General features: G+C 48.6%; 1 long non-coding RNA gene across 1 annotated transcript; it reads left to right on the top strand.

The window, feature by feature from the left end:
• Window positions 1–936: 936 nt before the first annotated feature.
• On the top strand, window positions 937–25,066 carry LOC123346039. The gene is made up of 3 exons (XR_006572908.1): window positions 937–989; window positions 1,727–1,829; window positions 19,355–25,066. It is a non-coding gene; the product is annotated as an uncharacterized LOC123346039 (long non-coding RNA).
• The last annotated feature ends 35,882 nt before the right edge of the window (window positions 25,067–60,948 follow it).

Genomic DNA, 60,948 nt, shown 5'->3' with positions numbered 1-60,948 from the left:
TGCTGGCAACAAACTCAAATGTCAGTTATATAATGAATGTCATTGGTTGCTGGCCAGTTGAAAGCTGGAACATAGTTTAGTAATGCAGGGCTAGCAAAGGCCACCATGGAAAGGAAGAACATAGGGCATCAGGCATTAAGGGACCATTGCACAGTTGAAATCCCCACTCAGAGGGGAAGGGCCAGGAATTGTTTGGGGGCTTTAGGCCCCACCCCTGAAGCCCCTTGTCTCCCACCCACGTCGCAATGAGCTCTGCCCCCTCCGTGACACACAACACGCCCCCGAGGGCTCCCCCTGGTGGCAGGACCAGATAACCCAGTGAGTGGCACCGTGGGGCAAATGGGCTGCTGCCTGGCTCCCTGCGACTGGCAGGATCAGGCATGGGGGTGGGTGCACAGGATTAAGCCGCTGGTGGCCACTTATGTCTTGCTGCAGAGATGGGGGGCAGGACAAGGAACACGTGACCAATCCCCCAAGTGGGAAGGGAGGAGGTGGGTGCATCACCACACCAACCCACAGAGTGAGCCCCATGTGGAGGCTCAGGGTAATTTTACTTCAGGGTAATGCTCCCTCTCCCAGCTCCACCATGGGGCCATGTAGCTCCATGTCGACCCCTGCGGGGAACAGGGGGAAATGCCGCAGTTTGCTCCCTGGGCCAGGACCTGCTAAAGCCATGCCATGCTCAGGGTTCTGACCCTCCCCGACAGCACCCCCAGCCCAAAACAAGTGCCTAGAGGCACAAGCAGAAGCTGCCTCAGCATTAGAGCTGAATTGCTTACAGAGCCATTACACTGTGAACAGTGACTTTAAAAACAGCTCCTGCATGCTCAGCGATATCCCCTGTGTGTGGTGTGGGCTGGGACGTTTGTGGGAGAGACCAGCAGAATTTTCTGCTCAAAATTTGCTTTCACTGACACTTTTCTCTTCTTTGCCCTGCAGAGTCAGCACAGCTGGGGAAAGAGAGAGCTGGCAGATGTATTATCCCTAGGGTGAGCAGACAGCAAATGTGAAAAATCGGACAGGAAGTGGGGGGTAATAACCCCCTATATAAGAAAAAGCCCCAAATATTGGGACTGTCCCTACAAAATCAGGACATCTGGTCACCCTAATTATCTCTGGTATCACAAACCCTGCAGCCCTGTGACCTCTTCCCCTTCTGTCTCCGGTGACCCCTATGCAGCCCCCGCCCCCTTCCCATCATGCCCTTGGTGACACATGCTATCCCCATCACCGTCCCATCCTGCTGACTTATGGAGAGGGGCGTGGGGGTCACGTGATCCCCTAGATTGGATCATGGACCCCCCCGGGCCTCCCCCAGATTTTAATAGCTAAGATGGGTGCCCCTGGGTGCCCTCCACTCTGCCCCATATCCATTTCTGCCTCCCTCCCTGGCACCAGTTTCCTCCCAGTACCACAATCCTTATGATAAAATCATGAGTGGTTTCCAACAATGCCTGTTTAAACACATGAGCAGTCACACTGAATCCACGTGAGCAAAGTCTGGTGTGTTTTTAAAGGTTTGCAGGATAAGGGTTCACAGTGGAAAGAGTGAAATGAATGAAAGAAAGAAACAATATAAACTGAAAATATAGATACAACAATTGCTTCTAATTTTTGGCTTTCAGGAAGCATAGACACTTCATGTAAGAGTAGCAGATTTTTTAAAATGTCAGACAGAAGTGGGGTTTTTATTTCATTTTATTTACTGTTGTATTTCAATACACAGTGAGAAAGATGACAAAGCCTGATTCTTCTAACTCAGCATGGTTGTGTGGGGAAGGTGGTGCACTAGGATCAAGAAATCCGGTTTTGGTTCTTGACATGTTAAGGTATGTTTACACTAGAGCTATTAACTAATATGATTGTACTATTGGCAAGGGCACAGGGCTTCGTTCACGTTACATTTAATCCTAGGATTATTCTAACATGGCCAAATTCTTGAGTGCTCTGTGCTTCTGTTTCCCATCTGTACAATACAAAGGCAGCACTATTCTTTCTCCCCACACCATGTGTGTCTTGTGTATGTAAATTGTGTGCTCTGCAGGGCAGGAACTGTCTCTCATTGTGTGTCTGGGCAGCGCCCAGCACAATGGGGCCCTGATCTCAGCTGGGGCAGGAAGTGTCTCTCACTGTGTGTTTTCTCTCACATACTTAAAGTTCCTGTAACCATCATGTAATAAAATTGTAAGCTCTTTGGGGCAAAGACTGTCTTTTTGTTCTGTTTGTACAGTGCCTAGCACAATGGGGTTCTGGTCCATGACCAGAGTTTCTAGGAGCTATGATAATACAAATAATAATGCTCCCTTTCTCCTCTGTAGGACAGTCTCCCTGACTGAACTACATCTCCCAAGATGCACGACTGTCTCCGCTCTTGGGGAGTTGCCTCGGTGCATCATGGAACACCCATGGCTGCAGCGCATCACAAGAGATGAAGTCTGTCTGGTGAGCTTTGTCCATATAGGGACATGGGGCACCTGAACTACAGCTCCCATGATGCACTGCAGCAGAATTTCCAAACTAAAATATTTTTAGTTTCAGCCAAAACTTTCCATTTTGGGTGTTCAGCTTTTCAACAAAAAGTCTAAATTTTCCATGGGAAACAGACGCTTTTTGTGTGAAATTTAATTTAATTGAAATTCCAATTTTCAATCAAAAAACAGTTTCAGTGGAAAATTTTCAACTAGTCCTAACTGCTAACACCTTTACATTCCTGTACACTTGCTGCACATACCATAGACCTGACACTTCTGCAGTCTGTACAGTGAAATCAAATTTTATGCACTCTGCACACACAACTATTCAATATAAATACCCATCCACACACATGCATGCCTGCACATGCATAAACATGCATACACTACTTCTACAGACATTATCAAATACCTGAATGATGCTGGCGTTTGGGGGGATTGGAACCCCACTGTGTTAGACACTGTAAAAACACTAGGAAGACATGGAAAACTTGCACTGAGAGATGACAAGTGAGAGACAAAGTGTGTGTGTGGGGGATACAGTTAAAGAGGTACAATATTTAATATACTTTTTTTTCTCTGCCCAACAGTCTGAATGTAGCTGATTGTTGACAATCAGTATGGGGAACGTTATGGTTGCATATAGTCATGCGATGATGGATTTGGGCACCAAATGGGGAATTAAGAAAGTATATCTGGTTTTTGTTCTCGATACATTTTTGTTTACTTCTTTTTTCTGAGAAGTCCATGGGCAATGTGTTAAGCGATAATAAAAGAACCTCACCACTTCTATGTTAAGTTTCCGTCAGCAGTCACGAACATATGTCACTTTGGAGGGGTGAGCAATTCCATGCTTTAGACCCTTCCTGAGACCACATTCCAAATATCCATGTTCCCCCATTGTTTGTGCTCATACTTGGCTTTTCTGGTTCATCGGCATTGATCTTCATTAGCATCTAGTGGTTAAAACGTGGTCTGTGGTTAAGGCATTAGCTGAAAACTCAGATGATCTGGGTTCAATTCCTGGCTCTGTCACAGGCTATCATTGTTCGTTCTTTGGCCCAAGCTACTAGCCAATATTCAGGGCCCCAGAGAGTTGCTTCCATTAGGAGAAGACAAAAACTCTGCCTAAAGTCCTGTTTCCCTGACCATAGTAGCAACAAACAGCAGCAGGCAGTTTCCTTGCTCAGAAATTCCCACATCTCCCCCTGCAGCAAGCTCTGTGCCAAAGGAGCCCTGTCTCTCTGCTCCCTCTCAGATCACACTCACAATTGCTCCTCCTGGCTCCCTGGCTTAAAACACACAACCTAGACCCAGTGTTTGTATCCAGAGACCTCAGCCCACATGGCGTAGCCATGAACTGCCATGCAGCCTAGTCTTTGGGCAGATGCCTCCATTGTCTGTGGCTATATTTGCCACAGAAAGGGGCTTGATTGTGCCTTCTGTGGTATCTGAGCATCTTCCAGTCATGCACTGAGCAACGTGACTCACACCTGTTCTGTGTCTGTCTCTCTCATTGTTTTCACAAGAGAAGAATGTTTTGTTCTGGTACAGGTTTTTTTAGTTTTGTATCTACATGCTGTTGTCAGGTTCTTAGCTCCTCATTGTTTCCATTTCAAACACGGCTGTTTAAAACACATCTTTTTATTTGATTTCTAAAGGTCTAGCTCTGTTGTGGAAACGTTGCTGTTGGGCATAAGAAAAAAGCTTCTTGTTTTCCAAAGCTTCCCCTTGGAGCCCAATTAATATCGACAGTGTCCCTTCAACTTTGAACCATTAAAAGCTTCAGGTGGGTGTTTCCTCAGAACTAGCAGTGACCACATGAAAAACATTATTAACTAAAGGTCAAAGGTGAGATTTTCAAATGCTATCAGCCTTGGCTTCAATGAGACCAACAGAGAGCACTTTAGAAAGTTTGTCTCTAAGATTATTGAAGTGGAATGCAGACAAGTGCATGAACCCAGAAACCACCAGTTAATTGCACACTTTGCCCTGTGAAATTCAGACATTATTCATACCTGACTCCCTGCCTCTCCATTGTCCTCCTACATTCCACCTCACTCAGTCAACCAGAAAGAGGCAGGGGTCATTTCAGCCAACTCAGTGTGAGAGGAGATCAAATAAAGAATGCAATGGCTCAGTATAAATAGCAATTGACATACTCTACATACCATATCGGCAGGACTGTCCCTACCCATATGCAAAGTACACAGCTGCACAAATACTTGTATAAAATGTATTAAATACTTGCATTAAGGTGGAACCTGACCAGGATCAAGGGTTCCTTGTGCCAGGCCTATACAAACACATATAAAGGCACAGTTCCTCCTCTGAAGAGTTTAGAGTCTCAGAAGACAAGTGACACACAACAGGCTGGGAGAGGGGGAGCAGGGAGAGAAAACGAATTATCCCCATTTCTAATAAACAATTTGCATGACAATCTAACTACCATCAGCTGCATACAACCAGCACAGTTAAAGTTGCAGCCGAGCATGTCTTGTTGCCTTCAAATGATGAGAGATGTGGGCTGAGAATGAAGTGGTGGCAATTCTTGTGATTTTATCACCAGTAAGTCTCGTGGCATTTGCCAGCTCCAGGAGTTGAGAGTAGTTGAGAATCTCAGCTTTCATTAAACAAAACAAAAAAACTGTAAGTTTCTCACTCCTCTGGTAGCAGTGAAAAGCTTTAAAAACGTGACCTGAACATAACATACGGCTCAAAACCTAGAAGACAAATTCAAAGAGCTCAACATTTATAATTTTTTAACATTTCATGATTTTCAGGGGCCAGATTCATGAGTTTTAGACACTTCAGCTTGGCAACCCTGGGAACAGGAAGTTGAAGGTTTGTTGTTGTTCAGTGAGTGACCAAATTGTTGCAATCCATAAATGTCTCTGTCTGGGATGGTCCTGGCTATTGCGACAAGAATAGAAGATGTTCACGTGCTTGGTTGGGTTTTTGTTTACAGCAGGGGCTCTCAAACTGGGGATCAGGACCCCTCAGGGGGTCACGAGGTTATTACATGGGGAGTCACGAGCTGTCAGCCTCCACCCAAACCCCGCTTTGCCTCCAGCATTTAGAATAGTGCTATTAATTAAAAACACTTTTTAATATATTTAAGGGGGGATCGCACTCAGAGGTTTGCTATGTGAAAGGGGTCACCAGTACAAAAGTTTGAGAATCACTGGTTTAGGACTTGCATCATTTCAGAAATGAACGGCGTTCTGTGTCTCCTGCCTTTCGCCAGATTATACCTGCAAACATCTCTCTATGTATCTTTTTATTTGTGGCACTATCTGTCTCTTGGGGTTCATCTCCATTGTGGTGTAAGGTGTGGGTTAGTGGTTAAGAGGTGGTAAATGAGACAGGAAACTGAAGCAAGGTGCCCATGATCATACAGATCAACCTAGACCCAGTGTTTGTATCCAGGGAAACCTCGGCCCACATGGAGTAGCTGTGACCTGCCACGCAGCCTAGTCCTTGGGCAGATGCCTCCATTGTCTGTGTCTATCTTTGACACATAGAGGGGCTTGATTGCACCTTCTGTTCTATCTGAGCACCTTCCAGTCATGCACTTAGCAACGTGACTCACACCTGTTCCGTGTCTCACTCTCTCATTGTCTTCCCAAGAGAAGAATGTTTTGTGTAGAATGTTTTGTTTCTGGCAGGTTTTTTTAGTTTTGTATCTACATGCTGTTTTCAGGTTCTTAGCTCCGCATTGTTTCCATTTCAAACACAGCTGTTTAAAGCACAGCATATTTTTATTTGGTTTCTAAAGGTCTAGCTTCATTGTGCAAACATTGCTATTGGGCATAAGAAAAAAGCTTCTTGTTTTCCAAAGCTTCCCCTTGGAGCTGAGTTCAACTGGTGTTCACTCTGAAGCCTACTGATGACAATCTAAATGACACCCTGGGTAAACACTTTGTGACTTAGCCCAGGTGGACTCAGCAAGCCCAGACAGAAGAGAGAACTTGTGGCTAGGTAGACACCATTAAGGTACTTGCCAGTTTAGTTTCAGGAGTCAGGCTTGCAACGGCACTTGTGCCCTTCTTCCTTTACATGCAGGTGCCGCGGCGGCCTGGTACTGGTGTATGTTTCCTCTCTTGAGTCTGCTCCAATGGCCGTAGATTTGCATCTCTGCTCATGAGCTAAAGCACGAACCTGAGAAGCGTAACTGGGAGCAGCTTCACCGTACGAAGAGTTCTTTACTCACCCACAAACACCCAGAGCAGTAACCAAACAACTCAGCAGGAGTCAGCTGCAGCCTAAGGGCCTCCTGAAAGCTGATAACCACACACCATCTGTGTCACTCAGACTCTGTCTCACACACACACACACACACACACAGAGGCCCTTTCACACTCACCTCCCAACACAAACTTGTATTATTATTGTTGTGTCTATTTCTGAGACCCGGGCCCATAAGGAAAGAGTGGGAGATTCGGAAAGATTAACACAGTGTGGCAGAGCTCTGACCTTGTCCCTGTAGGTCCCGCGCTTCCAGGCGCTTTATGCTAGCCTCAGAGGCTCACTGCGACCCTCCACGTAGCCCTGCTCTCTCTAGGGCCAGGGGTACATACTGAGCCCTTTTCATCATAAGCCAGCAAGCAGGTTGGTGAGAGAACTCCCAGAGTCTCTGTTATCCCTACGGGCTTATTCAAGCACAGTTTAGTCTCCTGTCCTGACAGAGGCCTGTCTTCCCTACCCAGGAGGTGTTTCTGTAGTGGCGGGTTGGGGGGAACCCGGGCCCACCCTCTACGCCGGGTTCCGGCCCAGGGACCTAGTGACAGCGGCTGTTGGCAGCCGACCTTTCACCGCCAGAGTTGCTACATTTCCCTGGGACACTTCCCCACAGCTCCCCCGCTCCTCTCTCTTAACGCCTTCTTCACCCTGACCTTAAGGCTCCCTTTCCAGTGGCTTGAGGGTGTCTTCATTACCCAGCCCTTCAGCCGCACTTCCTCTCCTCTGGTTCCCTTTTCATCCCTCCGGCATGACTGGAGTGAGCCCTTTTACAGTCTCAGAGGGGCCTTAATTAGAGTCAGGTGTTCATATTAGCTTAACGGCCTCACCTGACTCTTTGCAGGTTAATTAGAGTCAGGTGTTCTCATTAACCTAACCTGGATCAGCCCCCGGCTCTGGCCAGTCAGAGAACAGAAAACTGCTTATCCAATGGCCAATATATCTGCCTTCTGCTACTCTGCTGTACCCAATGGACCCGGGTCTGTCACAATAGACAGAGAGGCAAAGAAAGGGACAGAGAAGGCTGCATTGGCTTCTGCAGTGCAGACCACACCAGAGTGGACTTCAGTTTTCTAACAGGAATAAGCAGCGGGCAGATCTCGCCACAAATCTTAGGTCACCTACATCCTATGGTGACAGGTGAGTTAGAGATGGAAATAAAAGACACAGTAAAACACAAACACTAGAATCAGAGCCATGGAGTCAGGACACCTGGGTTCTATTGTCTGCTCCCCCACTGACTCTCAGGCAAGTCATTGAAACTCTCTGTTCCTCATTTAACTCGTCCGGGGCTAACGTTAGCTTCCCCTTGCAAAGCAAGCCGAGGTTCTCCGGTGGAACGAGCAGCGCACAATGGTTTGGTTTCTGTCTCTCAGCTCTGCGTGACTACAGATGTGGAGACCACAGGCCTTCGTGCTAATTTGCCTGCGGTGGTTGCTGAGGTTTCCTAAGGCTGCATGAAATCTTGAGAGAGGTTCACTCTCACAGCCCTGAACACAGTTCCTGTACTACAGCAGCTCTCCGAAGCAAAAGCCGTCCCTCTTTGCCCTCCCCCTGCCTTTCTCAAACAGGGAGTGTCCAAAATGCTGGTTCACAATGTCGTACAAGCAGGATTTTCTTTCCCACCTTAAGGGGAGTCGGATTTTGAGTCCAACCTCATGGGTGGCAGGTGGCAGGTGGCAGGTCAAAGGCCAGGGCAGGCTACGCCTCCCGTAATCCTGGCCTTGGCCCCACCCATGTTTTGCCCCGAGGCACCGCCCCCCCTCCCTGCCCCTCTACCCCACAAGCCGGTGGGGGCTCACTCAGCTCCAGCCGGTGGCCTGGAGCTCGGGCCTGCTGGCGGCCTGGGGCAGCGCTCATGCCTCCCTGGGGGCCAATGGCTCAGGACAGCACTGGATCCAGCCCAGTGAGGCTCTGGGGCCAGCCTGGCGCTGCTGGGGGTGGGCGGACATGGCTGGGGCAGGTGGGCCAGGGTTCCTCTGGCCATGGGGGTCAGTCTTGGGGCTCCTCTGGGCGCAGGTGGGGCGGGGCCTAGGGTGGAAAGGGCGGGGCAGGCGGGCTAGCCTCCCCAAAAGGGGGGGGTTCACCCACCGCTCATGTACAACCTCCATCCCACCACCCCACACAGTAAATAACAACCCAGCTCCTGATTCTCTCATCAAGAATTAGAACTTGCTCGATTTGGAGTGAGCACTTTTTGAGGGGGTGAATTTTAGGGAGAGGAAACAGATGAGTTAGAGCAAATGGCTCATTTTCATCAGGGCCAGGAGCTTAGCAGTGGGGATATCTGCTGTCTAAGGGACTTATCTGTCCGCCACCTCTGTAGCCTCTGAGCAGCTCACCGTCTTTAATGTATTGCCTCTCCCAATGCCCCTGGGAAGCAGGAAAGTGCTGTGATCCCCATCGTACACATGGGGGACTGAGCGAGGCTAAGAAACATGCCTGAGTTCACACAGGGAATCTGTGTCAGAGCAAAGACTTGAACCTCGGTCAGCCAAGCCCTAGGCTAATGTCTCAGTGTACATCTACACTGGACACTAAGCTCAGGCTCTGAATCAGGTTTAAGCCCAAGCCCCTGCTTCTGTCCACACACAAATCAGTCTGACTCAGGCCAGTGAGTACTCGGGACCTGGGCCTAAGACTCAGATGAGGGGGGGGATAAGAGACAAGTCCCAGAGTGGCGCAGTTCCAAACCCACTCATTTTGCAGTGTGGACGCAGCTCAAGTCAGAGACCTGAATGGAAGGCCTGCGTGGTGCAGAATGGATGAGTTAGCATGGCTGTGAGGCCTGGTCCAGGAGCCCAGTATGTCTACACTGCAATGTAAACTCAGGGTTCGAACTCAGGCTCAAGCTTAACCCCCTTTCTGTCTACACACAAATAACACCAACATAGGGCTCATGTCCAAGGTCCTCAGGCCCCACAGGGATAGAAGGTCCGAGTCTGAGTCAAGCCACAACCCAGGGTTCAAGCCCTATTGCTTTGCAGTGTAGATGCAGTCCAAGTGGACTCATGCTCCGGGAGTCTGCCAGTATTGCTGTATTCTGCACCAGCTGCCTTTTGCAACTGGACTTTTGGTGGTCGAGCCAATCTGGAGGTGACAAAGGCATGGATCACTGGAGCAAGGTCCACATCAGAGAGAAACTCCATCTTCTGGGTTCCAGGTAGGTGGAAAGAAGCCACGGTGTCTGCAACGTCTTTGTAAAAACTTTGTGAAAACTGAGAGCCCTTTGGAGGAGCACCTTAAAAACCTAACCAGGTATCTCATGAAGAGAAGAAAAATAATCAGTTTCATTTTCCCTCTGAGTCATTGATACGAGTGGTTCTTAAGTTGTTGTTTGCCGTAACCAATTTTTTGGTTAATATTGTGGGTTAATTATGATGACTCATTTTTCTCTTTCAGGGTATTGCCAAATTAATCCCAGTGACTAATTCCAGTATTGTGTTTTCCTGTCATTGACGGTGTATTTTATTTTGAGACTGTGACTCTATTACTTTCACAATCCGTTGGCTTCTAATTGTTGATTTATTTGGGTGATTGTTCGGGGTGAGTGCCTGACATCAGTCAATATGAATGACTGTGTTGTCGTTAATTTCATGTTCACAACCTGAAGCTGTTGTTTAAATGAAGTTTTTCCTTAGCAAGATAACAAAAATACTAATTAATAATCCCTAGTTCGTAGCTAGCATTTTTCACCAGTACATCTCAAAGTGCTTTACAAAGGAAATCAGTATCATTATCCCCAGTCACAGGAGGGGAAACTGAGGCATGGACCGTGGATGTGACTTGCCCACGGTCACCCAGCAGGCCAGTGCCAAAGCCAGGAAAAGCAGCCAGGTCTCCTGAGTTGCCCCTCATAAATTATGTACTCCCACTTTCCTTTAAGGAACCCGTCAGAGGGACCTCTCCCAGCTGGCTTCAGGCCTATCCACTGCCTCAGTGTCTCTTGAGATGATTCTCTCCGTTCCCAGCGCTGTTAGGCCTTAACCCACCTGCTAAGAGCTTGTCGACACTTGGAACTGTACCCATACAGTATTCCAGAATAGTTATTTTGGTATCAACCCCCATATAGACCCTCTCGCTCCAGAATAAAAGCCTCCGCACGGGGGATGCTATCGAATCAGCTGTTCCAGAATCATCATTCGGGAGCGGTTATTTCAGTACATTCCCAAGTGGAAACAAGCCTTACGGGACAATAAGCTGATCCTTTCCGGAGTTAAACTTCAAACGATTAAACACACAATCAAAATATTCCATCTTAGCTCCTTAGTGACCCGGCCCTTCCTTTTTCCTCTTCTTCGTTTGTCAGGAGTCTCTGTCCTTGGCTTGCAGCCCACCCGCTCAGCCCCCTGACCCACTCCTTCTTCTCCCCAGCACAGGGAAGCCTCCAAACCCCTCCCCCAAGGGAAACGCCTACCCACCCTCTACTGTAGGTCCTGGCCATGGTACTTTCTCCCACACAAGCAGTTGTCTCCTATGGCCCGTAGCTCCGCCCTCACTGAAAGGGGCGGGGCTTGAGCTCTGATGGGCTCCTCCCACTGCCTTGGGTTTCAAACAGGCCAGGAAGGAGAAGCGGAAACTGACGGGGAGGTTCTCTGTGAGGGTGAGGTCTTTCCCGCTCCCTGGTCCGTGCGCACATCTAGTTAGAGCTCCTCTTAGCAGCAGCAGCCGCCGATGTGGCTTTACAAAGCAGCAGGCGTTGTCTGGGGTTCTCAGCTCGGTGTCTCCGTCCAGTTCGTTCCCTCATCCTGTCCCAAGTAATTAATTTATTTATGGCTTCTGTGGTGTCCCCTTCATCTCCATTTTGTTCTGATGAGGCTCTTAGGCTGCTCTGGAGGGTCACAGGTCAGCAGCGAGGGGGCTGATGGGAATGGTAGTTCCCAGCTTGGCAGATACCAATATAGAATAGACATCAGATTTGTTTCTATTGTTGCATAACTAGAGATTGCCACCTATTTTTTTTTAAATGGTCTCCTGGTAACATTTGCTAAAACTAGTAGGGTACAAAGTGTCTCCTTTCTTGGAGTCCACCGTGATAGCAAGACGTGCTTCCAAGATTCTTGGGGGTCGGGAGTACAGAATCTCACAAGAGAAGTTTCCTCTTCCACATTTATTGATATTTGCAGCCAAGCAGCTGCCCCTTTTCAGCTTCCCAGTTCAAACACAGAACATTAAAATCAAGGGAGCTCTCCGGATCTGGACATACTACCAGCATCTGTCTCTCACATCTGTCTGTGCAGCATCTGGCACAAAGGGGCCCTGATCTCAGCTGGGGCAGGGACTGTCTCTCCCTGTGTGTCTGTGCAGTGCCCGGCACAATGGGAACCTGATTTCAGCTGGGTGATACTAAAATGTAAATAATAATTAAATTTTGCCCAGCCATCCACAGGCTAAGATAAAGGGAACCAGATACCAGGTTAGGGGATATGAAGTGCTCACAGGCAGATATCAGGAAAGATTTTGCCCCTCCGCTCCAAGACAAATTCCAAGAGACATGATCTCCTCCCTACCAATGTGATGTTAACTCTGAAGCCTAATGATGACACTTTAATCACCTCTCATGGTAAACAATTTGTTGCCAGTCCCAGCACAGGAAATGTGAAGATTTGCACAGTCTGTGAGTACAGTTTAATTTTTGACTGGAGTAGGAAGCATCTGGATGGTGGGCAGAACCTCCTCCCCCTTCAAAATTGCACTAACTTTTTTTTAATTCTTGACATTGACTGTGGCTTAGCCCAGGTGGCCTCAGCAAGCCCAGACAAAAGAGAGAACTCGTGGCTAGCTTGACACCATTAAGGACCTTGCAGGTTTAGTTTCAGGAGCCAGCCTTGCATTGGTTCTCATCCCTTTTCTCTTTATATGCAGGTACTGCGGTGGCCCGGTACTGGTATATGATTCCTCCCCTGAATGTGCTCTTATGGTCGTAGATTTGCATCTCTGTTTGCAGGGCCGTCCTTGGGATTTTTGGGGTCCTATGCAGTATTATTAAACTGGTGACCTTATGCCCAATGGCAGCTCAGCACTTCCCAGCAGCCCTGGGGGAAGGAGTCCTGTTACTGGAGAACTGACCCCTGGAGCATCTCTCAGGGCCATTAGCAGTAGAGAGAACTATGATGCACTGTTTAGTGTCCCTTCAACCTTGAACCATTAAAAGCTGTGGGTGGGTATTTTCTCAGAACTAGCAGGCTTACTTACTGACCACATGAAAAGCATTATTAACTAAAGGTCACAGGTGAGATTTTCAAATGCTCTCAGCCTTGGCTTCAATGAGACCATGAGACCAACAGAGAGCACTTCAGAAAATTTGTCTCTAAGCTTATTGAAGTAGAACGCAGACAAATACATGAACCCATAGAAACCACCAGTTAATTGCATACTTTGCCCCTTGAAACTCAGACATTATTCATGCCTGACTCTCTAACTCTCCATTGTCCTCCTACATTCCACCTCACGCAGTCAACAGGAAACGGGCGGGGTCATTTCAGCCAACTCAGTGTGAGAGGAGATCAAATAAAGAATGCAATGGCTCCGTATAAATAGCAATTGACATACTCTACATACCATATTGGCAGGGCCATCCCTACCCATACGCAAAGTACGCAGCTGCGTAGGGCACCAGGAAATTTGGGGCACCACATTTCTTGGTGCCCTGCACAGCTGTGTGCTGCTCCAGCCCCTGCTCCGCCTCTTCCCCATGGCCCCCGCCCCTGCTCCACCCCAGTCCCACCCCACCCCTTCCCCAAAGCCCCTGCTCCACCCCAGTCCCACCCCCACTCCCCTGAGGACTGCTGCAGGGGTCGGGCCTGTACTCACCGGCAGCAGGAAATGCAGCGACCCAGCCCCAGCCGCACCGCCGGCAAGTGCTGGGGGGTGGTTTTCCCCTGTCCCCCAAGGCTGGGAGCCAGGGGAGCACAGCGGAGTGGGCTGGTGCTGGGGGGCAGTTCCCCCCTGCTCCCCTCCCCCCGCGGAGGCCTGGGGCCCCACACAGTCACCCCGTGGGAGGGCTGCATAGGGAACCAAAATGGCTAGGGATGGCCCTGCGTTTCGGTATTAAATACTTGCATTAAGGTGGAACCTAACCAGGATCAAGGGTTCATTGTGCCAGGCCTATACAAATACATATAAAGGCACAGTCCCTCTGAAGAGTTTTGAGTCTCAGAAGACAAGTGACACACAACAGGCTGGGAGAGGGGGAGCAGGGAGAGAAAACTAATTATCCCCATTTCTAATAAACAATTTGCACAACAATCTAAGTACAGTCAGCTGCAGACAACCAGGACAGTTAAAGTTACAGCCGAGCATGTCTGGTTGCCTTCGAATGATGAGAGATGTATGGGCAGAGAATGAAGTGGTGGCAACTCTTGTGATTTTATCACAAGTAAGTCTCATGGTATTTGGTATGTCTCTTAAAGCGCCAGCTCCAGGAGTTGAGAGTAGTTGAGAATCTCAGCTGTCATTAAAAAAAAACCCCAGGAAGTTTCTCACTCCTGTGGTTGCAATGAAAAGCTTTAAAAACGTGACCTGAACATAACATACGGCTCAAAAACTAGAAGACAAATACAAAGAGCTCAACATTTATAATTTTTTAACATTTCATGATTTTCAGGGGCCAGATTCATGAGTTTTAGACACTTCAGCTTGGCAACCCTGGGAACAGGAAGTTGAAGGTTTGTTGTTGTTCAGTGAGTGACCAAATTGTTGCAATCCATAAATGTCTCTGTCTGGGATGGTCCTGGCTATTGCGACAAGAATAGAAGATGTTCACGTGCTTGGTCGGGTTTTTGTTTACATCATTTCAGAAATGAACGTGTTCTGTGTTTCCTGCCTTTCACCAGATTATACCTGCAAACATCTCTCCATGCATCTTTTTATTTGTGGCAATATCTGTCTCTTGGGGTTCATCTCCATTGTCGTGTAAGGTGTGGGTTAGTGGTTAAGAGGTGGCTAACCACACAGGAAACTGAGGCAAGTTGCCCAAGGTCATACAGGACCCAAGAATACCTCAAAGGTTTCCGGAATTCCAAGCCAATAGCTTAACCACAAGTCAATCCTTCATCTCAAAGAGATATTTAGCTAGATCCAGAGCTGGATGTTTGAAACTGCTCTTCCTTTTCCACAAACGGAGCATCTGAAAAGAGTTTACAGTTTCACCGTTTGAGAGATTTACTCCCTGGTTTAGCTAGAAAGCTCAGTGCAGCCTTTGCTGGGAAGGGACTACGGTGCCTCCGTAATAATGTCAACCAGGGCAGCAGGTGTCCAATAACTGATACGTCCGTTAGAAGTGATCAGAATTTATTTATCCAGGGAAAATTTCAGTGAAAATTAAAAATTAAATAGTTTCATCAGGGCTGTTGATTAATCGCAGTTAACTCACATGATTAACTCAAAAAAATTAACTGTGATTAAAAAAAGTAATCACAATTAATTGCAGTTTTAATGGCACTGTTAATTGAAATTTATTAAATTTTCGGATTTTTTCTACATTTTTAAATATATTTATTTCAATTACAACACAGAATACAAAGTGTACAGTGCTCAATTTATATTCTTTTATTACAAATATTTGCACTGTAAAAATGATAAACAAAAGAAATAGTATTTTTCAATTCACCTCAGACAAGTAATGTAGTGCAATCTCTTTATTGTGAAAGAGTAACTTAAAAATGTAGATTTTTTTTTGGTTACATAACTGCACTCAAAAACAAAAAACGTAAAACTTTAGAGCCAACAAGTCCACTCAGTCCTACTTCTTGTTCAGCCAATTGCTGAGACAAACAAGTTTGTTTCCATTGACGAGAGAGAATGCTGCCCACTTCTTATTTACAATGTCACCTGAAAGTGACATTGCATGGCACTTTTGTAGCCAGCATTGCAAGGTATTTACGTGCCAGATATGATAAACATTTGCCTACCCCTTCATTCTTCGGTCACCATTCCAGAGGACATGTTTCCATGCTGATGATGCTCGTTAAAAATAATGCATTAATTAAAGTTGTGACTGAACTCCTTGGGGGAGAATTGTACGTCTCCTGCTTTCTTTTATCCACATTCTGTCATATATTTCGTGTTGTGGTAGTCTCGGATGATGACCCAGTATATGTTTGTTTTAAGAACACTTTCACTGGAGATTTGACAAAATGCAAAGAATGTACCAATATGAGATTTTTAAAGATAGCTATAGCAATCAACTCAAGGTTTAAGAATCTGAAGTGCCATCCAAAATCTGAGAGAGACAAGGTGTGGAACATGCTTTCAGAAGTCTTAAAAGCACAACACTCTGATGCAGAAACTATAGAATCCAAACCACTAGAAAAAGAAAAGCAGCAAAGAGTTGTGTGGCACCTTATAGACTAACAAACGTTTTGGAGCATGAGCTTTCATGGGTGAATCATGCATCCGAATAAGTGGTTATCGCCCACGAAAGCTCATGCTCCAAAACGTCTGTTAGTCTATAAGGTGCCACAGGACTCTTTGCTGCTTTTACAGATTCAGACTAACACGGCTACCCCCCTGATACTAGAAAAAGAAAATCAACCTTCTGCTGGTGGCATCTGACTCAGATGATGAAAATTAGCGTGCATCAGTCACACTGCTTTGGATTGTTATTGAGCAGAACCCATTATCAGCATGGACACATGTCCTCTGGAACAGTGGTTGAAGCATGAAGGGACATATGAATTTTTAGCGCATCTTTGTTCTTTGTTCCTAGATGAATACATTGACATCTCTCCAAAATAAAGCACATACTTGCGCCTAGTTTACCCAATAATCCAGATTGCTCTGAATCACTGACCTTCCCTCTACATTATTTACCACGGCCCCAATTTTTGTGTCATCTGCAAACTTTATCAGCGATGATTTTATTTTATTCCAGCTCTTTGATAAAAATGTTAAATAGCATAGGGTCAAGAAGCCATCCCTGTGGGACCCATTGGAAACACACCCACTTAATGACAATTCCCCATTTACAATTGCATTTTGAGATCTATCAGCTGGTTTTTATACATTTTATGCCTGCCATGTTAATTTTATATTGTTCTTGTCTTTTAATCAAACTATTGTGCAGTACTGAATCAAACACTTTACAGAAGTCTACATATATTACTTCAACACTATTATCTTTTTCAACCAAACTTGTTAGCTCATGAAAAAAAGATAGCAAGCTCCTCAGCCAGCTCTTTTAAAACTCTTGGATGCAAGTTATCTGGTCCCACTGATTTAATAATGCCTGTCTTTAGTAGCTTCTGTTTAACATCCTCGAGAGAGACTAGTGGAAGGGAAAGAGTGTTATCAGCATCATGTGATGAGACTATATCATCTGGTTTTTTCCCCCAAATACAGAACAGAAATATTTATAGACCACTTCTGCCTTTTCTGTATTATTATTGATAATTTTACCATTTCCATTTGGTAGTGGATCAATACAATTGTCAGGATTCTTTCTGTTACTAATATAGTTTAAAAACTCGATGTTATCTTTAACTTCACTGGCCATCGACTTCTCCTTGTATCTCTTTGCTTATGTTATCAATTTTCTACAATTCCTAATTTCTCATTTATATTCGTTACTGTCAACTTCCCCTTTTTCCTATTTGTAATATGTTATTTTTATAGCTGATTTCACTTCCCCTTTACTTAGTCTTTCCTCACCACCACACAGCCATCTGCTATTGCCTTCTTGGTTTTACTGTTACTCATTTTTACTTCTGCAGAAACCAAATTCTCTTGAAAGCTTCCTATTCATTCTTAGTAACCCATATTGTGAGGAGTTTCTTTGTACTGACATTATCCGGTCTGATCTTGCTCTTCATGAGATATTTGATATTTATGAAAATCTATTTGTTAATTCACAATAGTCTCACTGTAGTAGATCGTCTGCTGTTCCTACAAGCTATTGTTGTGCAGAATGAACGATTCAGGGATCAACAGATGGCTCGTTCAGTGCACAACTTACATACAAGCTTCTTTGTTGGACTGAATGTCTAGCTGAGAAACCTACCATCTGCTGTGTGGGAGCAAAGGCCCTCATCCTGCAAACACCCAAACATAAGTAACTTTACTGACCTGGGTAGTGCCGAATGGGACCATTCATGTAATTATTGATATTGCAGTGATGCTCAGCAGCCCCCTGCTGAGATCAGGGCCCCATTGTGCCAGGGGCTGCACAGACACACAGCCAGAGACAGTCCTTGCCCCAGCTGAGATCCGGGCCCCGTTGTGCCGGGTGCTGCACAAACACATAGGGAGAGACAGTCCCTGCCCCAGCTGAGATCAGGCCCCCGCTGTGCCGGGTGCTGTACAAACACACAGGGAGAGACAGTCCCTGCCCCAGCTGAGATCAGGGCCCCGTTGTACCCTGCTAGGTGACTTGCCCAATGTCACACGGAATCTGTGTCGGCGCTGAGAACTGACTCCATGTGATCTCCTGAACCACTGAGCCATCTGGCCTCTCTTTACAAAGCCCTAGAACAACACTTAGCTGCACGTCAGCCCAGACCAGCCACATTGTCCAAGGTGACACATCGGAGCTGATGAGCCTGTGTCACAAGGCACCGAGGAAGAGACCTGGAGACAGAGCCGATGGCTCTAGTAGGAAACAAGACAATTGGGATCAAAGCCCCGGGAGCACTGGACAAGGTCCTCACCTGGGGCAAGGGACCCTGGCCAGATGGGAGGGGCAAGTGGCTGGTGAGTCAATGGAAATTAGGAGAATGTGGCCTTAGGGGGCACAATGGGGACGTGCTGCTGAATTTTGTTAGTACTTAGCACCTGGCAAACACTGCGGGGTGGTTTCATCGGTAGGGAAATGCAGGGCGGTGGAATACCCCACGTATCCTCACCTGGCCACACGGCCTCTCTCCGGTCAGTGTCCCTGCCCCTCTGGGAATGTCCCCTGCTCAGGGTTCGGAGCCAGGCCACACTCAGAGCCCTATAGAGAGAGCAAGGAACCCCTCCTCACAAAGCCTCCTAGGGAGTTTCGCTATTTCCCATGGGTTACATGAGGAAGAGGAACAGACAGAAGTTCTCTATTTGAACTTCCACACTGAGTCTGGGTAAGACTACACTGCAGTGAATCCCCCAGCATAGCCAGGTGGCCACAGCTACCCCCCCGCCCCATATCCTTGTGGGGTAGGCACAGCCTGCTGTGAGGGACGGGGTTTTCCCCTCAGGGTAGGACCACCTCCCGGCGTGATGGTAGCTACATTGACAGAAGCACTCGTCCATTGACTCAGAGGCAGCTACAGTGCTCATGGGGGTGTTTTTTCACACCCCAACCACTGTTGCTATGCCATCCCTACATTCCAGGGATAGACCAGGCCTGGGTGTCCAATACCTGACAGTGGAAGTCATGTCCCACTAGAGAGGCATTTCTCAGGGCCAGCTGCCCCGGGGTGCGGGGCCGGCACACAGCTAAGGCCCATCCCCAGTACAGCTGGTCAGTCGTTCTCTGTCAGAGGGGTTTGCTGACGTAAAATTCTGGTTTTGATTAAGCAACACAGTGCCTTCTTTTGTGGGGAAATTTTCAAATTTTAATCAATACCCCCAAATGTTTAGCTAAAAACTTTCCCAGTTCAGCTGAAGATTTCCAGGTTTTGGAAGAAACGTCAACATTTTCCACACAAAAACTCCTCTCTATTTTCTAGCCCACTCCAATCACCAGCGCGTGTCCAGCTCTCCTAGGCTGGGTCTGCAAAAGCCTATAATCCAGCTGCCTTCGTCCTTCATTCTGGTCTCAGCAGAAGAGAGCCCAGATGCAGGCGGATGCGGTTGTGGTGATGGAGCACACACAATCTGTCAGGAAAATGATCTGTGAACTGAGGTGGATTCACAGGATCAGTGTCACATCACACGTGGGCAGGAGGAGCATTTCCACGCCTAGCTGAGGGGAGGCACAAGCGTGAAGAATTCAGAGCAATCAGAAACGGATTTCACACCCCAGCGAATGTATTCACATGTGACCGGTTCTGACAAGAAATTGACTTTTGTTCACTCTAATAACCTTAGGTCTGTGGGTCTGATTAACACTTATGTCAAAACCTGGGTGTATCTGAGTGTGATCACACCTACGTCAAAGTTGCTGGGCTATTCCAGAACAAGTTTTCACACCCTAGCCCCCAACTCGCCCACACCCGTGGGTGCTGCTTCGTTGCCATAGTTACCCAGTCCTCCACTGCTCAGCGTGCGACATGTCTCAGTTCTCACCAGAAGATGAACTCCTGACAAGGCGGGAGAATGTCCAGGAGACAGGGCTATGGCCAGGCAGTAAGGGGCGGAGTCAGAGGTCGCTATTGTTTTGTTTTCCTCTGGCCTCCAGCAAGGGGGCAATGGGGGTGGTTGAATTGCAGAGCTAAGCTGCCTAGTAAGAAAAGGGAAACCAAGGCAGTGTCTGTGACTTCACACAGGAGAGTTTCTGGTTCACTGTTACAAGAACCAATTCTCCTGCTGGTTCAGGCTGATTTAACAGAGCCAGTCTGGGCCAGTCCTTTGTACAAAGAGGCAGCATTTTGACAAAGGGAAAGGAAATCCTGGAGACATACTGAAATAAATGGGAACATGAGAGGAAATAAACAAGGTTGGGGTGAGGGAAGATTACCTCTTCCTACCATTGTTCTTCTCTTCCTGACTTTGGCCCTTGGCACAGTTATTTGGTGAAGTTGCGGGGTCTCACAAACCTAACTCACGATAAAGTGCTGCTATTCCTGGGCACAAAACCAGTTTGATCCATGCCCCAGAAAAACTGGAATCTCAGGCTGTCTGAATTACGTCCCACCCTGGGCTCAGCACCAACTCAACCCTTTCCTCCAGACTGCTCATCTCCTGGTTTATAAACCAATTGGGTCTGATTGATGGCAGCTGCCAGCCTGGGAGTGAAAAAGAGTCAGTGGCCTGGCGGGAGATCCAGGCTCCAGTCCCTCTGCACTAATGCATTATTCATACAAAGTGAAACAGCTTCGACAGGCGAGAGTGAGAGAGCCCTGCCCCAGGATCCCCTCCAGCCCCATGGCTGGGCACTCATGTGGGAGGTTCAAGTCCTGTTCCCCCATCAGGCAGAGAGGGGGCGTGAACCCCCGGGTGCCCCACATCCTCGGTGAGTGCCCGAGCCACTGGGCTAAAGGTTATAACCTGAGCCCTGCAGCGCTTACGGACCTTTGTGGTTCTAGCCCTAAGAGCCGGGGGCTGGTGAGGAGGTGAGGGGCTGTTTGGACTCGTAATCAGGTCAGATTAATTAGTACTGTGTACGTAACGGTGTTGGGGACTCAGTACATTGTGCTGCGGCTGGGGGGGGACACGGACTGGGGGACTCCCTATGGGGCCCCTGAATGGCTCCTTGTATCCATCAAGGGTTTGTCCTTGCCCGGATCTAGTCAATGGCGCTATGTCTGAGCACAGAGTGTACTTCTGGGGCTAATCTCTCCCTCCCCAAAAGCTGTGGAGAGGAGCCCAAGGATTTGGTTTGAGCCGGTGAGATTCTCCACTCCCAGGGACATGGTGTGGAATTCGGGGAGCACACAAAGAACTGGGGTGCCTCTCCCCCACATGGTTTCTGTGCGGCCTGGCTTTAAAGAACTCTAACTTCACTTTAAAAAATAAGCTACTCTACTGGCTGCTACCGAGTCTGATAATGACTGATATTAACGTCTTTCTCTTCCTGGTACTGATAAAACACAGAGTTGATCCATCGATAAAGGGAACAGGATGTCCGCACTGGAGAATCAGTGAGCATGCTCATTCGATAATACAGTATCTAAAATCTCAAAATCAAGATTAGAATGAGTCAAAAATTTCTCATCCAAACTGTTAATTGATGGAAAATTGCGTATTTGATTAACTGAAATTTTTCACAGCCAGTGTCTTTTGAGTTTTTGTCAACAGATGCTGAAAGATTTTCAGTCTTTTGCTAAAATGTCAACATTGTTTCGGGAGAAAAGAAAACATTTTTCGAACCAGTGATGGTTATTCGCGATAGTGATGGTTGCCATGGTGAACACTAAGACACATAAGTAGATGGTAGATCTTTCTAAGATGTGTTATCGCTCCATCTCCTGCATGTTCATCTCTTCAAAAACTTGTTTCCTCATGCTTACTTCTTCCTTTCTCTCATCTCATTACTGGTGGGTCTTAAGAGCAGGTTAGACACACACCTGTCAGGGATGCACTAGAAAACACTTAATCCCCTGCACTGAGGTGCAAATTCCCTCCTGACCCCCAATAGATAGAGGTTGTCTTCTGCCCTGGACTGATTGATGGATCACTTGATGATTCCCTGTTCCATTCATCCCCTTTGGGGCACCTGGCATTGGCCACTGTCAGAAGACAGGATACTGGGCTAGATGAACCTTTGGTCTGAGCCGGTATGGCCATTATGTTCATATGCCCTGAAAGCAGGAGAGTTTATAGCTCTTCGAAAACCCTTGGGTGTCTTTCAGAATTTTTGCTATTACACTTCTGGATGCTCCATTATCCATAGAAATGCCTCCTCCTATTTTGAATCCTGCCATGCTCTTGCCCTCAATAGTCTCTTGTGGCAGTGAGTTCCGCTGGCTAATTGTGTGATTAAAGCAGTGCCTTCTACCGGGTTTAAATCTGCCACTTTTCCATGTAATTGGCAGTTCTGCTGTTCTCAACCCATCCTCCTGGTATGTCTTCTGGGTGGCCCTTCGGCCAGAGAACACAGCATGTCAGGCTTGGCTTCTCCTCTCACTCCCCCACCAGTATCACTCCAGAGGGAGGGACCTCCCCACACAGTGAAACAGGCCTCAAGAGGGGTTTTAGGGGATACCCAGATTTCCCAGCTGACAGCATGACCAGTTACAGCGTGAGCTAGAGAGCCTGGTTTTAGAAGCAGGAGCGGTGATGTCTTATAGTCTCTGTGGATTGGGCTCAGCGGGGGACACATAACACACTGACCAATGGGCCACACAACCAGAACAGCTGTTGATTGTTGGGCTGTGTTAGATATAAGAAGTATAGACTGTTTAATATGTTCAATTAGTTGTTTAATAAGGTGTTTATGAAGTAATGTTAAGTAAATCACTGGCTTTAAAATAAGATCCACTATGGAGTATATGAGCTATTGACCCTTGGACTCCATCTCTGAAAGGAGACTTGTTTACCATTAAGAGACAGGCTCAAACCAGTCAAAACCGGTTTTTCCCGCCAAAACCAGCCCTCAGCATTCCATCTCCTCAGAACTTTTCCCACCACAAAAGTTTTATAAGGACGTGTTCAGTGTCTGCGCAGGGCAGTCCACCCCAGCGACAGCCCGTACACGGTCGGGTCTTCACAGTGCTCCTGAGCTGGAGAGTGAAGAACTCCATCGGTCCCGCCGTGAGACTGAGGAAAAGGAGGCCTGTCACCACCATTCCTGCCATCCTGCATTCCTGGTGTCCACCATCCCAGAGGGCCTCCTTGCCAGCGACGAAATCCAACCATCGTCTGGACTCCTCAGTGCTCCCCCTCAAAGGCTCTAAATCAGCCGGAGAGTGGAAGGTCCTGGGTATCGCCCCTGTACGTCTTATCCACTGCACCTGAACAGTGGGAAAAGATTTCTGTGTTGGGGCATCATTTAGTGTTGTTCAGCTTCCAAGGGAGGGTTTATGGGCCTGAGCTTTAAGCTCCCAAAGCCAGTCACTGTTTCATTTTATTAATTAAGTTTGCATTTTCCCCTATTCCTCCCAGTTTTCGGAACCTTTACCCTGGATACACTTACCTTTGTTTGCACCAGATCACCTTGTCTCCTCTTTATTTTATTTACACCACACAAGGAGGGAGGCTAAATCCACTGGTGATAGATACAGGAGGGAGTCGAGTTTGTATCTTCTGAGAAAAGGGGCTTTCCTTTCCTAGTTCTCCCCTACCATTTCTAAAGTTTTCCTTTGAAGCATTGCCTTATTCCCCTGGAGGTAATCGCTGTATGACAGAGCTGCTGGGGGAAAGTTTGTTCAGGGTCTCCTGGTGCGAATGGTGTAATGCTGGAATATCTTCCAGCTGGAGACACCCACACAGCTGGCTGCATCTCCAGGTGGGATGTGGGAGCAGAACAGATGTGATTTATCTCAACTTGCTTAAGGGATCTGGAAACCCAATTCTCATTTATATTTGGGAGGCCAACCCAGATCACATGGGCGGGGTTGAATCTGTCAGCCCAGCACTACAGGAATTGCCCTGCCTTTCCAGTTCGGAGCATTGCTTATCTCTGGCAGAAATCAGACCCCACCCTGGCCCTAGGCAGGAAGGAGCCATCCTTGAGGCATCGCTGTGAGATCTCATGGCCCTGCCCTATTTCAAAGCCTATTGGCCGGAAACTCCTCCCAGCTGGGACTCCAAAGAGAGGAAGAGCTGGACAAATGCTACAGCTGGTCCCTGGCTATTGCAATGGGTATGTTGGTACCACCTTCCCCTGTCCCGCCCGGCACAGAATGATCTCCACGGTTCTCAGAAACCCTCAGCCTGTCTCACTTAAATAGACTGAGCCAGAAGTAACTCTGAGACGCTGACACCACAGTTCGGTCTCCTCTGCCCTGTCGACAGTTGGCTCAGGACCAGCAACACCAGGCCCAGGCCATCCCTGGGCAGTGCCCAGCAGAGGTGGCGGAGCAGAGACATGGAAGTGTGCGATACCTTTGAGCCTGCTTCCGCCTGCTCGGCCTCAGAGGTAACCCAGGCTGAGACTAGGGGTTATCACAGAGAGGTGGGAGGGAGCAGAGACTCCAGCCATCCCCAGACACAGGATGGGCCCCTCGGGGGTCCATTGCAGAGCGGTGCCGTTACAACAGCCCTGAGGCTGCTGGAATTACGCCGGAGGTCGACACAGCCCCCTGCCCCAGGTCTGGTCCCAAGAGCAAAGCTGCCGTGGCCCCATTTTCCCTTCTCAGCTGCACGGAGCAGACTCTGGCGCACCAGAGCAGCCAGCCAGAGAGTTTCTCTTGGCACCATTTGTATGTCACTGCTCGGCAGCTGTTCACGCCCTGCAGTGCTGAAAGCCACCCAGGCTCCTGTTCACAAACAGCAAACAGGTAAGTGGGCAGAGCCCACGCCCATCCCACCCACGTGGAAATCCAGCTGTTCCCTCAATAGCCTAGGACAGCCACACAGCCCAGCGCGCTGAGCCAGGGACCGCAGCTTGCGGGAGGATACAGCCGCCAGGGACTTCAGCAGGGGGTCAGAGAATGACACACACACACACACTCCGCCCACAGGACCTGCACTTTGTTAAGATCCCGCACTCCAAGAGCTGTGACAAAGGGCAGTGTCATAAACAGATAGTTAAGGGTTAAGGTCTCTTTTACCTGTAAGGGGTTAACATGCAGTACCTGATGACCACCTGACCAGAGGACCAATCAGAGACGAGATAATTTCAAATCTCTGTGGAGGGAAGCCTTTGTCTGTGTTCTTTGTTAGAGAGCTCTCTTTGGATCTAAGAGAGGTCAGTCATGTCTCCAAGTTCTCCTGGAGTAGTTTCTACTATTTAATAGTGAGTATTAATTAGAAAGGCGAATTAGTGTTATAATTTGATTTCTATATTTGCAATTGTGTGTTTGCTAAAGGAAATTCTTTATTCCTGTTTGCTGATATTGCTTTTACTGAGAAAGAAAGGAGGGGGGATTCTCTCCAGAGATTGATAAGTTTAGACCCTGTATTGTTCTATCTTGAATTACAGAGACAAGTTACTTTCTTTTTATTCTTTAATAAATTCTTTTCTTTTCTTTGGACTTGGTTAATTCCTTCTCTTGTGGAAATTCAGGGGAAGGGGAGGGGGGAAGAGAGAGTTCCTCCTGGGTTTGATTCAAGCAGTTTGAATCAGGTATCTCTTTCCAGGACTAGGGAAGGGGAGGGGGAGGTAAGTCCCTCTTTGTGTTGAATCAAGGATTTGACTCGGTGTATATCTCTCCAGAGGGGCTAGGAGAGAGGGGGGGGAAGTGGGCTGCTTCCCTGTGTGTAAAGATTCAGGAACATTGAATCTGTGCTCCCCAGGGAAAGTTGGGGGGACAGGCAGTGTGTCAGACACTTTAACCTGACTGGTGGCAGCGAGAACCGGACCTAAACTAGGATTTTAGTTTAGAGGGAAACCAAATGCAGGTCCCCACATTGGAACCCAACAGCTCCAAGTGGGGGTGAGACCTATGACAGGCAGTTTTCTGTCATATCCTGGAGTAACCATCCTGAATTAAATAAAACCTCATTGAACTCAGTTTAATGCTTTCGGGGGGCTTTATATGTAAAATGCAATTGTCGGTGTGTTATTGTAGGACTGTACGAAACCGTTCAGGAGGCATGACCCATGTAATCTCAGGGAAATTTTCAGAATGTCAAAGATCAGTTTGGGACAATACGTGTGAAGTGGTTTCCTGGGAGGTACCTGGGAGGCCTTGTGAAGCCAGGCCCTGGGGAGAAAAGCCCCATTGTCGGCTGGTTACCTGCCCCTGGGAACTCCAGCTCGGAGAGCCCTGAACGGTGTAAAGGCCGGACTGAGCTTTTCCCGAGGGCACCAGTTCTGAGCAGAGGCTGCTGTGAACTTGTGACCAGAGCAGAGCCGCCTTTGTGGTGCTGAAGGATGAATCATCTGCCAGCGCCCATGCTGGGCTGAGCCCTGGTGAGCTTATTTGAAAATGAAGCTGAGCTCACAATGAAACTCTGGGGGAATGGATCCCCAGGGGTGTTACTCCTGTCAGGGGACAGACCCACGGGTGTCCCATGGCCACCTTTCACTCTGATACAACATCACATGATGTACTGCTCCAGTTGCCGGTTATCTCACACACCCATGGCTAGGTCGGGCACTGAACTGGATCTGGGCTCTCCCTGGCAGTGCTGAGGCAGATCTGAAGACACCGTTAACGGTTAGTCATCTCACAACAAGTGATTATTGGTCCCCACCAGCCTGAGTGTTGCAATATGAGAAAATGAGATCAAAACAATATCAGTCCCTACTCCTGCTTTTGAATACACATCTCATTTTCTGTCATTTTTCAACCACTAGCTATGTTTTTCAATTGGATTCTTCCCTGCCACTGTGTGAAAGACCCACACAAAACTGGGAAACTGACTAATTATGAAAGAAGACATATGAAAGATGAAGACTGACTAACTGACTCTACAGGGTTGTACTTTCATAAGTTCATAGATTTTATAGATTCATAGATTTTAAAGGTTGAAGGGACCATTATTGTTCATCTAGCCTGACCTGAATCACACAGATCAAAGAATCTCACCAAAAGATTCAGCCATCAGGCCCATGACGTGCTTGAACCAGACTGTGTTTTCTAGAAAGACCAATCCAGCCTTGGTGCAAAGACTCCAAGTGATGGACAATCCACCTTGTCCTGGGGGAAGCTGCACCAATGGTTAATCACCCGCCCTGTGAAAACACTGAGCCTTATTTCCTGTTGGAATTTGTCCCGCTGCTATGTCCAGCCCTGAATCTCATTCAGCCTTTGTTTGTGAGAGTAAAGAACCGTCTGGTCTCAGAACCTTCTCCTCATGTAGAGACTTATAGACCCACACCTCCCATGTGCCGGGTGAGTGCCCAAACCACTGGGTATAAGTGGGGGCCCTGGCACCCCCGCCTCGTCTAGTGACTTAGTAACTGACACCTAAGTCCTGTGGAGAATCTAGCCCCCAATTTTATTGTTTGGCCTAAACGATTAGATGAATTCACAAAGAATTTTTGCTGACCCAAAACTGTGGTTTGCGTGGACACACAATACAGTCAGATAATTGCCCCCAGGTCTGTTATTTAGTCTGTCACTGTAAGGCAGGTTTTCCTTGTTGTTCTTCTCCATGAATGCATTTCATTGTAATCTGTGTTTACACCCCTTTATGTAATAGCTAGTTATTGGCAATGTAATAATAGCATGCTGTCACAGTAGTGATGCATGGAAAATAAATGCCAAAGTTGCCCATTAATGCACTGATTGTCATCAGCATCCTACCCAGGAATGAACCATATCTGGTGGTACTGATTAAGAGTTGCCAGAAATTAACAATGCTCCCCATTCAGTGGTGAGAAAGCCAGAGCCAGCCGGGCTGCAGTCTTATCCCTGCATGAGCGTGCAGGGCCTGATTTATACCAGTGTGTGGTCATTTACACCAGTGCAAAATGCTTCCAAATCCCAACAATGGATACTTGGTTTGCACTAGTGTCAATGACTGCACAAGGGGCAGGACCCTGGGGAAACAGGCTGATAGCCTTCGACTGGGTGGAGAGGACACATTTCTGTGACAAGACATTCTGGTCATTTCTTGCAATGGAAGGACTAAGAACTCTGTGAGTTCATTTCCTGGAGTAGAGCCTCTGTTGTTTATGCAGCTTGTTAATAAATGAATCCCTCCTGATCCACATTAACAAAGATGTCCCCAGTTTCATTATATGGCCTCATCACCATAGTATCTGAGCACCTCACGATCATGAATCTATTTATACTCATAAACACCCCTGTGAGGATTGGCTGGTACACCCAGATGAAATTTTTGGCCAAAAGTTTTTGGTGTTATTGAGAATTTTCACCAGATTGGTTGAAATTTTTCAGTTGCTTTATAACTTTAAAAAAGAAAGAAAAAAGGAGTTTGGTTGCTGAAAATGGAAACAATTTTGGTTTCTGATGAAACTTCCCCAAAATCTTGTCAAAGGTGAAATTTTCTCACAGAAACATCTGTCTTGAAATGAAGAATGTTGCCCAGCTCTGCTCTGCAGTGACTCCTGAGTTATGAAATATCTGGATGTCGAGCTAAAGCAACCACCTCTTCGGTTGAGGAACTTCCCCTGGCAACGTGAATGGGCAACAAATCATGAAGCAATTCCTCTCTGTGGCAACTGCTGAGGCCTCCAGATCCCTGGGGCTTCAGTTCAACCCTGCCCTGTCTCCGATTACACAGAAAAAATTGCATTTGACTACCCCATGACCCTAATGAATGAAAAGACCATCGGTCAGCCAGATGGGACATTTCTCTTCTTTCAGTTTGAATATGCTGCTGCCTAAATCATTCCCAACTCTTCTTTAAAGCCTTCCACAGGGAAATTATTATTGATACTAAAGAAAGCATCTAAAAGCCTCAAGGTTGGGCCCCATTGTGCTAGATGCTGCACAAATATACCATTATGCTGAATGGGAGATGCTCATAAGAACATAAGAACGGCCGTATCGGGTCAGACCAAAGGTCCATCTAGCCCAGTATCTGTCTACCGACAGTGGCCAATGCCAGGTGCCCCAAAGGGAGTGAACCTAACAGGCAATGATCAAATGATCTCTCTCCTGCCATCCAACTCCACCCTCTGACAAACAGAGGCTAGGGACACCATTCCTTACCCATCCTGGCTAATAGCCATTAATGGACTTAATCTCCATGAATTTATCCAGTTCTCTTTTAAACGCTGTTTAAAATGCTGTTGGATGCCATCAAGAGAGTCTTTGCTCCTAAGACAGTCGCAGACCTCATCAGGGTCCATGGGTGGCTAAGCACCTGCTGTCCGACTCAATAGAAGGAGCCATTAAACCCCTGCTCTGTAGTAAAGGCAGCTGGAGACAATGGAGGGACCATCCAAGGTGCATGGCAGGGCAGAGCTAAGCCACGTGGGCTGAGGGGTTTCCCTGATTGCAAATGCAGGGGCTAGGAGGCTGGTTTGCAATTGGTCTGCGTTAGAGGCAGGAAACCAGGGGAAAGAATTGTGAGCAGGGCCCTGAGAGGGAGCAGAGAGACTGAGCTTTTTGGGCACAGAGCTCAATGGAGGGGCAGACTTAGGGATTTCTGAGCAAGCACAAGGCCTGCGGTTGTTTGTTTCTGTTGTGTTCATGGAAACAAGGCCTCTGTGGACATTCTTCTGAAATACACGAGATTACACCGAGGATAGACCTGACTCACATCACCAATTTCTCATTCTAATGGAAACAACCCTGCAAGGCCCTGAATATGGGCAAAGCGCTCAGGACAAAGGGGCAACAATAGAAGTAGATATACTATTGCTGTGGTATCCCATCTCTTCAAACCTGGAAAAGCTCCGAGCATGGGAGTACGTTAGTGGCACGTATTAAAGACCCAGGTGTGAAATGTCCCCATGTAGGTAAAATAACTCAGTGAAGATTTTTTAGAACTGTCCCATCGTCTCTGTCACAGAGACTCAGACCTTGTCTAACTACCACTTCCTTCGGTATAAGGTACATTGCTCCGGGGTGGGACCAACTGCCTCCCTGTGAATGACATGTTACACCACTGGTGTGGACAGCGCTATGTCGGTGGGAGACCTTCTGGTGCAGACCAGCCCTTAGACTCCTAAATGAGTCAGAGAATGTCCCGTGGTACCGAAGGCCATTCCTCCTGAGTGGCTTCAGATCTGTCACCTTGCCCGATATTCACAGTGTGAAACTGACTGTATCTGCGCTGTTGTCGTTTCTGGCTTATGTCAGAGCGCTACTGGGAGCAAGGATTTCAGGTGCTTTCCGTTCTCAGTGAGCTCAACGTGATACAAAACAGACGTCCATTATTAGCAAGGGAGGAGTGAAAGCCCCTGAATGTTTTACAATACCTCAGTGTCAATGTCCTGAACCTTGTTCTGCCTCCTGTGCATTATAAGGTTTATGTTAGAAATCTACATTCCTTTGTAACGTTTACATCGGAGCAGGTTGAAAAATGTGCCCCAAAATGCGTCCCTTTTAATCCATCGAAGTTTCATTAAAAAATGTTCATCAACATTTCAAATTTCAAAACCTTTCTACCCACTCCAGTCTTAGCACCAGAGTCTAGTCTGCTGGCACCTCCTGTGCTGGGCGACCAGCCACCCCTATGCCAGATGGCCGCTACTGCTCACTGGCACACGTGTGATTGTGGGAACCTCTAGAGAGCAGGTCTAGAAGCTTGTAGAGCAGCTATCCCTGATCTCAGCTACATGTAACAATTCGGGTGTCCCTGTTTGGGGACGCTGGCCCCCCCCAGCTCTCTCATTGCTCAGGACAGAAACTGAGTGACCATTTACTGTGGGTGGTGAACTACCATCTGGAACCTGAGGGCTGTTCCCTCCCCAGCTGAGCTCTCTCAGATCATGTGGGACGTCCATGGGCATGGAGATGCTGCGCTGGATTCTTGGTTAGGGTCCGTCCGTCCCCGTCGCTCCACTCAGGTGGCACAAGGATCCAGATTCTGGCCAGAAATGGTCTGTGGAGAATTGCCCTGGTGGTGTAATGCTGGAGGCGCTGGGTTACTATGCCAACAGCCTGCTCCTTCCGCCGCTGATGCAGGGGGAATGTCGGGGAGTGGATCACCACTCCATTGGCCCTTCCGCCATTCGCTGGATCTCCTGGCATAAGCTAGAGTATTGTTATGTGTATTACAATAGTGCCTAGAGGCCTCTGCTGAGATAGGCACAGCTGTTGCCCCAAGAGCTGATACAGAGAAGACAGACAAAGGAAGGAGCCTTGTTCCCATTTTACAGATGAGGGAAAAAGAGGCACAGAGTCTTGCCCCAAGTCACCCAAAGCCTCAGTGGCAGAGCTGTGAATTGAAATGCGATCTCCTGGTTCTCAGCCTGTTGGCTCAATCACAAGAGCAACCTTCCCCCGTGTGTCCTTCTCCCTGGATCTGTACAGAACCTCCTGCCCCTTCATGTTAGATCAATGAGAATTTTCTCTAGTCTTTCTCAGCCCACCAGCCCCTGCCAGGGTAGCTGGATCATTCGTGCTGACACATGGGGTCTGTCTGCCCTGCCCTCTGCCTTGTCAAAGTAACTTACACTTGTGCAAAGTGAGACTCAGATGTTCCCAAAGCCAAAACTCCCCTCACTCTCTGTGCACAGGTGTCACTCAGGCCATCACAATCAGGTCACTTTGTGGTGCTCTGGAAGTGTAAACACACCTTAAAATGGATGCAAACAGCCCCCTGGAAGCTCCCTATGCAAGGGATCTCCATGGCTGGTGTGGAGCTGTTGTAAAACCTTGCAAACACCCTGTTCCTAGGCCCCCCGCATAGGGGGTGGATGGGGGAGCGGCCAGAGCACACTGTAAATTAGTGGAGCAGAATGTAAATTAGAGCAGCCCTGAGGCTGCTCTAAATTCTGCTCAGGGCCCTGCAGAGCCCCAGAACAAGGGGAGCACAGAGGCAGCCTCTTCATTTGTTGAACCTGCCTTATTGATTGAATGCACCATGCTGATTCCCAACCAAAGGGCCCATGTGCTTCCTTTGATGAGGGGAGACTGTGACAAGCGGTGTTATTTGTGGGGAGTTGGCCACACTGTATCTCTGCAACCAGCTGCTCTTGTTTTCCATCTGTTCAGATAAGACCCTCTCACTAGGTGCTTTGCTTGTTTTGGGAAATTCACCCGTTGATGGTGACAGATGCAACTGCCTGTGTTGCTCAGACTCGTTATCCGGCATGTGCACATTTCCTAGTGTGGGCAAAGCCGCAGGGACAGCGAATGATCTTTTCTACACTCCCTTGGTCCTGATCTCAAACCAGCCCCAGACCAGATGCCCCCTTTGTGTCAATCGGCCGTAGCTCCATTGGCGTCAATGGACAATAGGTCCAATTTACACCTGCTGATGGCCTGGCCCCGTTGTTTGCTAGTTTGTCAATGGGACGTTGCAAACTTAATTAATAAAAATTTTCAAATGGCTGAGACCAAGAACAAACCCCGCAACTGGGCTGGAGAGTCCAGCTTCACAATGGAGAAACGTCTGCACGGTTATTGCAACATTACCCTGCCCTATGGTGTCAGACCTCCCCTGTGTGCAAAATCCCTGGTCCTGTTCATATGTAAACACAGCAGCAAAACAAGCTTTGAGGAGCTGATCACATCCCCCAGCGTCACCTGGGCAGGGCTGTCTCTGGAGCAAAGGCTGATTCCTCAGGAGCACCGAAGAAGAGCCGGTTCTGTCTCCCAGCCAGCAGCAGAGTAACTGTGGCCAAGGCTGGATCTTACATCTCCCAGTCACAGTCTGACGTCATCACTGCAGTGACACCCCCCCTGCTCTGAGTGTGTGTGAAGCAGCAGCCCCGGCCAATGACACAGAAGAGAACCAAGGCCAGACAGTCCCATTATAGTGCTGAGCTGAAATACACCCATTGCCCTGCGCTCAGGAGAGCAGGATTTGGAGTTAAGACACTGGCCTGGTGCTTGAAAACCATGAAGTGACCCCCTAGCGTGGTCATGGAAAGCAGTTGCAGAAGTAGGTTGTTATCTGGAGACTGAGCTGAAGGTGTCTCAAAAAAAGAACCCTGGTCATCTTAGATGCAGAACTGGTGGTTTCAGATGTTTGCTAACCGGCATGGCCTTGCACAAAGTGTGGGTGGCTGAAGATTATTTCTACATATAAGTGAATGGATTGTGAGTTCTGGGAACAGGATCTACAAGAAACAGTGAACAATTGCAAAACTAAAACACAACAAGGGAGATGCTGTTTTGTGCCCATGGGAGTCTGTTCCCATTCGCAGCACAACGCAGTTTGCACATGCACAAGAGCTATTAAGTAGAGCTGGTTGAAAATTTCCCCATGGAGCGGTTTTTATGGGAAAATGCTGGTTGGACAAAACAGGGCCACCCAGAGGATTCAGGGGGCCTGCCTGGGACAAAATCAAAATGTTCCGATGCAATTTCATTTAGAAAAAATCAAAATGATTGGCTTTGAGAAGGGTGAAACTCTTCATGTTACATTATGCATCGTAAATAGAAAATTTAAAAGTTGAAATCAAAATGATCAACTGAAAGCCAAATTTTAGACACTCCTTTGGCGGGAGAGTTTGAATTCGTCCGTTTTGTTCCCATTAGGAAGGAATGTCAACTTCAAAACCCGACACTTCCTGTGAACAGAAATTCCGGCCCCTGCCCAGCTCCTGCAGACGGACAAACAGCAGCTGAGGGACGAGGCCTTTGGCAGCTTGGCCTCGGGTGACTCGGCTCCCATTGGAGGGAGAGCGGCACTGGCACCACTGGCGGCACAGGCGGGGTGAAAACGTAGCAGGATCTCTGCCTGCCCCCCGGCAACTAGCCCCAGCTTGTGCCATGTCTGCAGCGCCGAAGTCTCTTGGTTCCCAACCAGCCCTGCTCCCAGCACCCAGCGTAGGGGGTTTAGGGGCAGAGCCAAAGCATACACAGAGTGCACAAAGCCCACCCGTTCCCGCTTCAAGAGCAGGGCGAGTGTGCGTGAGAACCAGGCCGCAGGTGTTTCCGGTACAATCACAAGCAGGGCAGGAGCTATTTGGCAGTTATTTGTGTTGCTGGGGGAAGGGAAGAGAATGTTTAGGTTGGGGATTTGGTTACACATTATCCCTGCAAAACAGCTGCAGCTGTTCCCTGTCTATGCAATTAAAAGCCTCTCAGCAGAGACCATGTTTGTTCCGGGAAATGTATCCGCTGCTGCTAATGGATGCACCTGATCATGCGTCCATTGCTCACACCTGTCATCCAGAAAGTCTACATTTCCCAGAGCAGGAAAAGCTTTTGAGACACTATGAGATCATCTACACAGCAAAAAAAACCCTCAGTAGCTCACCAGGATCAAGCTGCTGCGGGGTACAAATAGCAGTGTAGATGTCTGGGCCAGGGCTGGAACCCAGGGTCCAAGACCCACCCCCATCACTGGGTTTCAGAGCCCAGACATGAGCCAGAACCCACATGGCTCCATTGTTATTATTAGCCCTGCAGAGTGAGCCTGAGTCTCTTGACCCCGGAGGGGACGGGGATGTTGCTGTGTGGACGTATCCTAAGTCAGAGCCTCACAAACAAAGGGACGTGTACGGAGAACAGGCCGCATTGCCAGCAGTGCCAAGGAGCACGTCCCATCTCCCTGCGAGAGCAGAGTGATTCCAGATCTTATATAATCACTCGCCTTCTGCCCTTGTCACTGCTGGGACCACCCCCGGCTCCGGCTGGGCACCAAGCTGCAGGCCCAGCCCATGGCAGGGCCAGAGGGATTGAAAATGCAAAGAAATTGGCCTTTCCTGTTAGAGGGCAGGTTTCCACGTGTCACAAGGCGGGATTTCCTGTCAACAGCAAGTTAGTGAAGCCAGGTACTTGTCTCCACCTGGACAGATGCTTCAGACACAGAGCAGCTCCTAACCCTTGGTCTTTGGTAAAGCCGGGCTTGGCCTCTGCTAACTCTGCTCCTGCTGCAGGGAGAGCAGCGCTGGCCGGCCTGCAGGTCACTGCCAGCCCCAGAGGCTGGGGGATGGGGTAGCAGGAGCTCTGCCTGTCCCCCTACAGCCGGCGCTAGCTCAGCCCCATGGCTGCACGGGGCCCAGGGCAGCTGGTAGCTGGGGGTGGGCGTTTGCACAGCTCTGTTCTAGCCTGGCTGCACCTCGATGCACCGAGGTGGTTTAAGCGGTTCTGTTGCATCTGACATTTGTGCATGAAAATTGTAGGAGTGCAAATGTGTCTTATTATAGACATGGGGTGTTGGTTTCTCTTACAGCAACCAGTCACTTGAGATTAGAGTCTCTGCCCCACATCAGTTTTTTTTCCTGTTACTCTTTTTATCTCTTCTGAACGCCTAAACACGTTTCCTGTCTTCTCTCCTCTTTATGATGTTCCATTCGTTACGAGCTGCGTGACTAAATCAGTCCATAAACTCATTTATTTTCATAGTAACTTGTCATTTTAACCATATCTGGGCCCCCTCCCCCTCCCCTTCGTCTGTTCTAGCCTGGCTGCATCTCGAGACACTGAGCATGTTTATGTGTTTCTGTCGCGTCCATTACTGAACCATGAAAATAGGGAGACCCTGAATGTGGGTATGTCTACACTACGGGATTATTCCGATTTTACAGAAACCATTTTTTTAAAACAGATTGTATAAAGTCAAGTGCACGCGGCCATACTAAGCACATTAATTCGGTGATGTGCGTCCATGTACCGAGGCTAGCGTCGATTTCCGGAGCGTTGCACTGTGGGTAGCTATCCCATAGCTATCCCATAGTTCTCGCAGTCTCCCCCACCCACTGGAATTCTGCAAGCTCTTCCTCCTCATTGTCTTCCCCGTTTATACCTGCTAAATTCGGTATAAACTCGTAGTGTAGACCAGGCCTGTGTCTCACTATAAATAAGGGATTGTGGTTTCTCTGTACCATTTCTTGAGATTAGAATGTGTCACTTAACCACATCTCTGCACCGCTTCAGTGTTTTTCCGGTGTAGCTCTTCCTACCTCTAGTCAGCTCTTAACTGCAAATTTGTTCTTTAACCACATCTCTGCCTCCTTCCCCCTATCCTTTGTCTAAAAAGGACAGAACAGCTTTTAGCTCAGGCGTGACTAGCAGAGAGCAGTGTCAGGAGATTTTAGCTCAGTGAAGAAAGATTCAAAGTTAGAATTAAGTGGCTTTAGACTGGAGACATCTAGGCGGCCTTAATTATCGCTGTTGCTAAAGCTTCTGCCAGAGCCCAGCATGGAGACTGTGTTTTGAATATTAAAAACCAGGATACTTTTGTGGTGACATTTTTAGGGTACTGAAATACCCCTACAAAGATAAACAAACAAACAAAAACACGTTGTTTCAGCCAACGTCTGACCCAGCAGCGCCACGTGGGCATGTTTCTTAGAAGGGAGGATTGTGTTCTATTGATTCAGTGTCCGAATGAATTGAGCAGAGACACGGCAAATGTATCATTCAGTTTCCATCTGAGGAAGACAGCAGCTTGGATCATGTCTGTGTTCATTCCACCCACCCCTTCACTCCAGACATTGCTTATTGCACTGAACCCTCCTTCCATTGGGCTGTCGGCTCCTGCTGGGTACAGAGCACATTCGACACTCGGCTGCGATAATGTCCCACATTCGCGTTTTGTAGCCTGGGTTTGTCAAAGGTGCCAGTGGGAGTAAAATGCCCAATTCCCACTGAAAGCCAGTCGGGGTTGTGCTCTGAACACACCTGAGAGCCCAGCTCTAGTTATTCAACATCTGAACCCTTAGAACAGGGGTAGGCAACCTATGGCACATATGCCAAAGGTGGCACGCGAGCTGATTTTCAGTGGCGCTCACACTGCCCGGGTCCTGGCCACTTAAACATTTTAAAACCCTTATGTACTTTACATACAACAATAGCTTAGTTCTATATTATAGACTTATAGAAAAAGACCTTCTAAAAATGTTAAAATATATTATTGGCACGCAAAACCTTAAATTAGATTGAATAAATGAAGACTCGGCACAGCACTTCTGAAAGGTTGCCGACCCCTGGCTTAGAAGGATGACATGAAACATCAGGACGTTTCAGCTTCAAGGAAACTACAGCGAATTCACACCAGCCAGGATCTGGTCCCGTTGATTAACAGATCTATGCCTGATTCACACCAGCTGGCCATCTGTCTCCAATGATTCCAATGGAGTCATGGCCAATTTACACCCGATCGGATTCAGCCCATAATTCTTTCAGAGCAGGGACACGCAAACTTTTTTCTATATTTGCCCTTGTGGTGGTGTCTAGCCAAATTGTCTGGACAAAGAGCTCAAGACCTTTTGGGAGATGGGGTCTGTCTTTTAAAAAACAAGCCAAGTCCATACAAAAACTGCTGTTGAGCGAACATTAAGATGGCAGCGTGAGGCCCTAGAAGTCAGGAAATGCTAACGTTAAGCTCACCCAGGCAACCTTAACTCTGCCCCTTTGGGCACCGGTGTTACAATGCAGACTTTAGCTCCATGAGCACATGCTGGTCTTTCTGCCGGGCTCGTTCAGGGCGAGGGAGTCACTAGCCCTAATACACATACAAGGGAATCGTGGGTGAGGAGTCCTGCACTAGGTTAGGGGTGCACAGACTGTGGCTCCAGGCATGGGGGGAGCAGGGGTTTCATGCTTCACATTTCTTCCCCCTCAATCTGTATTAGTGGGCATGGAGGGGCAAGAAGTGGGTGGAGACTCAACTCCCCCAGGGCCTAATCCGCACCCACTGACCACTGGCTTCAGGGGGCTTTGAATCAGCCCCCCAGTGCACCGTGCAGCAGCGCTGGCTGGGTGCGTGGAGGGGCGGTTGGCTACACCTAGGGGTGCAGTGAGTGATTAGCCGTCCTCCCCCGAGGCAGTGGGGGGCTCTGGGGGGATCTCTGAGGCACGGCGGTGCCTGTAGGCTCCTTGCTGGAGCTGCGCTCTGTGTGCCGCTCCTGACTCAGCGCTGGGACTGGTGCCTCAATCCGGCCCTGACGGTGCAGGCTGGTGAGTGCCCCGCGAATGGGCCCTGGGGATCCCTACCTCACTCTGGGCCTCAGTCTCCTCGCACGTACGGCCCTGATCCTGCAAAGGCTTCCCCGTATGCTTCACTTTGTGCGTTGTCTGTCGTCCCATCACAGGGCTCAAAGCTCAGCACTGGCGCCCGGCCTGGCAGGATCGGGGCCTCAGAGTCAAACTCCACTGTCCAGTTTCACAGCAGTGGGGCTGGGAGCGAGGGGAATAAAACATGGGGTTTATTTTTAAGAAGAAATTTCAAATATACATGCTATGGAGTCGTGTGGTGGCGTGTGCACAGCAAAAATACGATATTTATTATATTTATTTTTGCAATTTGTAGCAATGCGACCGGCCCCTCTGCTAGCCACAGGGACGTGTGGTTCTGGCCCTGAGTGGCATGAAATCTAAATATAAGCAGGCCCTGACCAGCGATGGTTATAACAGGAGGGATGGAAAGAAGACGGACACTCACTGAGTGTTGTAGGATTTTGCCATCTTCTGCTTCAAAAAGGTGGCTAGACCCTGGGCAGAGAGGAGGGTGAGGGCCGGAGGAGGGAGTCTGAAGGGGAGACGAGGTGGGTGTGTTGCAGACCCTGGACTCACTGCAGGAGAAGCAGGGCTGTGCAGTGAGATGTTAGGCAGAGCTGTACCAGGAGCAAACTTGCTTGCAGGCAGAATGTGGTGTCTAGAGAATGTGGTTTCCAAACATGAGGCCCAACTGCAGAGCTAGTATGCGTGGTTGGGCGGTTTATGTATTTCAGAGCAGCAGTTACTGGTGGTGAGGTGAGAACTCTCGTCTGCATCTGTGACATTTCAGTGCTGTGTTTTTCACAACCAGTCTAGTGTTACTTTTGTGTTTATTCTTGAAAATGGTTCCCATCAGACATAACCCTGAGACCTCGGTACCAGGAAAGCTCATCACACCACAGAGAGGAACCCCGCAGCATCATCTGCTTCCTGCCTGGATAATGTTGTGTGAGCCTTGTCTTTGGGCTGCGTTGCACACTGCGTCCCATGTGTGGGCCTTGGCAGGCTGAGAGGGACGATGAGGTGAGAGCCAGGGCCAGGGCTCATAGAGACACCAGCTACCGTCCAATGCACCTAGCGAATCCCAGCAGCAGACCACAGCACTGCTGTGTCTCATCCTCCATAAGAGATGCATGATCAGGAGCGCCGGAAGAGGCGGGGACCAGGGGGCCATGGCCCTATCACTTTTAAAAGTGGGAGGGCTATGCCCACCTACTTTTTTTCTGCCTTAAGGGCAAGCAACAGGGGAGGAAGGAGGGAAAAGGATCAAGCAGCAGGCGGGGCCTTTGGAGAAGGGGCAAAACGGGGGCAGGGCCTTGTGGGGAGGGGTGGAGTATGGGCTGGACCTTGGGGGGAGTGGTGCGGCAGGGGAGGGTCCATGGTCTGGGTGTTAGTGTCCCACCCCCCTCAGTTCTAAGGAGTTTCCAGCACTCCTGTTCATGATCCCACCTATCCAACACGAAGAGAACATGCAATGGCAGAGTGTGAGAAGGGTTTAGAATGGGACTCAATCCATCCCTCAGAGACAGGGCATGTTACTAGGGGTTTGGCAGGGCTCACAGTATGGCTAATTAAACATTTTTCATCAAAGCTATTTTGACAGTAAATTGAGGTTTTGATTAAACACAAATTTTCAGGGAAAGAGTTGGCTCTCCACAGAAAGTTTTGACTTTTCATCAAAAAACTTGATGAGTTTATTTATTTATTTTTGGAGGGGGGAGGGCAGTTGTCTTTTGATGAAAAGTCAAAATTGTCCATAGAGAGTTTTGACCAAAACAATTGTTTTTGTTTTCCTCAAAATGTTCAGTGGAAGACAAAGAAATGCATTGGCCAGCCAGCTCTAGTTCAGGGGCAGGATTAAAGCTGTTAGAGGAGGCTCAGGGCTTGTCTACACTACCGCGCGGGGTTAATCTATGATGTGCAACTTCAGCTATGTGAATAGCGCAGCAGCTCAAGTCAACGTACTTAGATCTACTTGCCGCAGTGTCTTCTCTGTGGTAAGTCGACAGCTGACGCTTCCCCATCGACTCCGGCTGTGCTCCTCGTTCTGGTGGAGTACTGGAGATGACGGGAGAGTGCTCAGCGGTCGTCTTATTGTGTCATAAATCAACCCCCCCAGATCGATTGCTGCCCGCAGATTCGGCAGGTAGTGCAGACAAGTCCTCAGTTTGGAACTTCATGACTTAATAGAATAGACAGCATTCTAATCAGGTTTCCAGTAGCAGTAATGGCTACAGTGAAGGCTGGAAAGACAGATCAGATCAGATTCAGGGTGTTTGATAGATGCATACATGTTAAGGCCAGAAAGGATCATTAAATCCTCTATTCTAGTCCGATCTCCTGTACAGCACTGCCCAGAGAATATTATCTAGTTTCCCCTGTACTGAGCCCAATCACTTCTGCCGGCTAAAACATCTTCCAGAACGGCCTCCAGTCTGTATTCAAAGACACCAAGAAATGGAGCAATGTGCCAATGGTTAATCACACCCACTGTTAAACATTTCTAATCAGAAATAATAATTACATTTCTTATTTCTAATTTGTCTGTCTTTAACTTCCAGCCGTCGGTTCGATGGGAGGGCAAAGAATATTGCACTATAACTGCAGCTGGAGAGGTGTCTGTTTTATTGTTGTGACCCCGGGAGCCCCTCAGTGCCAGTTGGCAGAGGGCACACCGTCCCTTAACTCACATCTGGCCTAACACACTCACTGCCCCCAAAACACTGTTGTCGTAGTCTGTATCTAAAAGGTGTCATGGAAAGTACCATATGCAAACTGATAACCTGCTGATCCTGGAAATCGTTGTCTGATATATGTACAAGGTGTGTACAAAGAGCTAGACATGTGTACTGGAAATACATTTGGATACGTCTAAACAACCCGCTGGATCGGCGGGTAGTGATCGATCTATTGGGGATCGATTTATCATGTCTATTGTAGACGCAGATAAATTGATCCCCGATCGCTCTGCCGTCGACTCCGGAACTCCACCACAGTGAGAAGCGGAAGTGAGCGTCGATCCCGCACAGCGAGGAATGAAAGTACGTGATTCTAAGTCGATCTAAGATACATCAACTTCAGCTATGCTATTCTCATACGCAGGGGTTTTCTCATGACCGGTCGCCCCCTTTGTCCTGCTCCACCTCCTTTTATCGCTTTTGCACAAGGTGGGAGCGTTTTGTCTGTGCTTGGCCCCCACCTCTCTCTCTCAATGGAAAGGTACAAGGTTTAAGATAGATTCCAGTATCATGTGACATGGTCACATGTCTATGTGAGACTACCATTCCCCATTACTCATGAGCTGGCCCACACGTATACAGGAAGGCTTTCAGGGAAGCAAGCCATTTACAGCCAATTGTCCTGGTGGTTGGGAGCCATCAAGTTCCTAAAACATCATTAATGGCCCACTTAATCTGACTATATCAGAATACAAGTTTATACCTTATTTTCCTAATTCCAGCCATAGAAATATTACATGCAAACAAATAGGAAAATAAAATTCAGTACATTATAATTTTTGCAATGATACCAATCTCCTAGAACTGGAAGGGACCTTGAAAGGTCATCAAGTCCAGCCCCCTGCCTTCACTAGCAGGACCAATTTTTGCCCCAGATCCCTAAGTGGCCCCCTCAAGGGTTGAACTCACAATGCTGGGTTTAGCAGGCCAATGCTCAAACCACTGAGCTATTCCTCCCCCCATATTTTACAAGAGACCATATTCCATGAAGCATATTCCAGTTATGTTATATTCACATTCATGAACATATTTTCATAAAGCACCTGGAGTGCAATGTCACAACATTCTTAAAATGTATTTTGCAGCAGTGCATAAAGTCCAGCCTGTCCTACACAAAAGAATGTGATCATAGAGGACAATGAAAAGTACATTTACATGTAAGGTAAACGAAGGCCTTGAGCTAGCAAGTTGGGGAGATGACTGCTTAACGATCATGACAGGGGACTGAGTCTGCACCCCCAGGAAGCCTTCCTGGCTCTTGAAACAATTAACTCTGGAGTAATATAAGGGAGCAAAGAGACATGTGAGTCATCCATCAGCTAAGGGAAAAAGAGGAGTTTGTGGGAAGTGGATCCTGTTGGCTTGGGAGACAAGAGTAGCTGGAAACCAACTATACATGGGAAACCTGCTTAGCCACAGATTGTAACTTGCTGAAATTATGTTTTAGTCACTCAAAATTGTGCTTCACTTTGTTTTATTTGTAACCATCCCTGGCTCTTTCAGTCTTACCTGTTATCACATAAATCTCTCTTCTTGGTTAATAAACTTACTCTTGTTTGATCACAAATCCATCCCAGTGCTGTGCATTCACCTGGATAGTGAGTCCTCAGCTAAACTAACAGGCTGGTGCGGGCACTGTCTCTTGGGAAGCAGCGACCATAACTTCTGTGCGTGTCCAGTGGCAAGGACTGGATGCTGCAGGGAGACATCTCTGGGGAGCTAGGGTTCACTGGTTGTTCCCTGCCAGGCAAGGTTTGGACGGGCAGAGGCGTGGAGTGTTTGCTGGCAGGGCAGACAGGCTGGTGTGGCAGGGAGCTGACATGCTGCTTAGCAGCGCCAAAGCTCTCGTGTGCTGAGGCTGAGAGGGTAAGACGGGCTCACAGTTCTGAGCAGCCCAGGAGAAATGTCCCAATTCTATATATAAAGGCCCATGTTTCCTTTCAACTCTGGAGAGGTAGATTCCAGGCTCCAGACTCCCTATGGGACCTTGGACACATCAAGCTGTCTCTGTGTCTCAGTTCCTCAATCTACACACCTGGCACCCGCCCTCGGCCTTGTCGATGTACGGCCTGACCCAAAGCCCATTGAAATCAACCTGGAGTTCTCTTCGCTTCACTGGCTTTTATAAGGACCTTGAATTGCAAACATTTAGGGGCAGAGACTGTCTCTTATTGTGGTCCTGTGCAGCTCCCAGTGTAATGGAGCCCTGATCTCAGCTGGGGCAGGGCCTGTCTCTCCCTGTGTGTCTGTGCAGCACCCGGCACAACGGGGCCCTGATCTCAGCTGGGGCAGGGCCTGTCTCTCGCTGTGTGTCTGTGCAGCACCCGGCACAACGGGGCCCTGATCTCAGCGGGGGCAGGGACTGTCTCTCCCTGTGTGTCTGTGCAGCACCTGGCACAACGGGGCCCTGATCTCAGCTGGCGCAGGGACTGTCTCTCGCTGTGTGTCTGTGCAGCACCCGGCACAAACGGGGCCCTGATGTTATTTGCGGCAACAAGCTGCTACCATAAAATACAACATAATAATAAATAATAACAATAACAATAGACCGAAATGAAGCATGTTCTCTGGGAATAAAGATGAGTTGTACAGTGACTAATACACAATGTGGCATTTAAGCCTTGCAGTGGTTTCAGAGTACTCTCCAAACAGGTGCAGAAAGCGAGAACCAAAACTGATTCATTTTCAAAATGGAACTCAAAATAGCCAGAAACTCATTGGGGAACACAGGTGTTGGTCATATCAGGAAGCCCTACTGGTGTTTTATCTCCATGGAAACCTACAGTCTAATCAGAAAGCCAACGACTGGGAAAAGATCTGACAAAATAATCCCTTGGGGTAGAAATCACTCAGTGTAATTTTTGTAAAATTTTTTACAAAGTCACTGACAACTGCACAGGGATCTCGTCTGTTTCAAGGAATCACCTAGGAATAAATATTGTCTCCCATCCCTAGGTACTGTCCACCTCGCATACACAGGGCTGGAGAGTGCCCTTGTCTAACACAGCCCTGCAGGTATGTTGGGCAGAGAGAAGTGCCCCTCCATCCCCTCCAGCCCATGCTTCAGCGGCTGTGTAACAGCTGGGTGGGGAGGAGCTAGGAGAGATGAGAGCACCGCACATGAGGAAGCAGTGCTAGCTGCGGTCTGAGATGGGGAGGACAGGCAGGGTTGCCAACTCGCTCCCAATATGTGCTGTGTTTCTGAAAGCCCCAGCTCCTGGAGTCATGGGAATCAAGTGATAATCCCAGCTCTGATTTTTTAAATACGTACGTTTCTAGCGCCTTTCATTGTGGACACAAACTTGAAAACCTGATCTGAGTGTGACCTAAAGGGTCAGAAACCAGAATGGAAATAAAAAAAAAAACCAAAACTGCTTTGTTATTTAAAGACACCAGGATTTTACAGGCCTGACTCCTAATTTTTAAATGCTCCGGGACTGGCAACACTGGGTATGTGACACTTTCCTAAGGGGTGCCACAAATCAGTACAGCTTCTTGTCCTATCCTCAGAGGTGAAGGAGAACAATTTTTCTCCCTTCTCCTTGTAACAACCTTTCAGGTACTTGAAAACTGTTATCATGTCCCCTCTCAGCCGCCTTTTCTCCAGACTAAACAAACCCAGTGTTTTCAGTCTTTCCTCATAGGTCATGTTTTCTAGACCTTTAATCATCTTCTCTGGACTTTCTCCAATGTGTCTACATCTTTCCTGAAATGTGGCATCCAGAACTGGACACAATCCTCCAGCTGAGAGGCCATATCAGTGCAGACTAGAGTGGAAGAATTACAACACTACTGCTAATACATCCCAGAATGATGTTTGGGGTTTTTTTCACAACAGCATCACACTGTTAACTCATATTTAGTTTGTGATCCACTCTGACCCCCAGATCCCTTTCCGCAGTACTCCTTCCTAGGCAGTCATTTTCCATTCTCTGTGTGTGCATCTGTTTGTTCCTTCGTAGCTGGAGTACTTTGCATTTGTCCTTTTTGAATTTCATCCTACTTACCTCAGGTCATTTTTCCAGTTTGTGCAGATCACTTTGAATTTTAATCCTATCATCCAAAGCACTTGCAACTCCTCCCAGCTTGGGATTGTCCGCAAACTTTATAAGGGCGCTCTCTATGCCATGAGCTAAATCATTGATGAAGACATTGAACAGAACCAGACCCAGAACTGATCCCTGTGGAACTCCGCTCGTGATGACCTTCCAGCATGAGTGTGAACCACTGAGAAGACCTCCCTGGGAACGATTTTCCAACCAGTTCTGTACCCACCTTATAGTAGCTCCATCTAGCTTGCATTTCCCTAGTTTGTTTATGAGCAGGTCGTGCAAGACAGTATCTTACTAAAGAACCTGGAATTGGAGCCAAATCGCCTGAGTCCCAGTCCGGTGTCCTAACCACTTGGCCTTCCTTCCTCTGTCAGCACCTTGGGCTCCTCCAGAGAGCACCTCTCACTATGGGCTGCCTGCTAAAGGCACAGTCTAGCCTGTCAATGGGGCAGGGTCCCAGAGGAGAACATAGGAGCTGCCATCCTGGGTCAGACCGACAGTCTATCTAGCCTGGTCTCCTGTCTCTGACCAGTACCAGAGCTTCATGGGGAGGGTACAGAATTATGGGGAGGTCTACCCCTGTCTTCCCCTCTCCAGCTTCTGGCAGTCAGAGCTTTAGGAACACCCCAAGCAAGGGGTTACATCCCTGACCATCTTGGCTAATTGATGGACCTGTCCTCCAGGAACTTATCTAGTCCTTGTTTGAACCCAGTTATGCTTTTCACTTTCACAGCATCCCGTGGCAATGAGTTCCAGAGGTTAGTTGTGCAGCGTGTGAAAAAATACTTCTGCTTGTCTGTATTACACCTGATGCCCATGAGTTTCATCGGCTGGCCCTGGGTTTTCATCCATGGGAAAAGGTCAGTAACCCTTCTCTTGTCACTTTTCAGAGGTACCTGCACAGTATTGAAGGCTGTAACTGCAGGGCATGAAGGGTGTGCCCTACTTTATATGCAAAAGGGAGCAGGCAGTTAAGGTCGTATCGACGGCCTTACCATGGCCATTTCTGTGCATCACTCCCCAGCCCCAGGCTTCTCGTGCTGCAGCTTCGGGCCTGACCCTCCGCCCACTTGGTGTCATTGGGAATCCTGCCATTCATGCCAAAGGGGGTTGGATCAGGCGCTGGGTTGTGTTATACGCTACCCTGGCCGGAGCTACAGCCCCGATCCTGCACTGGGGCCAGCATGGGGTCTGGACAGCAGGATTGGGGCCCAGGCTTGTAACCAACTTTCCAGGTGTGTCAGCAGGACCCAGGAACGGGTCCAGGGCTCGGCAGGGCAGGAACACGGTTGGTTAGGTACAGTCCGGAAGGAGGAGGGAGCCTGCTACATAGTTCACAGCTGCCGAAGACAAACCTGAGCAACTGAGATCAGAGTCTGGCCTGACTCCACTGACATCCCTCCCGATCTACACTGAGGTGACGGAGATCAGAATCCAGGCCTGACTCTACGGACTGCAGTGAGGTCACTCCGGATTCACACCTCTAACTCCATTGACATGGATGGGGTCGCTGCAGAATTACCCTGGGGTCACTGAGATCAGAACCTGGCTCTGGCTCCATTGACATTGCTGGGGTTACTCCAGCTATAGGGAGCTGATGGGAGGGGCACAGGCAGGTCAGGCCTCAAAGGAGAAACACCCTAAATGATAAACAAGCTATTTATCCCTCATCTAACATCACCAGACCTGATCTCATCCTTATAACCACATCCGCGTTGCTTCCCCGTGACAGCTGCTATCTTGGCCAGTACCGGGGAATGAACTGGACGGCACCAGAGCCATCAGCAGAGCCATCAGCATAAATGGCTACAGATGGAGCTAATGAAGCAGCCTCTGTCGCTGGGGCTGTAACAGGCTCCAGCCTGGTGCAGGCTAGAAAGTTACACCAGAAAAACTCGCCTCCTTTCACACAGCCTGTCCTGCATCCGCGCCTCCTTTTGTCTCCTACCCTCCAGCGTTCCCAGCTGCGTTATCCCCCCTGCAGAGCATCTTCATTCCCTCCCAGGGGAGCTCGGCTGGCCGGGTGCTGCTGCGCAGTGCAGAGAAGGCTGGAAGGACGTTGCTGTGGTAACTCAGGCCAGGGGCTGCTCTGAGCGGTTCCAGCGGCTCCATGTCTCTGTCTTCAGAAAGCCCCGGTGGTCAACGCCAGCAGGAAATGCAGCTTGCTACTTCCACAGACCTCGCTGTGATTCATTAAGAACAAGACCACCAGCACGGATCAGTGGCAAAGAGGCTCGGCCAGACCAGACCCAGTCCTAGCGCCCTGGCTCTGTGGTTACAGACATGCTAACACATGAGTGTCCAGCGGCAAGGAACGGCGCAGTCGGCCGCGGCAATTTCTGCCGTAACCTCGACCGCGCAAAGGGTTAAAGCGATATTTACACACTGATCCAAACAATTCTCGTACCCCCTTTTGTGTTTCATGCATGTGAGCTCCCTTTGTATCATGCTCCAGGTGTCTGGGGTAAAATCTCCTCCTCTCTGGGGTTAGCTCGGGATGTCCTTGGGCTAATCATGTGGAGTGTGTTTTCACTCATATCCCCAGCATCTGTCACATCTTTGTTCATTCTGAGGGGGGCCTGCATTTTAGCCACGCTAACAATACTTTTGCCAGGATCGTACAATGAGCTTGTAAACATCTGCTTTAATCCGTGGCCTAATTTGGGGTCACTGCCTCTGGTTCATGCCTCAGCTCTTATACCAGGCCTGGTGCTTCGAGCTCGGTCTCTCCTACAAGTGCGAGTGTGGATGTCCGTGTCTCCATATTGGGAGAAGCAGTCCTCCAGCTGCAATCCCACAATGCAACCAGGGTCTGCCATAAGGGTGGACTTGGATCCAAAGACAATCACAGACCTCACTAAAGCCAGTGGGTGCTGGGCACTTTCACATTCATTAGAAGGAGACCACAAGGTTAATACCCACGAGGCGAGACTAGATGATGTGGTCCCTTGATCACTTGATGGTTACTTGGTCTGTTCATTCTCTCTGGGGCACCTGGCACTGGCCACTGTCAGAAGATGAGATACTGGGCTAGAAGGACCGTTGGTCTGACCCAGTACGGCTGTTCTTATGTTCCCTTCTGGTCCTAAACTCTGTGAATCTGTGAACATCCGCTCAGTTCCAGGCACATGGGGAGAGTTATGAGACAGGCTGACCAGTGGGTTACATCTCCTCTGCCGGAGGGGAACTTTCAGCCTGCATTTGATGTGAATCACGTTGGGTGTTTTCAGGATAGGGGAGTTAGAAAAATGAGAGATTGTTCTGGGGAGCAGCATGACTCCAATGTGATCTGGGCTGGAAATTGCTCATTTGCCTTGATCTATTGATGGTAACGAGCTTTGGGCTCTTCACTAGAGCTAGAGGGGAAATTTGGTCATTAAGACCTTTTTTAAAGGCTCTTAGCCACGCAAACAGCTGATGCCATGTGGAAAACAAACACGAGCAGCTGACGCTGTAATGGAAGCACATGTTCTTTTCCCTTATTGCATTATTTATGTAATTGACAAAGACACAATGCAAACAGCAAGTTCTGCTTCTAATATATCCTCTGATGGTTGCTCCTGGCAAATATTTGAGGTAAATATTGGCACTAATGGAGTCTGATGGTTTCTGAGAAATTAACAAAATCTCCAGGGCTAAGTGAACGTTCCAGCTGAACAGATATTCACAAAACAGCCTAGGAATCGACTATTCACTCCCCTTGGGTTTTTAGTTAAACTCCCAGGTTCCATGAGCCCACCTGTCCAAACCAAAGAGGAAGAGGGGTGTTGGGGGTGAGAAGCATTTAGAACGGGAATCTCTCCACACCAGAGGGACAGGGCATGTTAGTAAGGGGTTTTGGCAGGGCTGAGGGGAGAGCTGATTGAAAATTGTCTGTCAAAGCTGTTTTGATGGAAAATGGAGTTTTGGGAGAAAAAAATAAAAAAAGGCTTTCACAGAAAGCGTCTGCAGAACATTTTGACTTTTCATCAATGAACAGCTGACAGTCAGGCCTGGCTTAGATCACTGATGACATGGAGACCCTGTGTGTTGAGTCATGCTGGAGATGAGGAGCCAATGAGATCATTACTCTGAGTCCTGTGGCAGGCGGCCATGCTAATCAACCAGGGCCCAGCCAATCCACAAGCGATTACCTAACCATGTGACCCCAAGGCAGGTATATAGGCTCCTGATGGAAGCAGACTCCAGTTTGCTCAGTGTCGCTACCTCGTCTGGAGAGTGCCAAGCCACTGCCTTGTAGCTCTGACAGATGGCCCCAGCCTGTTCCAGATCCTGGCCCTGCCCCAGCCTCAGCCGCCCCCCGGGCTGTGTCCTGACATCGTGGTAGGGCTCAGAGCAGCCCTGGTCCTCTCTCAGGGCCTGTCCCTCTGGTCCATGTCTCACTCAGAGTGAGGTGGGGGGGCTCCCGCCCTGTGGACGGCTGGTCGCTTTGTACAGTTTTCAGCTCGTGGATTGCTAGGCCACTGTCACCAGATCAAGCCATTCTATGCCAATTCCCCCAGCTGTGAGACTTCTCCAGCCTTGTTTACCTACCTCGGGATTTGCATTAATCACCCCCTGGTGTCAATAGTTCCTGCCGGAAACTCACTACCTCCCACTCTGGGAGCCAGGACACGAACCCCAGCCCAGAGATTCACAGATTCCAAGCCCAGAAGGGACCACGGTGATTGTCTCGTCTGATCCCCTGGATAGCCCAGGCCAGAGACCTGCCCTGAATAATCCCTTGAGCCGGCCCGTTAGAAAAACAGCCAATCTGGATTTTAAACATTGTCAGTGATGGAGAATCCACCATGGCCCTTGGTGAATTATTCCATTGGTTAATTCCTCTCCCTGTTAAAAATGAATAGCTTATTTCCTGTCTGCATTTGTCCAGCATCAGCTTCCAGCCATTGGGTTGCATTAGGCCCGTGGTTCCCAAACTTTAACAACCCGTGAACCCCTTTAACTAAAGTGTCAAGTCTCGCGAACGCCCTCCTAAAAATGAATATTTCCAGGGATTTTCTCCCTTACCTGAGCATAAATTATAAAAGCAGAGATCTTGGAAATATAAAATTTGGTTTTATGACATGCTTATTACACACTATTTATTAATAATTATTTCATTACAGTATTTTTATTACATTATGAAAACGGCGACACTCTTCCCAGGTCTCACTTTCGTAGCTTGTATCACTTTGATTAAGCCTGTTCTAAGACAAGGCTCCTATGTTTCACCAAGGAGTATCAGATGTGAAACAGCAGGAAGGTATTTAAGAAGCCAACTCACAGAGTTCCTCCTATACAAACATTCAGCCTTGAGCAGTCCAGGCAAACAACGCACGCTACAACAAAGCTTAAACTTGTTCTTCATAATAATTTAAAACAATACTGGCTGCCTATTTAATTTTAAAAACAGCAAAAAAATACCCACCTCCCTTTCCATTTTCTTATAAGGAGTCTTGAAGTTTCAATCTCCTCAGTGTGATAGAGACGCTCGCTTTGATCTGCTTAGCTCTTGGAAGTCCAGGGGCTCCAGGCCACCAGTCCTGTGCTGCCGAGGGTCCCTAGGGACAGCTCTGTCTGCCATTAGGGAATTTTTTCCCGAGAAGCCCCTGTAACATTTCGCGAACCCCAGTTTGGGAATCACTGCATTAGACCTTTCTCTGCTAGATTGAAGAGGTAAATATTTGTTTTCCACATAGATATTTATAAACTGTGATGAAGTCGTGCCTTAACCTTCTCTTTGTTAAGCTAAATAGATTGAGCTCTTTGAGTCCAACACGACAAGGCAGGTTTTCTAACCCTTTCATCGTTCTCCTGGCTCTTCTCTGACCCCTCTGCAATTGATCAACATCCTTCTTGAACTGTGGGCACCAGAACTGGACACAGGATTCCAGCAGTGGTCGCACCAACGCCAAATATGGAGGTAAAATAACCTCTGATCAGTGCTTAATTTGTGCCAGGGCTTGCCAGGACTGAGCCCCGGCACCTCTGGGCCTGGCAGTTCATGGTCCCGGCACCTCCGGGCCTGACAGTTCAAAGCCCGGCACCTCTGGGCCTGGCGGTTCAGAGCCCTGGCACCTCCGGGCCTGGCAGTTCATAGCCCCTGGGAGCACATGTTCAGCTGAGTATCCCCATGACCCCCAAATCTTTGTCAGCATCGCTGCTTCCCAGGAGAGAGCCCCCAGCCTGCATGTATGACCTCTGGTCTTTGTTCTTCATTTGTACATTTAGCTGTATTGAAACGTACATTGTTGGCTTGTGCCCTGTTTACTGAACGATCCGAATTGCTCTGAATCAGTGACCCGTCCCCTTCCGTGTTTAGAACCCTCCCCCTGGGTTTTGTGTCACCTGCAAACGGTATCAGTGATTATTTTACATCTTCTTTCAGATACCCAGGACATGGAGGAAGTTGCTATGTGAGACTTTGAACGTTCCCTGTGTCCGTAGCCCCTGGCTCAGGCTGGTCTCCTGCTGACGGCACTGGGCTGGGATTCAGTACAGCTGGCTCAGTCCCTCGCTCCGCCACTGACTCCCTGGGTGACTATGGGCGAGTCGCTTTATCCCTCTGTGCCTCGATTGCCCATCTGTCCAATGGGGTAATACTCCTCCTCCCTCCCGCCTCGGTCTGTCTTGCTGACACATAGGAAGGGACAGAGAGCACACAATGGCAGGGCTGCTCCAACGCCCACTGCAATCATCACCGACCCCCTTTCACTTCAGGGGCTTTGGATCAGCCCCTAAGCCTGTGAGCTGCTCAGGGCAGGGACTGTCTCCTGTTAGGTGTACGTGCAACAACCGGCACATGGGGGCCTGAGCCCAGCTCCCATAATGCGCCGAGTAGCAGTGACAGGACTAAATGAAGTGTGTTAGCTAGGAATGGAGACTGAGCAGAGTGTGACAAGGCGGGGGAGGTGACAGCGGTTATTGCACCTGCTGCTGCTGGTGAGAGAGAGACAAGCCACACAGAGCTCTACTTCAGGTCTTGTGTAGCCTGAAAGCTCGGCTCTCTCATCAAAGGAAATTGGTCCAGTAAAAGATATCCCCTCCCCCGCCTGGTCTCTGTAATTTCCTGGGACCAACATGGCTACAACTAAACTCCCTAAAATTCCATAGTGTGGGATTTAAACTATGTAGTGAGTCAAGCGTGCACTGCAAACCTGCCCACAAAACAGGCACAGAGGATCAGAAGCAGAAGTGATACATACAAAATAGATGTGATACTCACCCCCGAACATTTCCAAAATCACAAATATGAAACCCGTTTGGTAGCCGGACTGGAAAGTGACACATTTAATGGATGAGTAACATTTAGTATTGAGTGTGTGACTAATGGAAAAAAATGTACACAGAAAGTGTTACTGGTGCTAGTGATAAGCTAGTAAAAATAACAAGCTCGAAAGCTGGTCTCTCTCACCATCAGAAGTTGGTCCAATAAAAGATATTACTTCACCCCCCTTGTCTTCCTAAAAAACCCCTTGCAGTTTCTGTTGCCCTATGTAATCAGAAAAAAAGGCCTTGCAAAGTCAGACAGTAACTGCACAGGGATTTCACCTGTTCGACGATTCCTTCGTAATAAACATCTCCCCTTCCCACGAGCACCGTTCACCCAGCGTGTACAAGGCTGGGCTGCACCCTGGTGTAACACGGCCATGCAGGGCTGTAGGGCAGAGTGAGGAATCCCCTTCCATGCCCCGGGACAGCCCATGCTACAGCACATCTGGAACAGCTGGGTGGGGAGTGGGCTGGAAGAAATGGGGAGGAGCAGACAAGGGGAGCACCTATGCTACACATGACCCAGCAGGACTAGCCGCTGGTGAAGAGGGGGAGATGTTTTATTCATTTTAAGGGTCACAATTAATACAGTCGAGGGTGGGCAGTGTTGGCAACACACAATATGTGGTGTGTTTCTTAAAGCCCCAGCTCCTGGAGTCCTGTGATTAGGTAAAATCTCAGCTTTCATTTTAAAACAGAGGACGTTTTTAGCTAAGCTGGTGGGAAAACAGAATTTCCACTGTGACATTACAAAACTGGTTTTTGGCTTTGTTCTGAATTGAAACAAAAAGTCAAAATGTGAATGTTTTCTGCCAAACTAAAGGTAAAAAAAAAATCTCTTTTTTATATTGTTAAGTTATATAAATTGTATAAAGATAAAACATGTTGTTTCAATAAAGTAAAAATATTTAATTTGGACTTTATTGGTTTGATTCATTTCCTTTAGGCTTTTATTGTGGAGTACAACATATAAAGAGTAAACACGTTTTTCACTACATCTGACTTTAATTAAGCTGATTTCATCTTCATGAAATGTAATACTGCCTTTAGCTCCCCTCTGCCTGCGTCATCCCCCAGGGGAGAGCTTTATATTTCAGTACCAGGCCAACCAAACTGGGGGGTTTTGTAAGATGAGAGAGGTGGGGAAATGAGCGTGTGTTAGGGGCCGTGTAACTCCAAAGTGAGCTGGAATGTGTCTGCAGCAGCACACTTAAAAAAAACCCCACCCCACCACCACCACCACCAGCTCTTTGGCCTCCGGCTTGGGACTTTCCACTCTGTTCACCTGCACAGAGCTGGTGGAAATCGCTTGCTCTTGCCTGCTGGTCGGCAGGAGATAATGGCACAGAGGGTCTTGCATTCATTCCTCTCTGTCCATTTCATTCAGTTCTTTATGGTGCACTTGGGTCCAGCCCTGACTGGCACATGTAACATCCACCCCCTGTTTTACTCATCCCAGTGGCAATACAGAGTTGCTCATAAAAATTTTACAAAAAAATCCCACGTTCTCCCAGCTGTAGTTTTTACCTCATTTCAGCTAGTCAAGGGATAAGGTTGGCCTTGACTGGCTACTCCAAGGTAAAAACCAGCTGAATGTTGTCTCTGATCAGGTTTTACAGCAGGATTGCAGTCTGCATTTAGCTGTCTCAGTGTAAACCGCCCGGGTTGTGCAATGCAGATTTAGGCTATGCAGGCAAAACCAGCCATCAGCAGAATAAAATGTAGTGAAATAGGCATTGCCAGAGTGGATCAGACCCGACGCTCATCCTTCCCAGTGAGTGACCTGTCCCTGACAGGGGCCACTAACAGCTGCTTCAGCGCAAGGGACAAGAAACCCTGCAGGAGTCAGTTATGGGATAACCATCCCCAGGGAAACATGCCAGCTGCACAAACACACCAGGACCCAGGGTATGTGCACAGGTGGGTAGCCCCTGGCGTCCTGGCTTCTCTGCTATTGTTTTTCCAGCTAGCTGGATCAAAGCCAGCTGCAGTATGTCTATATGTACTACAGACACACACACACACACACACACACACACACACACACACGATTGCAATGCAGACATAAGAGAGGTACGCTGTGAATCAGGAGAGGTTAGAGCTCTTCCAAACCTCTTGGGTTTTTTTCAGCCTTTACTACTCTAACTGTGGATAGTCTCATTCACCATATACATTCCCAGGCCTTTCTTCAATCCTGCTAAGACGTTGGCCTCAATTCTAGTTTGTGATCATGACTTAGAGCTTCAAAAGAAACATGATGCTCACACACGATCTGTCCCCTGATTTGTATAACAAACCAGGAGTACAAATATAGAACAGCAAAGAATCCTGTGGCACCTTATAGACTAACAGACGTTTTGCAGCATGAGCTTTCGTGGGTGAATACCCACTTCTTCAGATGCAAGTCATCTGAAGAAGTGGGTATTCACCCACGAAAGCTCATGCTGCAAAACGTCTGTTAGTCTATAAGGTGCCACAGGATTCTTTGCTGCCTCTACAGAACCAGACTAACACGGCTACCCCTCTGATACTTGAAATATAGAACACTCCAGTGTACTGTCTAACGTGGCATTTGCTTCTGCAAATATTTGCAACAGTTATTTACACTAGAGAAGTTGACATTTTGCATATTAACAAAGATGCTCAAGTTTAGATCCACTTTCAAAACCAAGCCATGCTGTAGACATTCAGCATTGACTGTTATTTACAGTTCCGAGTCCTTTTCCTGTAAACTACTGAAGTATATTTAGGTTTGGAAGAATTTGATTTTGATTTGTTTATAATTTTGAGGGATCGTATCGATGTTCATTTTAAGCATTTTTTCCTATTTTATTCATTTTCACTGTTGCACGAAATGATGGGTTTAAAACATTTTTATTAGGTATATTGATTTAAATTTACACAGTTGTGGAAAATTCTGAGCAGTCAGACAATGGGGTGCCAGACAATAACTATTTAATGACACTAGATATTGAGATTCAGAAAGTTAAGGCTAAAACACAAAAGTTACAACACAAACTTCAACATCCTATGTTGCAATTTTAGTCTTAATTAAACTCTAATACTGTTCTGAAGCACAATTTTTCTTACTTTGCCTAGTAAATATTTTCCATCACTTTGTGTGTGTGTGTGTGTTGAAATCAATATTTACCAATGAATTCCTAATCTTTCCAACTCCCCATATATTTACACTCTTATCTCCTAAACAAATGTTTGAAGTGCCCACACCCTATTCCACGGATCTGAACAGAGAGGGCTCCTCCTGGTGGTGAATCTGTTCATTGCACCTGTGTGGCCAAATGCAAACTTCTACAGAGAAAAACTCACTTCTCAAAAGCTGAAACTTTTTCAACTGGCTACAGAAGTGGAACCTTTGATTTTTATTTCAGTGTCCAAATTCTTTCCCCTTCATATAATAAAATATATTTCCAAACGGCTGTGAGATTGCTACAAAAGATTAAACTTTTTTTCAAATGGAAAAGAAGGGGAAGTTAAAAGCGAGGAAGTGCTACTTTCTCTCACTTTGTAAACTTTAAAAAAAAATTCACACTTTGCCAACTGATTTTGTTCTTAAATGTGGGGAAAAACCTCTTCTACATTCTAAAAAAAAAATCCAGTTTCCAGTGGGAGGAAACACAGAAACATGAGCTGAGCTGGGGTTTTCCCCACCTTCTGACATATTTTTTACATAGTAAAAATGGAAGAAAAAGTGGAGGAAAGAACCAAAAAGCCACAAGTGGAAATTACAGTTGAAATTAAGCAAAAATTTTCATTTTGAAATTTCTCAGAGGATGTGTTGTTTTCCCCTTAGCTCCTGTAAGCAAGTTGTCTGCCTCCAGAGTGCCGTCTTGTGGCCGGGGTAGCTCGCAACACCCTGCCTCAGAGGCTGGTGTCCAATAACAACCCCCCTTCTTGGGGGCTGGTTTGTTAAATATAAAATAACTCCAAACGCGAGTCTCTTCCATCCGAGTCTCCCCCTGGGCACGGTTCCCCCTCCCTGCGCTCTGTGTGTCTCAGCCCTGGCCTCCGTTGCCTGTGCTCTGTTCCTTGGATGCACAACGTATCCCTGTGCACGGCATTCAGTGTAACCCTCCTTCCTGGGCCCTGAGCAGATCCTCCAGCCGCTTCCCCAGCCACTTCCCTCCTCTGGGGACTCTGGAAGCTCCCCCACCCCAGCTGCCCCTGCCTGAGCTTCCCAGGCAGCACAGAGGGGAATGAGTTCTGGAGCTTCCTGTTCGAGACCAGATAACGATGAATAGAACAATGATCATAAGGAATCATGTGCCTGGCAGCAGCGTGGGAGAGCCCTAGTCATGGGCCAGGACCCCCACTGCGCTAGGTGGTGTACGAACATAGAGCAAACAGCCAATCCCTGCCCCAGAGAGATTAACCCACGTCTGACGCTGCCGGGGATCCCCCTGGTGCAGCTGGCACTGGCCACTGCCAGAGACGGGACACTGGGCGACAGGGACCTTGGCTCTGACCCAGCCTGGCAATTGCTAGGTTCTGTGACGGGGCAGGACCCGAGGGCTGGAGGAAAGGATAAGGAACAGCTCTGTTAGCCCCAGGCTAAACAAAGCCCTGTTCCCATGGAAACCAAACTGGCAGTTGCTCTGGGCTAATTAGAACACCTGGAGCCAATTAAGACCCCTCTAGACAGCAGTAGAAGCAGCTGGATTGATTGGGACACCTGGAGCCAAGCAAGGTCTGGCTGGAAGCGGGTCAAAGCCTCCCCCCCCAGTGAGTTCAGTAGCACCCAAGGAGCGTGCTGGGGTGGTGCTGCCGGAGGAGCCGTGCGAGGACGTGCAGCAGCCAAAGGCCTGGGAGGTACAAACGCCGTCAGGCATCGGGGGAAGAGCCCGGCAGTTAGTGTGAGGGAGGTGTCGGGGGCCAGGGGAAGTGGCCCAGGGAATCCTGGCAGCTCCGCCGTTATCTGAAGAGACAATTACCGACAGCTGCTATCCACAGGGTCCCTGGGTAGAGCCCGGAGTAGAGGGTGGGCCTGGGCTCCCCTCTCCCCCCATTAGTCACTGGGGTGGAGAGACCTGAACAGTGACCCACCCCCTGAGGGAGGAAGACTAACTGGGGAAAGGGTCTGATCTGTACCCACCGCACCCGGAAAGCAACAGAGACTAGGGGTCCCTTTCCCCTGCTGGCCAGTGCTGAGCGTGGCTAAATCAGACTGCGGTGAGCCCTGAAGTAAAGGGACCGGACCGAGAACTGAAGTGAGCCACTGAGGCGAGCAGTTAAAACTGGAAGTTGCTGTTTTTTTACCCCAGGAGAAGGTAAAATTCTCAGCCTACCTCTAGCTAGAAGTGCAGCACCCAGCACGGGGAGAAGGAGGAGCTCTGCCACAGCTCCTGGACAGTGATTTATCTACGTCCTGCTCCATCCCTAACTCATCTGTGTATATACAGTCTGTCTAGCTCTCCATCCATCCATCCATTATCCATCCTACCTTCTCTCTCTCCATCCATCCTCATAGCCATCAACCTTCACTCCATCCATCCATCCATCCATGTAGCCATCAACCTTCTCTCTCTCAATCCATCTTCATAGTCATCAACCTTCACTCCATCCATCCATCCATGTAACCATCAACCTTCTCTCTCTCCATCCATCCATCCATGTATCCATCCATCCATGTATCCATCCAACCTTCTCTCCATCCATCCATTCTTGTAGCCATCCAAACTTCACTCTCTCCATCCATCCTCGTATCCTTCCAACCTTCTCTCTCTCATGTATTTCTAAGACAACGTTCACTGTGATTCCCAACAGCCAGGTATCGCTGGTCCTGTCCTCTCTTTGCCCGCCCCACTTCCCCTCTTCCCAGTCACCCCACGCCCACCCTCCTGTGCCACCGCAGAGTAGGACACGGACTGGCAGGGAGCTCAGGATCAGTCAGTCCCACCCCGTTGTATCGTCCCATCCATAAACTGACCAAGCTCCATCTTCAAACTAGTTAGAGCATTTGCCTCTCCCACCTCTGCACCTAGTGGGAGGCTGTTCCAGAGTCTCTCCCCTCTGATGGGTAGAAACTCTGGAACAGCCGAGATGTGTTCAGGGGCAGCGTCTCCTCGTTTGTTCTGGTGCCAACCAACATTGTCCTTTGGCATCAGCAGCTCTTCTCCCACCCTGGGGTAGTTACAGAGCAATTACATCCCCTCAGCCTTGTGGTGCTAGGCCAACCCCCCGAGCTCTTTGAGTCTCCGCTGGGGCAATCAGCCCCCATCCCCCGATCACTCCAGCAGCCCTTCTCTGCCCCAGGGCTCGTCTGAATTCATCTCTCTGAACCCGAGTGACTGGAACTGTTCACAGGATGGCAGATGGGGTCTGACCTGTGCCTTTTACAGTGGCATTAATGCCTCCCTATCTCCCCTGGAATTAAACCTAACTAGTCTGTATTATTCCTTAGGCCCTAGCCCAGAGCAGCACCAAGCGCAGACCAGTGCCCCATTGCGCTAGGTGCTGTATAAACTCCGTTTACACTCCAAGAGGACGACAAAGGGCTACATTTCAGCCCCTACTTTCTGCCCCTGGCACCTCTGGCCCTGCTGCTGTGTGAGGACAGACCTGTCTCTGTAAACAGGCAGTGAATGACGTTATATTAAACAGTAGCTGGCAAATTATAGCTCTGTCAAGGAGTTTGCTAAGCAGCGTAACTTACAGAGCAGCTGGAGGGGGATGTAGCAGAACATAGCTAAGTGGAGGGTGTACCTTAAAGTAATTGAGAAGGGGTCTGAGCTCACGTTGGGTTTACACTGATGTCACTCTACTGGCTGCTGTGGGGCTGCTCTGGATTCACAGTGGGGGCTGAGATCCGAATCCAGTCCTGACTCTATTGACATGACTGGAGTCACTCCCGATTTACCCCAGGGTCCTGAGAGCCAAACCCAGCCGGGACTCCATTGACTGTAGTGAGGTCAGTCTGGATTGATCCCAGCGGGACTGAGATCCGATCCCCCCCAACACTTTAACAGGCCCACTTGGTTCATTGCCTTTCCAGCTTCTCCCCCTGCTCTCCATGGAACAATGTGCCTCCAGCAGGTGTGCAAAACGAGTGGGAGACACAGCCTGTAACACTTGCACCTCTCGGTGATCAGGTCCCACCCCGGAGTCCCGATTCCCTGCTCTAGATTTACGGTGATTGGAGGTTTTGAAGAGCAGGTTGGACAAACACCTGTCAGGGACGGTCTAGATAACGGTTACTCCTGCCATGAGTGCGGGGGACGGGACTAGATGACCTCTCGAGGTCCCTTCCGGTTCTGTGATTCTGTGAGTTCCCTGCTGGGTGACCCAGTGGTGACTGCAGCCTCTAACAGGTAAAACAGGCTACAGGGCGGCTTGTGGTGCAGTCGCTTCCTGTCTGAGCGTGGGGGACTGTGAGCGCAGAAGGCCAGAGGAGCCTGCAGGTCTGTGCACTCCGACACAGCCTACGGAGGCTGGTCTATTACCAGGGCGTGGGGATGGGCAGGGAATAAACATGGAGACAGGAAACTATGGACCCAGAAGCCAGCCTGGGGCAGGATCCATTCTGCATGTAAGTCCCAGGAGGCGGGAAGGCATGTACGCTTCCAGCCCCCATCCTTGCTGACTCCGGCTTGCACAGAGACAATTCCACCTGGCCTGGAGCGGGGACGAGGCTGAGCTAGAGATGGGCAAATTTTATCAGTGTGAAACTTTTCGCCGGCCAAAAACTGCAGATTCCGGTCGACTGCGACATTTTATGGATGGGGATTAAAAAATCCAGGGGAAAAATTCAAGCTGAAACGCTTCCGTTTTCAACTCACGAGAGCTTTTCCTTTAGAAATTTCCTTTTGATTTATTTCATTAAAAAAAAAAAAAAAACAAGCCCAGAACTGAAATGAAACATTTCCTGCAACCCAAAACTATTTCCCCTCATTTCTCTGGAACAGCCAGTGACCCGAACAATCACAGTCTCACCCAGCTCCAGCTGTGCAGCCTGGCTCCTGCTCGGATCAGGGGAGAATTCAGGCTGGGGGGACCCTTCGCGTGCAGATCAGCAGGATCCCAGGGGGACATGATCCAGGCTGTCTCTTTGGAGCAGTCCAGAAAGTACCGAAAGTCCCTCTGTGTTACGCCCTGGCAGCGAATTTCCATTCTGGGTAAAGCTCCCCAGCAAAGTCTGCAGACGGTGTCCTGGCGCTACAGGAGTGATCCAAACACAGCTGCAATAATCCTGCGCCTTTCGCTAGCGCCTCCCACTGGAGGATCTGAAGGTGCGTCATGAGCCTCACGCCCATGAGGAAGAGGAGAATGAATGAGTCCAGCCAGACCCCACTTCACTGCAAAGAGGCCGCACTGGCAGGATGAGCTAGGCAGGTGCACAAGGAATCCAACCCCTAAGGGCTCTGTCGGGGGGGGGGGGGTAGCAGCCAGCCAGGGTGGGGGTCACGTGTTGCATCTGGAGTTTGATTTCCTGGGTCTGGGCCATCATTAGTGTCTGTTCCTGCTGCGATGGCGGGTGACTCTGCAGCAGGATGATCTCTGCGATCTCCCCACCCCGCCCCCCCCAGTCAGGTGTGATTCTTTCTCATCCTTCAATCCTCCTGACAGCCAATCCCCACCTGATCCTAACCACTAGACCCTACTTCCCTCCCACAACTGGGGCTAGAACCCAGGAGTCCTGCTCCCAGCCCCACCCCCTCTAACCACTTATCCACACTCCCCTCCCAGAGCCAGTGAGAGAACCCAGGAGTCCTGGCTCCCAGCCCCCTCCTGCTCTAACCACTAGACACTATTCCCCTCCTAGAGCAGGGGAGAGAACCCCAAGATGCAGTCCTGGCTCCCAGACCCCCCTGCTCTAACCACTAGACCCCACTCCCTCCGGAGCTGGGGATGGAACCCAGGAGTCCTGGCTCCCAGGATCCTCTGCTCTAAACATGAAAATATTTAACTCTCCCTAGTAGCAATGTGGCTTTTCCGGGGACTCCCTGGGGCTTAGCCCCGGCACCGTCCCATCCCTGCTTCTCACGCCGCGTCTGGTCTATCGCAATGAATCCGCCCT

Source organism: Mauremys mutica, chromosome 12 (genome assembly GCF_020497125.1).
Source record: "Mauremys mutica isolate MM-2020 ecotype Southern chromosome 12, ASM2049712v1, whole genome shotgun sequence".
Lineage (NCBI taxonomy): Eukaryota > Metazoa > Chordata > Testudines > Geoemydidae > Mauremys > Mauremys mutica.
Note: the sequence above shows the minus strand (reverse complement) of the source record. Positions and strands in the feature narration are given on the sequence as shown.